The sequence below is a fragment of the Triticum aestivum genome, chromosome 4D (assembly GCF_018294505.1).
Source record: "Triticum aestivum cultivar Chinese Spring chromosome 4D, IWGSC CS RefSeq v2.1, whole genome shotgun sequence".
Taxonomy (NCBI): Eukaryota; Viridiplantae; Streptophyta; class Magnoliopsida; order Poales; family Poaceae; genus Triticum; species Triticum aestivum.
The window spans coordinates 469,429,856-469,501,944 of NC_057805.1; the positions used below are offsets into that span (position 1 = coordinate 469,429,856).

At 45.5% G+C, this 72,089-nt stretch overlaps 2 protein-coding genes across 2 annotated transcripts; one reads left to right on the forward strand and one right to left on the reverse strand.

The window, feature by feature from the left end:
- Positions 1–24,463: 24,463 nt before the first annotated feature.
- On the forward strand, positions 24,464–29,349 carry LOC123098705 (uncharacterized). The gene is made up of 4 exons (XM_044520768.1): positions 24,464–24,684; positions 24,982–26,698; positions 27,268–28,352; positions 28,439–29,349. Exons 1-4 carry the CDS (start codon positions 24,545–24,547, stop codon positions 29,328–29,330), a joined length of 3,834 nt encoding a protein of 1,277 aa, XP_044376703.1. The 5' UTR covers positions 24,464–24,544; the 3' UTR covers positions 29,331–29,349.
- A 725-nt stretch (positions 29,350–30,074) lies between these two features.
- On the reverse strand, positions 30,075–45,691 carry LOC123098707 (MADS-box transcription factor 47). Its single transcript, XM_044520769.1, has 9 exons — positions 45,562–45,691; positions 45,208–45,441; positions 39,145–39,226; positions 39,014–39,072; positions 31,022–31,121; positions 30,901–30,942; positions 30,740–30,781; positions 30,503–30,645; positions 30,075–30,412 (listed from the first exon to the last, which is right to left on the reverse strand). Exons 2-9 carry the CDS (start codon positions 45,393–45,395, stop codon positions 30,388–30,390), a joined length of 681 nt encoding a protein of 226 aa, XP_044376704.1. The 5' UTR covers positions 45,396–45,441; positions 45,562–45,691; the 3' UTR covers positions 30,075–30,387.
- Between the last annotated feature and the right edge of the window lie 26,398 nt (positions 45,692–72,089).

Consider the following 72,089-nt stretch of genomic DNA (forward strand, 5'->3'; position numbering starts at 1 on the left):
CTTGGTCTAGTCCGAATTGGACTAGGGAAGGGGGGCGCCCCCTTCCTTCCTTCTCTTTTTCCCTTCCTCTTTTCCTATTCCATATGGGAGGTGGAATCCTACTAGGACTAGGAGTCCTAGTAGGACTCCACACTTGGTGCGCCCCCTCCTAGGCCGGCTGCCTCCCCCTTGCTCCTTTATATACGGGGGCAGGGGGGCACCCCAGAGACACAACAATTGATCCTTGAGATCTCTTAGCCGTGTGCGGTGCTCCCCTCCACCATATTACACCTCGATAATACCGTTGCGGAGCTTAGGCGAAGCCCTGCGTCGGTGGAACAACATCATCGTCACCACGCCGTCGTGCTGACGAAACTCTCCCTCAACACTCGGCTGGATCGGAGTTCGAGGGACGTCATCGAGCTGAACGTGTGTAGAACTCGGAGGTGCCGTACGTTCGGTACTTGATCGGTCGGATCGTGAAGACGTACGACTACATCAACCGCGTTGTGATAACGCTTCCGCTTTCGGTCTACGAGGGTACGTGGACAACACTCTCCCCTCTCGTTGCTATGCATCACCATGATCTTGCGTGTGCATAGGAATTTTTTTGAAATTCTACGTTCCCCAACAGTGGTATCAGAGCCTGGTTTTATGCGTTGATGCTTTGCACGAGTAGAACACAAGTGAGTTGTGGGCGATATAAGTCATACTGCTTACCAGCATGTCATACTTTGGTTCAGCGGTATTGTGAGATGAAGCGGCCCGGACCGACATTACGCGTACGCTTACGCGAGACTGGTTTCACCGTTGCGAGCACTCGTTGCTTAAAGGTGACTGGCGGGTGTCTGTCTCTCTCACTTTAGTTGAACCGAGTGTGGCTACGCCCGATCCTTGCGAAGGTTAAAACAGCACCAACTTGACAAACTATCGTTGTGGTTTTGATGCGTAGGTAAGAATGGTTCTTGCTAAGCCCGTAGCAGCCACGCAAAACTTGCAACAACAAAGTAGAGGACGTCTAACTTGTTTTTGCAGGGCATGTTGTGATGTGATATGGTCAAGACATGATGTGATATAATTTGTTGTATGAGATGATCATGTTTTGTAACCGAGTTATCGTCAACTGGCAGGAGCCATATGGTTGTCATTTTATTGTATGCAATGCAATCGCCATGTAATGCTTTACTTTATCACTAAGCGGTAGCGATAGTCGTAGAAGCATAAGATTGACGAGACGACAACGATGCTACGATGGAGATCAAGGCGTCGCGCCGGTGACGATGGTGATCATGACGGTGCTTCGGAGATGGAGATCACAAGCACGGTGCTTCGGAGATGGAGATCACAAGCACAAGATGATGATGGCCATATCATATCACTTATATTAATTGCATGTGATGTTAATCCTTTATGCATCTTATCTTGCTTTGTTTGACGGTAGCATTATAAGATGATCCTTCACTAAATTATCAAAATATAAGTGTTCTCCCTGAGTATGCACCGTTGCGAAAGTTCTTCGTGTTGAGACACCACATGATGATCGGGTGTGATAGGCTCTACATTCAAATACAACGGGTGCAAAACAGTTGCATACGCAGAATACTCAAGTTAAACTTGAAGAGCCTAGCATATAACAGATATGGCCTCGGAACACGGAGACCGAAAGGTCGAGCGTGAATCATATAGTAGATATGATCAACATAGTGATGTTCACCGTTGAAACTACTCCATCTCACGTGATGATCGGACATGGTTTAGTTGATATGGATCACGTGATCACTTAGAGGATTAGAGGGATGTCTATCTAAGTGGGAGTTCTTAAGTAATATGATTAATTGAACTTCAATTTATCATGAACTTAGTCCTGATAGTATTTTGCAAATTATGTTGTAGATCAATAGCTCGCGTTGTTGCTTCCCTGTTTTATTTTTGATATGTTCCTAGAGAAAATTATGTTGAAAGATGTTAGTAGCAAAGATGCGGATTGGATCCGTGATCTGAGGATTATCCCCATTGCTGAACAGAAAAATTATGTCCTTGATGCACCGCTAGGTGACAGACCTATTACAGGAGCAGATGCAGACGTTATGAACGTTTGGCTAGCTCAATATGATGACTACTTGATAGTTTAGTGCACCATGCTTAACGGCTTAGAATCGGGACTTCAAAGACGTTTTGAACGTCATGGACCATATGAGATGTTCCAGGAGTTGAAGTTAATATTTCAAGCAAATACCCGAGTTGAGAGATATGAAGTCTCCAACAAGTTCTATAGCTAAAAGATGGAGGAGAATCGCTCAACCAGTGAGCATGTGCTCAGATTGTATGGGTACTACAATCGCTTGAATCAAGTGGGAGTTAATCTTCCAGATAAAATAGTTCTTGACAGAATTCTCTAGTCACCATCACCAAGTTAGTAGAACTTCGTGATGAACTATAGTATGCAAGGGATGTCGAAAGTAATTCCCGAGTTCTTCGTAATGCTGAAATCGACGAAGGTAGAAATCAAGAAAAACATCAAGTGTTGATGGTTGACAAGACCACTAGTTTCAAGAAAAGGGCAAAGGGAAGAAGGGGAACTTCAAGAAGAATGGCAAGCAAGTTGCTGCTCAGGTGAAGAAGCCTAAGTCCTAAGCCTGAGACTAAGTGCGTCTACTGCAAAGGGACTGGTCAACTGGAAGCGGAACTACCCCAACTATTTGGTGGATAAGAAGGATGGCAAAATGAACAAAGGTATATTGGATATACATGTTATTGATGTGTACTTTACTAGTGTTTATAGCAACCCCTCGGTATTTGATACTGGTTCAGTTGCTAAGAGTAGTAACTCGAAACGGGAGTCACGGAATAAACAGAGACTAGTAAAAGGCGAGGTGACGATGTTTGTTGGAAGTAGTTCCAAGATTGATATGATCATCATCGCACACTCCCTGTACTTTCGGGATTAGTGTTGAAACTAAATAAGTGTTATTTGGTGTTTGCGTTGAGCATGAATATGATTTGATCATGTTTATTGCAATACGGTTATTCATTTAAGTTAGAGAACAATTGTTGTTCTGTTTACATGAATAAAAAAACCTTCTATGGTCATACACACCAACGAAATTGGTTTGTTGGATCTCGATCGTAGTGATGCACATATTCATAATATTGAAGCCAAAAGATGCAAAGTTAATAATGATAGTGCAACTTATTTGTGGCACTCCCATTTAGGTCATATTGGTGTAAAGCGCGTGAAGAAACTCCATACTGATGGGATTTTGGAATCAATTGATTATGAATCACTTGATGCTTGCGAACCATGCCTCATGGGCAAGATGACTAAAACGCCGTTCTCCGGAACTATGGAGAGAGCAACAGATTTGTTGGAAATCATACATACTGATGTATGCGATCCGATGAGTGTTGAGGCTCGTAGCGGGTATCATTAATTTCTGACCTTCACAGATGATTTGAGCAGATATGGGTATATCTACTTAATGAAACAGAAGTCTGAAACATTTGAAAAGTTCATATAATTTCAGAGTGAAGCGGAAAATCATCGTAACTAGAAAATAAAGTTTCTACGATCTGATCGTGGAGAAGAGTATTTGAGTTACGAGTTTGGCCTTCGGTTAAAACAATGTGAAATTGTTTCACTACTCACGCCACCTGGAACACCACAGTGTAATGGTGTGTCCGAACATCGTAACCGTACTTTATTAGATATGGTGCAATATATGATGTCTCTTACCGATCTACCACTATCGTTTTGGGGTTATGCATTAGAGACAGCTACATTCACGTTAAATAGGGCACCATCAAAATCCGTTGAGACGACGCCTTATGAACTGTGGTTTGGCAAGAAACCAAAGTTGTCGTTTCTTAAAGTTTGGGGTTGCAATGCTTATGTGAGAAAGTTTCATCCTGATAAGCTCAAACCCAAATCGGAGAAATGTGTCTTCATAGGATACCCAAAGGAGACAGTTGGGTACACCTTCTATCACAGATCCGAAGGCAAGACATTCGTTGCTTAGTATGGATCCTTTCTAGAGAAGGAGTTTCTCTCGAAAGAAGTGAGTGGGAGGAAAGTAGAACTTGATAAGGTAACTGTACCTGCTCCCTTATTGGAAAGTAGTTCATCACAAGAAACGGTTCCTGTGACGTCTATACCAATGAGTGAGGAAGTTAATGATGATGATCATGAAACTTCAGATCAAGTTGTTACCAAACCTTGTAGGACAACCAGAGTAAGATCCGCACCAGAGTGGTACGGTAATTCAGTTCTGGAGGTCATGTTACTTGACCATGACGAACCTACGAACTATGAAGAAGCGATGGTGAGCCCAGATTCCGCAAAATGGCTTGAGGCCATGAAATCTGAGATGAGATCCATGTATGAGAACAAAGTGTGGACTTTGGTTGACTTGCCCGATGATCGGCAAGCAATTGAGAATAAATGGATCGTCAAGAGGAAGACGGACGCTGATAGTAGTGTTACTATCTACAAAGCTAGAATTGTTGCAAAAAGGTTTTTCGACAAGTTCAAGGTGTTGACTACGATGAGAGTTTCTCACTCGTATCTATGCTTAAGTCTGTCTGAATCATGTTAGCAATTGCCGCATTTTATGAAATCTGGCAAATGGATAAACAAAACTGCATTCCTTAATGGATTTATTAAAGAAGAGTTGTATATGATGCAACCAGAAGATTTTGTCAATCCTAAAGGTGCTAAAAAAATGCAAGCTCCAGCGATCCATCTATGGACTGGTTCAAGCATCTCAGAGTAGGAATATACGCTTTGATAAGTTGATCAAAGGATATAGTTTTATACAGACTTGCGGTGAAGCCTGTATTTACAAGAAAGTGAGTGGGAGCACTACAACATTTCTGATAAGTATATGTGAATGACATATTGTTGATCGGAAATAACGTAGAATTATTCTGCAAAGCATAAAGGAGTGTTTGAAAGGAGTTTTCAAAGAAAAACCTCGGTGAAGCTGCTTACATATTGAGCATCAAAATCTATAGAGATAGATCAAGACGCTTGATAAGTTTTTTCAATGAGTAGATACCTTAACAAGATTTTGAAGTAGTTCAAAATGGAACAGTCAAAGAAAGAGTTCTTGCCTATGTTACAAGGTATGAAATTGAGTAAGACTCAAAGCCCGACCACGGCAGAAGATAGAAAGAGAATGAAAGTCATTCCCTATGCCTTGGCCATAGGTTCTATAAAGTATGCCATGCTGTGTATCAGATCTATTGTATACCCTACACTGATTTTGGCAAGGGAGTACAATAGTGATCTAGGAGTAGATCACTGGACAGCAGTCAAAATTATCCATAGTGGAATAAGGATATGTTTCTCGATTATGGAAGTGACAAAAGGTTCGTCGTAAAGGGTTACGTCGATACAAGTTTTGGCACTAAATCTAGATGACTCTAAGTCTCGGTCTAGATACATATTGAAAGAGGGAGCAATTAGCTAGAGTAGCTCCGTGCAGAGCATTGTAGACATAGAAATTTGCAAAATACTTACGGATCTGAATGTGACAGACCCGTTGACTAAAATTATCTCACAATCAAAACATGATCACACCTTAGTACTCTTTGGGTGTTAATCACATACCGATGTGAACTAGATTATTGACTCTAGTAAACCCTTTGAGTGTTGGTCACATAGAGATGTGAACTATGGGTGTTAATCACATGGTGATGTGAATTATTGATGTTAAAATCACATGGCGATGTGAACTAGATTATTGACTCTAGTGCAAGTGGGAGACTGAAGGAAATATGCCCTAAAGGCAATAATAAATTTATCATTTATTTCCTTATATCATGATAAATGTTTATTATTCATGCTAGAATTGTATTAACCGGAAACATAATACATGTGTGAATACATAGACAAACAGAGTGTCACTAGTATGCCTCTACTTGACTAGCTCGTTAATCAAAGATGGTTATGTTTCCTAGCCATAGACATAAGTTGTCATTTGATTAACGAGATCACCTCTTTAGGAGAATGACGTGATTGACTTGACCCATTCCGTTAGCTTAGCACTCGATCGTTTAGTATGTTGCTATTGCTTTCTTTATGACTTATACATGTTCCTATGACTATGAGCTTATGCAACTCCCGTTTACCGGAGGAACACTTTGTGTGCTACCAAACGTCACAACGTAATGGGTGATTATAAAGGTGCTCTACAGGTGTCTCCAAAGGTACTTGTTGGGTTGGCGTATTTCGAGATTAGGATTTGTCACTCCAATTGTCGGAGAGGTATCTCTGGGCCCACTCGGTAATGCACATCACTATAAGCCTTGCAAGCATTGTGACTAATGAGTTAGTTGCGAGATGATGTGTTACGGAACGAGAAAAGAGACTTGCCGGTAACGAGATTGAACTAGGTATCGAGATACCGACGATCAAATCTCGGGCAAGTAACATACCGGTGACAAAGGGAACAACGTATGTTGTTATGCGGTCTGACCGATAAAGATCTTCGTAGAATATGTGGGAGCCAATATGGGCATCCAGGTCCCTCTATTGGTTATTGACCGGAGACGTGTCTCGGTCATGTCTACATAGTTCTCAAACCCGTAGGGTCCGCATGCTTAACGTTACGATGACAGTTTTATTGAGTTTTGATGTACCGAAGTAGTTCGGAGTCCCGGATGAGATCGGGGATATGACGAGGAGTCTCGAAATGGCCGAGACGTAAAGATCGATATATTGGACGACTATATTCGGACTTCGGAAAGGTTTCGAGTGATTCAGGTATTTTTTGGAGTACCGGAGAGTTACGGGAATATGTATTGGGCCTTATTGGGCCATACGGGAAAGAAGAAAAAGGGCCACAAGGGTGGCCGCACCCCTCCCCTTGGTCTAGTCCGAATTGGACTAGGGAAGGGGGGCGCCCCCTTCCTTCCTTCTCTTTTTCCCTTCCTCTTTTCCTATTCCATATGGGAGGTGGAATCCTATTAGGACTAGGGAGTCCTAATAGGACTCCACACTTGGTGCGCCCCCTCCTAGGGCCGGCTGCCTCCCCCTTGCTCCTTTATATACGGGGGCAGGGGGCACCCCAGAGACACAACAATTGATCCTTGAGATCTCTTAGCCGTGTGCGGTGCCCCCCTCCACCATATTACACCTCGATAATACCGTTGCGGAGCTTAGGCGAAGCCCTGCGTCGGTGGAACAACATCATCGTCACCACGCCGTCGTGCTGACGAAACTCTCCCTCAACACTCGGCTGGATCGGAGTTCGAGGGACGTCATCGAGCTGAACGTGTGTAGAACTCGGAGGTGCCGTACGTTCGGTACTTGATCGGTCGGATCGTGAAGACGTACGACTACATCAACCGCGTTGTGATAACGCTTCCGCTTTCGGTCTACGAGGGTACGTGGACAACACTCTCCCCTCTCGTTGCTATGCATCACCACGATCTTGCGTGTGCGTAGGAATTTTTTTGAAATTACTACGTTCCCCAACAATGTCTTGACTTGAGCATGCGTTGGTTTTCCCTTGAAGAGGAAAGGGTGATGCAGCAAAGTAGCATAAGTATTTCCCTCAGTTTTTGAGAACCAAGGTATCAATCCAGTAGGAGATTACACGCAAGTCGCTTAGTACCTGCACAAACAATCAAGAACCTTGCAACCAATGCGATAAAGGGGTTGTCAATCCCTTCACGGCCACTTGCAAAAGTGAGATCTGATAAAGATAGTAAGATAAATATTTTTGGTTTTTTTGTTGTATAGATTGGAAAGTAAAGATTGCAAAATAAAATAAATAGTAAAGTAGAATTATAGATCGGAAACTTGTATGATGTAAAATAGACCCGGGGGCCATAGGTTTCACTAGTGGCTTTTCTCATGATAGCATATATTATGGTGGGTGAACAAATTACTGCCGAGCAATTGATAGAAAAGCCCATAGTTATGAGAATATCTAGGCATGATCATGAATATAGGCATCACGTCCGTGTCAAGTAGACCGAAATGATTCTGCATCTACTACTATTACTCCACACATCGACCGCTATCCAGCATGCATCTAGAGTATTAAGTTCATAAGAACAGAGTAACACATTAGGCAAGATGACATGATGTAGAGGGATAAACTCAAGCAATATGATATAAACCCCATCTTTTTATCCTCGATGGAAACAATACAATACGTTCCTTGCTGCCGCTACTGTCACTGGGAAAGGACACCGCAAGATTGAACCCAAAGCTAAGCACTTCTCCCATTGCAAGAAAGATCAATCTGGTAGGCAAAACTAAACCGATAATTCGAAGAGACTTGCAAAGATAACAAATCATGCATATAAGAATTCAGAGAAGAACCAAATATTTTTCATAGATAAACTTCAACATTAATCCACAATTCATCGGATCTCGGCAAACACAACGCAAAAGAATATTACATCGAATAGATCTCCAAGAACATCGAGGAGAACTTTGTATTGAGAACCAAAGAGAGAGAAGAAGCCATCTAGCTAATAACTATGGACCCGAAGGTCTATGGTAAACTACTCACACATCATCGGAGAGGCTATGGTGTTGATGTAGAAGCCCTCTATGATCGATTCCCCCTCCGGCTGAGCGCCGGAAAAGGCCCCAAGATGGGATCTCACGGGTACAGAAGGTTGCGGCGGTGGCAAAGTGGTTTCGTGGCTCTCCTGGATGTTTTTAGGGTACAAGGGTATATATAGGCGAAAGAAGTACGCCGGTGGAGCTACGAGGGGCCCATGAGGGTGGGGGCGCGCCTACCCCCCTGGGCGCGCCCTCCTGCCTCGTGGCCGCCTCGTTGCGTCTTTGACTTCCACTCCATGTCTCCTGGATTGCGTTTGTTCCAAGAAAGATCCTCGCGAAGGTTTCGTTCTGTTTGGATTCCGTTTGATATTCCTTTTCTATGAAACACTAAAATAGGCAAAAAAACAGAAACTGGCACTGGGCCTCCGGTTAATAGGTTAGTCCCAAAAATAATATAAAAGAGCATATTAAATCCCATTAAACATCCAAAACAGATAATATAATAGCATGGAACAATAAAAAATTATAGATACGTTGGAGACGTATCGGTAGAGCGCTAAGCTACTGCGAGGACGAAAAGGGGGGACAGTGCCGAAGCAAGACATGCAACCACGGTTTCGTAATAGGAATAATAAACATTGGAGCAAAAGCATTACAGGTTCTTTACACACACCCACGGGGTTCGTTCCGATTCCTCGTAGGGAACAAAAGAAGAAAATCTCAAGGAGCCCTAACTATGGCCGCTGCCGCCGACGCCATCACCAACAGTGGGCCAAGAGAGGCCGACACCAACCCCATCCAGGTCATCGATGACGATGGGCAGATGCCACTGCCGCGCTCCGGGCACGGCGAGAGCTCGGTGGCACGTAGCTGTCGTCGCTCGTATCCGGAGACTCGTAAGCTCAGGAGGGTGGCTGGATTCCCAGAAGCTATCGCTGCTGCTAGAGGAGCTGTCGGCAGGGCCGGGGGCAGGCTTGGCACCTGCTGCTGCGCCATCCTGGCGGCTCCCTCCAGGGCAGCACTGCAGGCGGCAGCCTTCCTCGTCGAACACCTTGAAGAACAGCGTGGAGGCGCCGTCGTACTCAAAGTGGATGGCAAGGCCCCCCTCTGCGCGGCAAGCACGGGCGACCTCGCCCCATCCTCGTGTCATGAAGATCTTGCCTTGGGGGACGACCTCGACCTTTGCCCCCGTGGCCAGGGTGCAGCACCCGGCGTGTTGCAGCCGTAGCTCAAGCAGTCCCCGCGGCGACATCTCCTCAGCGAAGAACCGCGGGAACTAGATCCATGTGCGTGGTGGCATCGCCGCCCACACCACAAATTCGCACGAGGAGCCCTCAACGTGGGTTCGTGGGCCGGCGGCTCGTGCAACCACAGCTTGGCCACCGCGGCCATGACGTGAGCGGCGCGGGGCGCTGCCTCCTCCACCAGAGCCTTGCGCTTGGGCGTACAAGGGCAGCGGGTAGCCGGGAGGAGGCCCCTCGTACCAAGGCCTCGTCACTTCCAGCCTCATGTCGGCATTGCGTTTGCAGCCAAACCTCTTCTTCGGTGGGAGTGGCCCCTGCTCCTCGCGGGGGGTTTTTCCTTTCTCAGCGGCGGAGAATCTCCTTATCGGCACCATGAGCGTCACGGCAAGACGGCGAGGCAAGGAATAAGAAGAAGGAGTAGGCGGCGAGAAGAAGGAGATGAGCAACGGGGGCTTCGCCCCTCTCCTCATTTATAGCCAAGAGGAGGCCAACCGCCGGCCTCCACAATCGCACATAATGATGGTTTTTTCTCTGCATGCAGCAGGGTCTCATCAAGTCGTACGGTTGCCGAGGCAGCGTGGGGAAGCAGAGACGCCCCCGTCCAATCAGTCGCCGTGCAGCAACCAAGGCCGCAAGCGGTTGGGGCCCGCGGCACTCCGCACTTGCCCTTTGGCTTCACCTCGAAGCCAAGTGCGAGCGCGCCTTGGGCCCGGGGGCTACTGTCGGCGTCCTGGGAATGGGGGTACCTAGACTTGCCTGCCTGCGGCCCATGACATGGCTCCATCAACGGCCCGGTATGGCCCAGCGTCGACAACAATAGCTCAAGACCCTCACGAGGGGCCAAGCCTCGCGAGGCAGACGACGGCAAGACCTCCCTGGGGGCAGCCTCACTAGGCTGGCTCCTGAGGAGCGGAGATATCTATGCAAGGTGCACCTCGCGAGGTTCACGTGACGTGAGCCATGACGACCAAGGCCAGGTTGGCGCCAGCGGGCGCAGTGTACCAGTTTCCCCTTTGGTGCTAAGGAGGCAAGCACAGGCGCGGAATCCCGAGGAATCAGGCAAAGGTTTCCATATCGGTGAAACAAGACCAAGGACCGCCAGGACGGCAGGACAGTGGTCATCGTGGAGCCCGCAGCAGCGTCACCACTAGAGCCTTTGGCAGGCGAAGACTACTTTTGTCAGGATAGCTTCTACTAGTTGTCCCCCTTCAAATTTGGCCGTTGTGGGATCCCTTCTCGCCTATATTTGGGAAGAGGACCAAGGCCACTATAAATAGGACCTAGCCACCACCATATAAGGGGATCGATCAATCAGTCTTCCACCGTAGCGAGGAACTGATCATTCAGATCATCCTCACACTCACAAGCTCATCGAGCTTAAGAACACCTCACCTCCTGAGGCTGTTCATCCAATGTACTAGTTCATCTTCAGCCCCTCGAGGCAATCCACCACACACTGGAGTAGGGTATTACACCGCAGGGTGGCCCGAACCAGTATAAACCCCTGTGTCTCTCGTTCCTTGGGTTCGTCGAGCTAGGCCGTGGGATTTTTGAGTGAGCGCGTTGGGGAGAGAGTGTTCTTCGTGCGCACCCCAGAGTTCGAATCTCTCTAGGGTCTGTGGAACCCGAAATTTGACAGTAAACCCCGGAGTGACAATAGTCGGGATACTTTTGAGTGATGACCGTAGTTTGAGGAGTTCATGTATTCACTATATGTTAATGCTTTGTTCCAGTTCTCTATTAAAAGGAGGCCTTAATATCCCTTAGTTTCCTTATGGACCCCGCTACCACGGGAGGGTAGGACAAAAGATGGCATGCAAGTTCTTTTCATAAGCACGTATGACTATTTACGGAATACATGCCTACATTATATTTATGAACTGGAGCTAGTTTTGTATCGCCCTAGGTTATGACTGTTATATGATGAATATCATCCAACGAATTCAATGATCCAATGCCTCCAAGTTTTTCACATATTGTTCTTGCTAAGTTACTACTGCTATTGCTACTGTTACACTTGCTACAAAATCATTGCTATCATCGTTACTGTTATTGCCACCGTTACCATTGCTATCAAAATTATCATATTACTGTGCTATTGATCATCTTGTTGCAGATATTTAATCTCCAGGTGTGGCTGAATTGACAACTCAGCTGCTAATACTTACAAATATTCTTTGGCTCCCCTTGTGTCGAATCAATAAATTTGGGTTGAATACTCTACCCTCGAAAACTGTTGTGATCCCCTATACTTGTGGGTTATCAGACCCACATGCATAAAAGTTTTATAATCTTCCAAGATAGTGGGATTAATATCAACTAAAGTCATGACCTCTCCAAACCCACTTTTATAAAAAAAATCATGTGATTGAATAGTCTCCAAATATGCGGGATTCTTTTTACCTAAAGTTGACACTCTTCCAAACCCACTTTCAATATTATTACAAGCATTATTATCAATATCATATTCATGATGAGGCTTAAATAAATTTTCAAGATCATAAGAAACATTATCACCCCAATCATGATCATTGCAATAAGTAGTGGACATAACAAAATTATCATCCCCAAGCTTGTAGCTTTGCATATCATTAACACAATTGACATTAATACAATTTTTAATAATATCATTGCAATCATGCTTTTCGTTCAAGGAGCTATCATGAATCACCTTATAAATTTCTTATTTTAACACTTCATCTCAATTTCCAGATTCACGAATTTCAAGCAAAGCTTCATAAAAATAATCTAGTGCACTCAGCTCACTAGATTTGGTTCATCATAATTGGATCTTTTGAAAAGATTAGCAAGTGGATGAGGATCCATATCAATAGATTTCTAGCAAGCAAGGATGCAAGCAAATAGAAGGCACATGGCACAAAGCAAAGATAGCAAACGAGCAAAAAGGCAAACGGAAAATATTTTTGTATTTAAAAAAAATAGAAGTGGGGGAGATGAAAACGAGAGGCAAATGGCAAATAACGTAATTGCAAGGAGATGAAAGTTTATGCGAAAGTACTTGATAGTTGTTGATGATGTCTCCCCGACAACGACGCCAGAAATTCTTCCTGCTATTTGTGATCTGCGTTGGGATTTCCCCGAAGAGGAGAGGATGATGCAGTATAGTAGAGATAAGTATTTCCCTCAGTTAAGAACCAAGGTTATCAATCCAGTAGGAGAACCAAGCAATAACTCGTTAGCAGCACCTGCACACAAACAACAAATTCATGCAACCCAACGGGAACAAGGGGTTGTCAATCCCTTGGTGGTTACGAGTAAGATTAAATTGTATAGTTTTTGATTGATAGATCGGAAAAAATACAAAAGAAAATAAATAAAAGAAAACGCAGCAAGGTATTTTTGGTTTTAATATATGAGAAAAGATAGAACCGGGGGCCATAGTTTTCACTAGAGGCTTCTCTCTTGAAAATAGCATACGGTGGGTAAACAAATTACTGTTGGGCAATTGATAGAAAAACAAATAATTATGACGATACCCAAGGCAATTATCATATATAGGCATCACATCCGATACAAGTAGACCGACTCCTGTCTGCATCTACTACTATTACTCCACACATAGGCCGCTATCCAGCGTGCATCTAGTGTATTAAGTTCATAAAAAATGGAGTGAAGCCTTAAGCAGGATAACAAGATGTAGACAAGATAAACTCACGTATGAATAAACCCCACCTTTTACCCTTAATAGCAACGATACATACGTATCATGTCCCTTTTTGTCACTGGGATTGAGCACCGCAAGATCAGAACCATTACAAAGCACCTCTTCCATTGCAAGAAAAATCAATCTAGTTGGCCAAACCAAATCAATAGATCGGAGAGAAATACGAAGCTATAGTAATCATGCATAAAAGAGTTCAGAGAAAACTCAAACAATATTCATGGATAGATCTGATCATAAACTCACAATTCATCGGATCCCAACAAACACACCGCAAAAAGTCATTACATCAAATAGATTTCCAAGAACATCAAGGAGAACATTGTATTGAAGATCAAAGAGAGAGAAGAAGCCATCTACTCCCTCCTTTCCGGTTTATAGGGCTTATCTCAAAACTTTAGATTTCCCATTTTATAAGTCTCAATTTGATTGTTCCCCATCACATGTTTAGATTTGAAGGCGCATTAAATCATTGCATGCAAGGATTAAGAGAAAATTGACCAATGCATGTACTTTATGCATCCATGCATTGCAATTAATGCATTGGTAAACACAATTTTTTGAGGAAAATGAGCACATTATTTGAGTGCTTTTGCAAACTACAAAAATTATTCCACCACTCCATCTACCTTGGTTGGTGAGATTTCTGAATTTTGACTATAAACAGTAGGGTAACACCCCACTGCAACTTTTATTAAATAATAAAAGGCAGAAACAAAAAGGAGTCTGAAGGGCTTGAGCTAAGCCCAAAGAAAAAGAAAAGAAAGAAGAAAGAAACTAAAAAAAGAGCTAAAACAACCTAGAAAAAGCACAACTAAAAATATAAACCGGAAAGGAGGGAGTAGCTATTAACTATGGACCACGTAGGTCTATGGTAAACTACTCATGCATCATCGAAAGGGCAGCAAGGTTGATGTAGAGCCCCTCCGTGATCAATTCCCTCTTCGGCAGAGTACCGGAGGAGGCCTCCAAATGGGATCTCGTGGTTCTGGAACTTGCAGCAGTGGAAAAAGTATTTCGGTGTCTCTCTGATGTCGAGGGAATATTTGAGTATTTATAGAGGTCGAATTAGGGTTGGAGGTGCCACGAGGAGCCCACGAGCCTGGGGGCGCCCCTAGGGCTTGTCGCTCCCTCGTGGCTCTTCTGACCTTCTCCCGAACCTTCTAGGGTCTCTCCTGGTCCGGAAAAAATTAATCCAAAGTTTTTCTCCATTTGGACTTCATTCGATATTGATTTTCTGTGAAGCCAAAAACATGCAAAAAAACAACAACTGGCCCTGGGCACTAAGTTAATAGGTTAGTCCCAAAAAATGATATATGATTGCATATAATGACATATAAAATATCCAAAATTGATACTATAATAGCATGGAACAATCACAAATTATAGATATGTTGGAGACGTATCACCTGCCCTGCAACGGCACCCGCTCCGCTAAGCCACATGATTCGTTCCCCGTGCTCGCGTTCGTAATTAGGGCCTTTTGCTTACTTTGAATTATGCTTAGGGAAATGCTAGATTTGATTGGTTTGGATTTTATCTGATTTGATTCGCTCCAATTCGATTTGAATCCAATCTATTTTAGTTGAATCAGAGCTACTGTTTAGGGTTCATGCTATTATAGTATCAATTTGTTACTGCGTAGGGTTCATGCTAGATTGGCGCATTTGGTGGTGTTCTTGTCACATTGCTACTGTTTAGGGTGTTCTTGCTACATTCATTGTCCTACAATGTTACTGCATAGGCTATTCTTGTCGTTTTATTATTGTTCCTATTGTTCATTGTGTAGTTGCTAGAATGGCGCGCGCGCGCGTGTGTGTCAGATTCCGGGCTCTGCAGACCCAAGAAAAGGTTCGAACTCTGGGGCGTGTGCGAAGAACTCAACCTCTCCAGCCAACCAGTTCGTTGCCCCCACGGCCTAGCTCGATGAACAAGGAATAAAATGGACACGACAGTTTACCCAGGTTCGGGCCACCTTGCGGTGTAAAACCCTACTCCTGCTTTGGGGTGGATTAGCCTCACGAGGGGCTGAGGATGAACTAGTACAAGGGAAGAACAACCTCGCGAGGTCTGCTCTAGTGTGGATGTGAGCTGAAGGGATTCGACCCCTTGCTATAGTGGTGGCTAGCCTGTATTTATAGTGGCCTTAGTCCTCTTCCCCCAAAATGTAGTCGAGAAGGGATCCCACAGTGGCCAATTCGAACGGGGACAAGTAGTACATCTTATCCCGACAAAAGGTGGTCTTCTCCTGCAAAGCTCCTGGTCGTGACGCTGCAGTGGGCTCGGCGATGACATCCGTCCTGCTGTCCTAGTGGTCTTAGTCTTGTTGCATGGGAATGGAAACCTTTGGGCGATTCCTCGGGACCCCGCGCCTGCGCTTGCCTCCTTAACACCAAAGAGGAAACCTGCTGCTCTGCGCCCGCTGGCGCCCGTCTGGCCTTGGTCGTCATGGCTTGCATCACCGCAACCTCATGAGGGTGAGCACCTGCATAGAACTCTCTGCTCCTTAGGAGGCAGCCTGGGGAGGCCGCTCCCTCCGGAGGTGTTGATGTCGCCTGCCTCGCGAGGCTTGGCCCCTCGCGAGGGTCTTGTCTTGTTGGTGTTGTAGATGGGCCATACCAGGCCATTGATGGAGCCACGCCGTGGGCCGTAGGCAGGCAAGTCTGGGTACCCTGGTTCCCAGAACACCTGGTGCTACGTGATTGCACGAAGAACAACTGCCTCGGTGACATCGCCCATGCCCTCTAGATTGTTTTTCTAGATCGTTTGAACTTCGATGGTTTGTGTGCACTACGCTTTATCATCTAAACTTTGTTGTGAAACTTGTATATTTTGCCTAGGGATTAGCACCTTGGGGTCCTGCAAGGGCATGGGATGCCATGCTGTTTTAAACTTAAGACCTAGTACTATTATGCAGTGCTCATTCTTATGTCATGTGTTGTTCTTATGTGATGTCTTGTGCTGTTCTTGTGTGATGTGTTCTGTTGTTCTTGTGTGCTGCCTACTGTGAATTGCTAGAAAAGGGGTGGTAAGACCTTAGACCCGTACCTATTTGTATTATAAGTGTTTGAAGTGCCAAGGTTGATTTACAACCCGGTCAAAAGGTGGAATTAATCCTTTAGCGATAGCTTGTCTGAGACACTAGCTTAAAGGGCATCCTCCTCCCGTGGGTTCAATAACTCAGGGTCACCTCTAGGGAAAAAAGGCGAGTATCATTTCAGCTCCATTTCCGTATCACCAAAGGAATTAATCAAGTTTGAACATATGTATCAACTTGTCACTAATAAAGCTCTGTATGGGGGAGGGGCTATTTTATTGGTAACCACCAATAATTTATTGGGGGGGGGGGAGGGAGCTATTGGAGTCGCATTATATATATTTTTCATTCCCAAAGAGCTTGTTCCTCAGGTTCCTACTGATTATACACCTATTAGCCTTTGCAATGTAATTTTTAAGATCATAGCAGAAACTCTTCCAAACAGACTTAAACCCCATTTTCCGGATTATATTGTCCCACCTCAACAAGCTTTAATCGTGGTAGGAGAACTAGTGATAACATAATCATTGCTTAGGAGATTACTCACTCTTTTGCCCTAAAATATTGGAATCATCATGCCTTTAAGTTACAAATTGATCTTGCTAAAGCTTATGATTGCACTGAATGAAACTTTGTTGTTTCTATGCTTGCACATGAAGGGTTCCATGGTAATCATCTATCTTCTCTGTCATAATAAATGGCCAAACTTTTCAGACTTTTAGAAGTAACAAGGGGATCACACAAGGTTGTCCTTTATGTTCCTAACTTTTTTGTGCTGGCTATTAATGAACTCTCACTTGCCCTTAATGAAGCAATGGCTGAGGGAATCTTGCTTGGACCAAATTGCCTTCTTGTGCATTTTCTTTGCTTTTTGCAAATGATATTTTAGTTTACGGGAAAGCAAATATACATGAAGCTTCACCCATGGCTCACACAATCAATAAGTTTTGTGCAACATTAGGACATACTTTGAACTAAGCCAAATCTGCAATTATTTTCAGTGTTAAAGTTAATAACGATGTCAACTCTGACGTCAAGGCTATTTTTCATGTTACTGACATGGATAGCAACTTTACTCCTCTTGGTCACCCATTCATTCTCCTTGCTATAAGGACATAATGTGTGCTTAAAATTTATTCTTGATATTTTTACCTAAACTTTCAGGTTACAAAGCCAACATGCTTTCCCATGTTGATACTTGAGCTTATTAGATCAATGTATGCTCCCATCCTCTTCACCAAGAAGTTCATTGGTAATCTCAATACCATTATTACATCTTTTCGGTGGACATGCAAGGGTATTAGTAAGAAACCTCGAGGCCATGAATCAAGGCCTGAATTTGTTGTTGCTTGGAGGCTTGATGCCCCCCCCCCAAGTTTCTCATCTCCACCTGATCCTCGATTTTAAATGTGGGATTCTTACTTTTGGACTACCAAGTGAAGCATCCCTAAATCAGATTTTTGGACCAACATTCTCAAAGATTGTCCATTAAGTCAAAGTTTTCTTTTCTATCATCTAACCCAGGGAAATATTTCTATTTGAAGCACTCCCTGGACTTCTGTTTATGATCATCTTGTTATCCAACCCACTTTTTTATCAAATATGGTTAGTGATCTTTGCTTGTCTAGTCAGAAAATTTGGAATCATGCCCTAGTCGATCAACTATTCTCAGAGCTTAGTTCCTCTATAATCCTTTAAGCACCCATTATTCAAGACGATGGCAGTGATATAATTTATTAGCAGCTAACACCTGATGTCAGATGGAATTCAAAGAGTACTTACACAATGTGTTCATAGGAACTGCAAGATTCTCCATGTAATCAACCAAGATAAATTTCTCAGCAGGCTTAGAACATTCTGAAACAGGTTTGGCAACAAAAACTCTTGGCACCTAGGATCCAAACTTTTGCTTGGATGCTAGTAAGGAAAGCAAATCACACAAGTATGGGAGAAGGCGGGTATTCCACCCACATCAATCGAATCCGATGTGGATGTGATCAACTTGAAGATATACTCTAGCCCTTGGTTCGCATGGTTCTCTAGTCCCTGACTTTTAAAAGCTAACACTCTTGTGCATCTCCGTGACAGTATGTAGAACTTAATTAACCATATGCTCTCTATGAACCACCCACATGCTTGTGTACAATGTTTGTACTTTTTTGTGGTATCTTTGGAAAGCTAGGAATGATTATCTCTTTTAGAGGAAGAATTCTCTTTCCCACAAAGTGCACCAAATGGAAAAGACAATCACATATAAAAGTAGCTATGCGCAATAACAGATCTTACCCCCTCCAAGGCAATTCATCCATGCTTCTAACAACAACCTACCTCAGCAAGGTTGCTCACTTTTATGTAGTCTTCTTATTATAGGTCCAAAAATCTTCTCCGACGCTTCTTGGAAAACACAAACATCCATGGAAGGGGTCTCCTCCATGCAACAAGTCTTGGACACTATATCCAATTCTCTATTGGAGACGTTTAGAGCAACATTATGATTCAAGTCTCTATGGATCAAACCCCTCTCCTCTCGTGGCTAGAGAAAGAGCGCCATGCCTCGCAGTAGCAATGTCTATGAAGCTCAAACTTCAGGGTGCCACATTCCTCACAAACAATCTCACGTTGGAAAAGACAACTGCGGTAAGAGACATCGGCTCAGCTCAAGCTCGCCGGGACATCATGCATCACCTAGCAGTGTTCCTTTACATCTCTACTTAGATAGATTCTACAATCCTTCATATTTCCAGGGATCTCAGTGGAGTTGCTCATGATTGTCTCATCAAGTTCTTAACAAGAATGTTGAACTTGCATTTGCGTGTCTCAAAGTAACTCAGATGCAATATAGTTGTCCTCATTTAGCTCCTTTTGCCGAGTTGAATTTCCCATGATTTTTGTAACACATGTTTTAACATGTACCTGGGTTATGCTTGGAATAGAATTGTGTGCTTCATGTGACCCCCTCGTTTTTCAAAAAGAAGAAGTAGAAGCTGTAGTGAGTAATCTACGCAATGCAAGAGATGTGAAATGCATAGAGAGGTAGTGAAACGGCTAGGTTCTATGAATAGAGGGGTGAAACACTACAGATTTCATGCATGGAGCTTACCCTCTTGGTTCCCCAATCAACACAATAAAGTATCTTCTGTTGTGTTCCCTCTTTGAGATGTGCATGCGTCGTTGCTCCTTGACGGTGGTGGATTTCATTTTCTCTAGGCCTTGATGGTTCTCCTTCCCTACTAGATATTTAGGGATGCGACTTACAGTGTGAAAGGTGACATGGGAGTTTTGTTGGGAAAATGTGCAGTGAAATGAAAGGGAACATATGAATCATATTGACTTCTATTACTCATGAGAAGTATGAGCCACGATAATAGTAAACAGGCAACATAAGCTGACACGAAAAGAGTATAAATAGGAAGGAGAGATGATTTTAGGAGTTGTCAAATTAGCAACTTCATTTTATTTGACAAGAAAGTATGTTACAAATAAGGTAAGTTTTTTTCCGAGAATGCAGGCTAGCCAAGTTGGTTGTTGGGCCAAACTTGATGCTTCAACCTATTTCTTTGTTGGCCAGGGCTAATCCCTCCCAAACGCAGGTTGTTTCCTGTTTCACACAAATGCATGCACTACTTACTGGTTCAACCAACTCTTAATTTTCTCTCGGTTTGCGCAAAACTGGCCTGTTTGGTCGGTTCTCTCTGGCCTATTGGTAGGGCGGTCCATAGAAACTGTGCATGTTTCCTATTCCATTTTTTGTCTCACTTACGTCCAACCCGGATTTTAAAACTATAGGCTTTTAGGGACATGACCTTATGGTGTGAAAGGTGAGATACGTGATTTTTGTTGAGCAAATGTGTGATGTCTACTACACAACTTGTTCTTGTAGACTCGTGTTGGGCCTACAAGCGCAGAGTTTTGTAGGACAGTAGCAAATTTTCCTCAAGTGGATGACCTAAGGTTTATCAATCCGTGGGAGGCGTAGGATGAAGATGGTCTCTCTTAAGCAACCCTGCAACCAAATAACAAAGAGTCTCTTGTGTCCCCAACACACCAAATACAATGGTAAATTGTATAGGTGCACTAGTTCGGCGAAGAGATGGTGATAAAAGTGTAATAATGATAGTAGATATTGATTTTTGTAATAGTAACAAAAAAAAGCAAGGTAGCAAGTAACAAAAGTGAGCACAAACGGTATTGCAATGCTTGAAAATGAGGCCTAGGGTTCATACTTTCACTAGTGCAATCTCTCGACAATGCTAACATAATTGGATCATATAACCATCCCTCAACGTGCGATGAAGAATCACTCCAAAGTTCCTATCTAGCGGAGAACATAATAAGAAATTGTTTGTAGGGTACAAAACCACCTCAAAGTTATCCTTTCCAATCGATCTATCGAGCTATCCCTATAAGTGTCACAAACAGCCCTAGAGTTCGTACTAAAATAACACCAAATGATACATATCAACCAACTCTAATGCCACCTAGATACTCCAATGTGACCACGAGTATCCGTAAGTTGATTATACTATATGCATCAAACAATTTTAGATTCATAATACTCAATCTAACACAAAGAACCTCAAAGAGTGCCCCAAGATTTCTACAGAAGAAACAAGGATGGAAACGTGCATCAACCCCTATGCATAGATTACCCCAATGTCACCCCGAGAATTCGCGAGTTGAGTGCAAAAACATATATTAAGTGAATCAATATGATACCCCATTGTCACCATGGGTATTCATAGCAAGACATACATGAAGTGTTCTCAAATCCATAAAAGTATTCAATCCGATAACAACGAAATCTCAAAGGGAAAACTCAATTCGTCACAACAAGATAGAGAGGGAGAAACACCATATGATCCAACTATATTAACAAAGCTCGCGATACATCAAGATCGTGCCAAATCAAGAACATGAGAGAGAGAGAGATCAAACACATAGCTACTGGTATAGCCCCTCAGCCCCGAGGGTGGACTACTCCCTCCTCATCATGGTGGCCGCCGGGATGATGAAGATGGCCTCCGATGATGATTTCCCACTCCGGGAGAGTGCCAAAACAGGGTCCATATTAGTTTTTCGTGGCTACAGAGGGTTGCGGCGGTGGAACTTCTGATTTATGGTTATTTCTGGGGGTTTCTGAATATATAGGATTTTTTGGCGTCGGTCTCACGCTAGGGGGGGCTCGAAGGGCCCACTGGGCACCTGGGCGCGCCAGAGGGGGGTGGCGCCCCCTCCGGCGTGCCCTGGTGGGTAGTGGCCACCTCCAGCCCCTGCTGGTCCTCCCACGAAGCTTCTGGTGCCCCTTTTGTTCCAAAAAAACGTCAAAAAGTTTCGCTGCATTTGGAAAACTTTTATTTCTGCACAAAAAACAACAACACGGTAGTTCTGCTGAAAACAACGTCAGTCCGTGTTAGTTCCATTCAAATCATACCAAAACCATATAGAATTGTTGTAAACATGGCATGAATACTTCATAAATTATAGATACGTTGGAGACGTATCAATGTGCAGTGAAAATGAAAGGGGACAAATGAATCATGTTAACTTCAGTTACTCATGAGAAGAATGAGCCGAAGTTGCGGTAAATAAGCAACACAAGCTAGCATGAAATGAGGAGAGGCGAGAATGAGAGAAGATGCTAGGAGTTGTCAAATAAGTAAGTTCATTTTATTTGTCAAGAAAGCACGCTGCAAAATAAGCTAAGTTTTTTAACGAGAATGCATGCTAGGCGAGCTATTTGTTGGGTCAAACTCGAGGCTTCGGCCTGTTCCCCTGTCGATGAGGGTCGATCCCTCGCAAACGCAAGTTATTTTTTTACTTCACACGAATGCATAAGTCATCTACCGGTTCAACCAAATGCCATTTTTCCCAGTTTGCGCAAAACTGGCCTATTCGGCTGGTCTCTCTAGTCTGTTGGCGGGACAATCCATAGATATCATGTATGTCGCCTATTCCCTTTTTTGTCCCACATTGTTCAATCCGTCTTTTAAAACTATGGCGAGGTACAACTGGTGGCGTAGAGAGAACGCGTACTCATAAGCTAGCATATTAAATGCTCAATAGATATCCGGCTTGGATGTGGTGATCTCCTAACATTACATAATACTTTTTGTTAAGTATACATGTATGATTTGTTGCTTGAGTTGGGATTTGCAGCCCACATATATTCATGGACTAAATAGTCATCTGAACTTCAAAATTTTCAACATTCTTTTTCCAAACAAGAGGACCAACCATCACCTTCAATCCCCTAAGTGACTTACCAGGATTATCATCCACCAAATGTGCAAAAGAAGCGAAAGGGGGATAGCTAGGCACTCAATCCTCATCAAGAGGTAGAAACCGAAGTGAATAATCAATAAACACCAAAAGTAGGCAGGTAATATGGACAGAGGAGGTGAAACGGCTAGGTGACTATGAGTTGTAAACAATGGGTTGACATAAATGAGAACGTCACGACATGGGCATACCAAAATGCCAGTGCATTGAACGCTTAGAGCATGTTATCTTGATTTGGTCGTCGAAAGTTTCTTACTTACATAATAGTTTCCGTTTTGTTAAATAGAATTGTTTGAAAACATTTATTTGTTGTTGATGATGTTGTTGTTTGAACTAGATTTGTACATAGCACACAAATATTGAAAGGGCTAAAATTTTAGAAAAGGTCTAAATAGCCATCTGAATTTCAAAAACCACAAAATGTGTTTTCCCTTCCCCTTTTGGGGAAACATGAATGTGTTTTTTTTCACCGGACCAACCAACACCTATCCCCATTTTTATTCTGCCCCCACTTCAATCGGCTCCTATTTTTCTCTAGGTTTGCGTAGAACTGTCATGCGCTATCGGTTCTCTCGGTCCTGTTTGCGGGGTGGTCCATAGAACTATCTCACTGACGTCCAATCTGGCTTTTAAAACTATGGGTGAGGCACAACTGGTGGCGTAGAGAAGACGCGTAGTCCTAACCTAGTATATTAAATGCTCAATACATGATAGGATGTGGTGATCTCCTAACATTACATGATAGTTTTTGTTGAGCATAAAATATTTGATTTGTTGCTTGAGTTGGGATTTGCAGCCCACATATACTGAAGGACTAAATAGTCATTTGAACTTTGAAATTTACAACATTCTTTTTTCCAAACAAGAGAACCAATCATCACCTTATGCATTTCTTTGTCTCCAAATTTATTTCCTCCTCTCCCCCTCTCATCTCCTCAGCCATTCCCTTCCTTTTTACCCATCTTCTTTGCACCCCCCCCCCCCAAATCCATGGTTACAAAGTGAACCTTCGCCCACCACATGCACTATTTGCCATGATCAGTTATAGCTTCGATTACATTGACTTTCATCTTATCTAAGCCTCCACGCAATGTCTCCTCTCGTATGGATTCATTTTATAATGCAACATTGTGATGTAAAAAGAGACTTATCCGAATTATTGTCCAACAAATGTGCAAAAGTATCAAAAATGGGATATGTATGTAATCAATTCCTCATCAAGCGGTAGAAACCAAAGTGAATAATAATCAATAAACAACACAAGTAGGCGAGAAATACGGACAAAGGAGGTGAAACGGCTAGGTGGGTATGAGCTGTAAACAGCGGGGCTGACACCAACGAGAACGTCGCGACGCAGGCATACGCAATCGCCAGTGCATTGAACGCTTAGAGCATCTTATCTTATCTTGATTGACCACCGAAAGTTCCTTATTTACAAAATAGTTTTCCTTTTTTGTTAAAAAGAACTGTTTGAAAACATTTATATTTGTTGTTGTTGTTTGGACTAGATTCGTAGCACACAAACACTGAAAGGGCTAAAAGTTTCAAAAAAATATGCATTGAAAGGGCTAGATAGTCATGTGAACTTCAATCAAAAACCACAAAATGGGGTTTCCCCTTCCTTTTGGGGGGTGGGACGTGAATGTGTTTTCTTCACCGGGACCAACCAACCCCTCCCTCCAATTTTATTTTGTTTCCCTCCCACTTCTTTTTATTTCCTGTCCACCTCCGTCCCTGTCCATCTCCCCCCTCCCTCCCCTCCTTTTTATTTCCTTTTTCTTTTCATTTTCCCGTCGATTCCTATGGTCACCACAACACTAAAGTCTCGCCCGCCGCATGCCCTCTCCGCCATGACCACCCGCCGCCGCCGCCGTCGCTGCTCTTCGCCAGCGGCTCCATCCATTCCCCTCGCGCCCCTGCGCTCCGCTTCCTCCCCTGCTCGGTGAGTTCCCCGTTAACTCCGCTGCTCCGCCCTCCTTGCTTTCTTGCCTCCAGCCATCTTGAAGCGACCAAGAAACTGCTGTTCGCCTCTCGCTGGCCGGCGCTCTCGAGTTCTAGAGTGATCCATGCTTATGCTGCCGAAGATACCAAGTTTTTTGGGGGGTTCACGTGACTATTTTCTTGGGGTTTCTGTTTGGGGGATGCTTTGGTGTTCGGTAGCGCTCTGCCTTTTTGACGAACAACCGCGGCCAGCCGGCGAGTTCTTGACCTCTTTTGTGGTGTTTTCGGCTTCTTGCAGGGCTTCCTTGGCTGCTCTGTGCTGCGTGTTCTTGGCCTTCGCGCTGTCCGTCTCGGCGGCGGCGGCGGCGGAGGCGGATTCCGCGGAGGAGAGCCATGAGGACGGTGGCTGCCTCGGCTTCCGGGATGTGTGCGCCGACGGGGGTTCCTTCTGCTTCTCGTCCTCGGGGGTTCAGACGCTGCTCGCCAGCGATGACGTCATCAAGGAGCCTGATTTGGGGGTTTCAAGGGACTGGGGGCCATCCCGGTCAATGTGCTTCCCGATGTCCGGGGGAGGCATGGTAACTTGCTCCTCTGCCGATGCGATCGTCGCAGGGGCGCGCGATGCGTTGGGGAGAGAGGGCAAGGATGTTGCTAGGTATGATGCGGGGTCGTGCCAGGCGCCGCTTGTGCCTGACAATTGGATGCAGGCATCGCATGGGGTGCCACTGGAACTGGATGGCGCGACCACAGATGTCAGCCCAAATGCCCTCTACAGTTCTTCCTCCATGAATGTGGAGATAAGTCCACCAGTGTTGGATTGGGGCAGGAGTAACCTGTATGCAGCCTCTGTGGCCTCCCTGACTGTGGTGAATTTGAACAATGACAGTGCCTTGCGTGTCTATGAGCCATTCAGCACTGATCCACAGTTCTATGTGTATGGATATGAGGATCTGGTTCTGCAGCCCGGCGAAAATGCGTCGGTCACCTTCATGTTCCTGCCAAAGTTGCTGGGCTCTTCGTCAGCACATTTGGTTTTGCAGACCAATTTTGGTGGATTCATCATACAAGCTAAGGGCATGGCTGTCGGGTCGCCGTACCAGATACTTCCATTGACCAGGATGGATGTTGTAATAGGTGGACACCTGGAGAAGAATTTGTCCATATACAACCCTTTTGATGATTCTCTCTATGTCGAGGAAGTGGCCGTTTGGATGTCTGCTTCTGAAAGCACAAAACAATCTTCTCATGTAGTTTGTCAGTTAGGCCCTTTGGATGAGGCAGTGGAGTTAACTTCTTTGAGCAGCAACTGGCATACAGCAAGCAGTACTGAATTTGGATGGCCAGTGATCCATATTAGGCCTAGTGAGCAATGGGAGGTGCTTCCTTCAGAAAGCAGCACTGTGATAGAGTTGAAATTGCAACCTATTTCAGAAGGCAAGGTGTTTGGTGCTATCTACATGAAACTGCGCAATCACACAACTGATAAAGTGGACATTGTTGTTATACCTATTGAACTAGAGGTACACACGCGCACCTACTATGATTCCACAAACTTGGTTTCTGTCACGTTTGAGCGAATATCATCTTGTGCTGGAAATGGGTCAATATATTCCCTTTCTTTACGGAATGATGCAACAGAGTTACTGAAGGTTGTGAGTGTAACTGGGGATAACAGGGATGGCCCGATGATCTTTCAGTTGAAGTACTTGAATGGCTTGATACTCTTCCCTGACACCGTAACAGATATAGCTTTGATAAGATATACTGCTTCAGTTCCAAAGGGTATTTCATTTGACAACTGCAATATAGTGGTCGAAACAAACAGTTCCCTTGGTAGTTCAATTGTGATACCCTGCCAAGATATAATGCGCGCACCTATTTCTTATACAACCAACGCTGTTGTTGCTGAATCTGATGAGCCATTTGCTGAATCACATTCTGAAGAGACCTCTGCTAACTCAAGGACAGGATCTTTGGGCAGCATCATAGAAACAGAAGGCCCACATAACATGAAGGTAATATAAAACCTTGTGCTGTTTCAGTTGGTCTTACATGTTGTTCTCCTAGCTGGACTAGGACCTGTTTTGAAGCATTCAATGCTTACAACATAATCTATGCTATGAACCCAGTAATGAATAATGATATCACTCTGTCATGCGTTACCCTGTTCATTAATTTCATCAGCCCAGCATATCATTTCTCTTTAAACCGGTAAAGTTAATCTCATGCAGGCTGTAAATTCATATTGGTATGTTAACCTTACTGCTTTAATGTTTTCTGTAACACATGCCATTATTGCATTAAAGAAAGTTTGTAAGGCCCTTATTGTGGTTGTCATTAGTCTTAACCATCTGTTTGGAAGAGTAAGCGGGGGAATAGAGAAAAGCAGGCACATTATGCAGTCTTGCTCTCGTTATATATTTTACGATAGTTGCGTATTGATCTAGTATTCGACTGTCATAGATATCAATAGTTGGTAACTCTTTGCAAACTGCTAAATTGTATCAAGTATTTTCCACCTGTATGCATTTAAATATTTTTGCTTTGTAATATTCTCATACAATTTTTGTAATATAATTTGCAGCCAACAATCAGGGGAGCAATCAGAGCTGATGACATGGTACTTAGGAATTGGAGATCTCACGGAACAATAACTGGGATCTCTGTTCTCACAAATCATGAGCTGCTGTTTCCTGTCGTGCAAATTGGATCACAGTTTTCTGAATGGATAACCGTCCATAACCCAAGCCAGCAACATGTGACCATGCAGCTGGTACTGAACTCTGAGGAAATCATTGGCCAGTGCAGAACTGTAAACGACGAATGTGAACATACTTTCTCAAGCAGATCTCCAGAAATTGACTCGACAGAGACTAGATTTGGTTTCTCATTAGGTAGCAAAGCAATTACTGAGACCTATCTTGGTCCTTTGAGAAGCGCTGTACTTGGTCCCATTGTTTTCCGTCCTTCAAATCGGTGCATGTGGTCAAGCATGGCTTTGATTAGAAACAATCTGTCAGGCTTGGAATGGTTACCTCTTCGAGCACCTGGTGGCTGGCAATCTATTGCCCTTTTAGAGGGGCCTGAGGCTGTTTGGAAGCTAGAATTTAACCTTGGGTCTAATCTTGACGACAACTCAACACTGTCCAAATCCGAGATCCCCAGTCCTTCGTGCAGTCAGCAGTTGTCCAAGGAGATACATGTTAAAAATAGTGGTGACCTTCCTCTTCGAGTCACAAAGGTAAAAGTTTCTGGAGTTGATTGTGGTTTGGATGGATTTACGGTGAACAACTGCAAGGGATTTAGCTTAGCGCCAAGTGAATCAATAAGAATGCTCATTTCTTTTAAAGCTGACTTCTCTTCAGTTAAGGTTCAGCGAGATCTTGAGCTAGCTATGACTACTGGCATCTTCGTAATCCCTATGACTGCAAATATTCCTGTCTGTATGCTTAAGCAGTGCAAAAGGTCTTACTTCAGATCAATCCATTGGAAAGCATTGATACTCTTTTTCGGAACCGTCCTCTTGTTTGTTGTGGTCATTGTTCGTGGTGCCCCGTATTCTTTGTCAGCGAACTCTCGAGACTACTATGTCAAGATTGCTGACAGGAAAGATGCCATCAGTAAGACTGTTAAGCCCTCTTTTCCTCAGGGTAGCAACAAAACTTCCAGGTAAAAAAATTGATCAATATCGTTGTTTTATCATATTTCTCCAATATCAGTTGATTTATGTTTGACTAATTATGCATTGCTGACAGGCCGATAAGGGAACACAGAAAAGCTGAAGAAGCTCCTCCTGAGAAATGCCCTCCTAGTACTCTTGATAGCCCCCGAAAGAAAGATGCCAAGAGCAATCCAGATAAACAACAGAATGCAACTTCAGCTATATCTGTGTCCCCAGCTAATCCTGTGGAAGACAAGGTATCGACGGAAGTTACAGAAACTAGCGGGAACCTTACTATCAGAGTTGCTCGAGAAAAAGGGAGGCGAAGGAAGCGAAAAGTTGGCGGTGCAGGACTGGCAGCAAAATTTGAGGTTTCTAGCAGCCACAGCGGGAATTCAACACCATCTTCACCGTTGTCACCGAGTTTAACCCCTAAACAAGGCTGGTCCTTTTCTGGAGCATCATCTGAACCGAAGCACAGAAACAAACTCGAGAGTAGACTTGATGTCGAAGCAAGGGCACCATTAACTGGGAATAACAAAGTGAAGAATGGCTGGTCCCAAACTTCCAAGGAGCAGCCACCTGCACCTCGGGCGACATCTGTAAACCCATTGGCTTCATCCACTGCACTGACCACAGCATGGCGCTCACCATTGTTGGCTGCATCTTCCCCAATTGCTCCGCATGCTCGTGCTCCTGGCTCCAACCTGATGAAAGATAAGGCTGTGAAGAGAGATGAGGGTGTCACTGCACTGAAGAAAGAGTTCACTTATGACATATGGGGTGATCATTTCTCTGGACATCTGCTGGGGAAAGCAAGGGAGGTCGCACCAGGCAAGGTGTTTACTGCTTCTGAAGGGTCCTCCTACAGTTTCTTTGCAAGAGAGCCTCAGGCCCTCGTGATGAAGCAGCCATCTGCGCCACCTGACTCTCGTGGCCGTAGATCGCTGCCGTCTGATGTAGCTTCTGGTTATGCAATAAATTAAGAAGTTGAAAGTTGAACCATTTGGACTCTTGCGTCTCTCCTCTGCATCTTGCATTCCTGGGCTCTGCCTTTCTACTAACTGCACTAACTGTACTACAATTCCTGGGCTTTAGAGGCTTAATTAATCTAATTAGGGCAATATAAAATCGAGAGCAGACCAAAAAATGATCCATTTCTCACCACAAACAATGTTTTTTAATTGTAAGCTAATGAAAATTAATCTGACAGAAAATCTACAACCCCTAAACTTTTTAAAGTTCAGCTGCCCAATCTTCTTTTACTATGTTGGTCTGGGAAATATTATGCAAAGATCTAGCTGCAGTTTTGCTTGGTCTCAAATGCAAGTCAGAGAATCAGGAACCATTCCAGTGCTACTGAACAAACTTGATCTGCCACTCTAACATTCTGATCGAAAGCTAATAAAGCTAGTTGATATCTGATCTAAAGTTGAAGATACTAAAGCTGATATCTCACTTTACTGCCATCGAAAAGACATTAGGTACTGGACATATATGCCTTTCTAAAGCAGGAGAGGTGACTGATGCCAACTAATCCTGTTTAACAAGTGCAAAGGACATATATTTTTTCTTGCAATCTCCACTTCTAATCCTGTTCTATTTGTTCCCACTACTCAGTAGCAGGGAGGTTCTTCCTCCCAGAAAGGATGACGGACAGGTTGCTTCTTGGAGATTCTAAAAACAAAGTTTGCTTCAAGAACATCATAACAAACTTTTTTCTTCTTATGTTGAAATCAATATGCCACTGTGCCAGTGGTTGATTTACTTGCAGGGGTTGAAGCAACTCAGAGTTCTGATGGACACTCAGGGGTCTACTAAAACCTTACAGCACAGGACAAGGACGGGAAAAACCAGTAGCAGGTAATATCAAAAGAACCTGTTCTCTTATTGTGCCACACTATACTATATAACAGAAGCCAGCCTTCTTTTAGATTACACACATCATCCAGCGCACTCAAACTGTTTATTCGATGCAGCGCGCGGTTCGATTCAGGAGCTTGTTGTGACCAAGCAACTTTGCTTCAGATAATTTCCAGCCAATCACTTTGAGTTGAAGAGTGGTAATCTGCAGCACACACAGTCACATTATGAATGCAATTTTCTTTCAGATTGGACTTGGCTTATGGTACAGATGGTGCTTGTGGCAAGAACTCACCCGAGCCTGAGAGACGTATCGGAGCTGTCCTCGGTGTCGAGGGGAGGGCGCGGATACGACGTGTTCGTGACGGACTCAGACGACTGTCCTTCCTCGTACACCACCGGTGAATCAGCGGCGACCTGCATCTCCATCTTGGACGCCTGCAGTTTCAGACCGTCGCCCTATCACAAACGGAATCCGCAGAAATGGAGACAACATGCAGGAGAGGGGGGAATAATATTTGCAGGGACTCACTTGCTCCTTTAGCCTTGCGTTTTCCTCTATCAGTTGCACCCTCTGTTCAACAACACGAGCGGCATGTTAGCGAAACAAACATCGAAAACCAGAGTTTGAGCTACAATTTCTCTGAAGTTCCCCACACGAATATTCGGGTTCTGGAGGCACAAAGCTCTTACCTTATTTTCTAGCTCGCTGATCTGGTCCATGATCTTTTGGCTCTGCAATACGGAAATCATCGTCAGAAAACCAAGAACATCGCTACATAGGTTGATATTGTCATGCACCCGGCGCACGTACCTTGGTTTTCAGAACGGAGCCGAGCCCGGACTCGAGGCTCTTCTCTAGGGCCTGAAGCTGCTGGACGTTCAGGCTCTGGAGCTCCTCTCCTCTCATCTGCCTGCAGGAATGAGGTGGCACATGTCAAACGACTACAAAAGCTGAACTAGTTGAGGATGCAAGGGCATGTACAATGGTGGCATATGGACGCATATGCCTCATGACAAAAAGTAATTTGAAGCATATGTGTTGATTTTTTCTCCCCAATGCAAGCTACTACTAGTGGACCTCATTAAAGAATAGAAAGTGACTCTCACTACACATGCATCCCTCTTCCCCATTTCAACTTTTTCAACTTTATGCACCGGACCACACTTTTTGTCTCTAAGCACCCGCCTCCTGAAGAATATCCCGCTTCCCCATCCGAACCTATTTTTTCTGTTATCCGATCCTACATGGCATGTGAGGCATCACCCCGGGGCTATGCATTGGCCATGCCCTAAGTCTTCACGTAAAGTTTTTTAGTGAATTATATAATTTATATTGGAGTAAAAACCCATCAAAGGACACTCATATTGGACCATATGTTATTCTAAGATTCCTATTCCTCCCTCGTGGCTACTTGCACGATGACCACTAGTCATATTTTGAAATTCAATAGAAGTTGAAAATTTTTAAATCTTCATTTTGGAAGTCATATTTTGAAAGGTCAAATTGAATGTTTCCAAAATTTGGAAATCTTGGAAGTTCGGTCCACATTATTTTGGAAGTTTACACATATATTTCTTAAATTTGCCAAAAAAAAGGAAGCTTTCCCATAAGGGAAGTGTGGATTAGGCGCGACTTTCCAAAATCGGGAAGTTTGTCATGTCCGCTTTTTCCTGCATAGGGTTGCTAAACTTTGGATTGCCAATTTACGACCACTAAGATGGTTTAAGTGACAACTACGCTTTTCCTTCTTTGCGTAACATGGCGTACGGTTGACTGCTTTGACCAAGTCTTGTCATGTCGATGCAAAGCATAAATACCAGGAAACAAGATTCACGGTTCCGCCATCTCCATCCATTAGGGCGGAGAAGGCAAGGGGAATCAAGACTCACTGACGGGGGTTGAGGGGTTTTGTGTCTGTGTGTGTGAGGGGGGGGGGCATTGTATCACTATACAACTCTTGTACATCACGAGGGAGTGGTGGAACAATCGGTTGGTAGTCGCCAAGAGGAAGAGGGTCACCTGCCCATCACCATCCCGATGCACAATGTCCATGGACTACCCCGAGCCAACACAATTGCTTGTGATGTCACTGAGACATAAACATTGACTTGGCAAGGTCACATGTAGCATCATCATCGATGGATGTCGCAATGACGCCAACAACGAGAGATGGAGGACAATGACATACAAGAGGTAGGTATCCTCTTCATTGCGGATGAATTAGGAGGGAGGGGGTTGCGGTAGGTGGAGAGGTTGGTGGTGCTATTTTGGGGAGGAGTTGGCACTTCGGCAATACGGTTATATTCTCACTCTTGTTCCTTCCATCTTGTTGTGTTCCAATGCCATGTTAGCATGCCCAAACCCCGATCAAAGTGCTCAACCTTATGCCACATTGGGCAAATTGGTTTGGCTGTATTTGAGTGGCTTCATTTTGAAAATTGACTTCTAGATGGTCTACGAAAATTGAAATGGACTTTCTGCATAGACCCTAACAATGAAGGACTTGTCCAAAAAATTGTGTGCATGGGTGAATAACTTTGTGTGTGGAGGTAGTGTAGCCATATAAGTCATGGTGATACTGGTCAGTACTTCAGACAAAAGGCTATTTGATAGGGGGATCGCCTATCCCAAATGTTATGTAAGATCATGGCATGGACCTTGAAAAGCATGCATGGCAGATGGTCAAGGTGCCACCACTAGTGGAAGGTGGACTTCTCATCTTATAATACATTGATGGCACAGTTCTCTTTATGGAACATACTCTTCAAGAATAAAAAATCCCAAGCTTGTATTTTGTGCTTTCGAGCAAACTTTCGGTTGTTAAATTCAATTTCCATAATAGTTGGTTGTTCTGCTTCGGGGAAGCCCAAGATTGCACATCTTAGTACACCAAACTTTTCAGACACGAGCGAGTTCAGTTTCCCATCAAGTATTTGGGAATCCTGATTCATTACCAGAAATTCTCGAATACAGACTTGAGACATGTGGAGGAATGATTTTTAACTCGACTCAATGGTTGGAAAAAAAGCTTTTATCATCCGGGGGACGGCTCACCATTAGCAACATGGTACTTTACATGATGCCATTCTTACAAATTCTAAAAGGGGTGTAGCATATATTGGACTATTTTCGGTCGGGTTTTCCTTGCAGAGTGATGATGAGAAAAAAAGATATTTCTTGGACAAAGATTGTGGTGGTTTAGGAATCCAAGATCTTGAAGCAAAAAATCAATGTTTCTCAGTAAATGGCTCTTCAAGGTTCTTACGAGGATGGTGCATGGCAAGATCTTTTGAGTAAAAAATACCATTCTGAGACCAGTATCCAACGTAGGTGCAATTTGTGCATACAAATGTGACATAATTGAATAAGTTTTGAATTCCTTATGTCCTAACATAGCTTTTAGGAGGGACTTGCTTGGCCCTAGACTTTGTGACGTGGAATACACATCTGGGTAGATGGTGGATCTCTAATTTCACAAGGCCACACCGAGTTCTACTATAATTTGCACCAAAGTAGACAGTTCCACTACTATGAAAAACAAGCATTAGAAGTGGGCTCTACAAGCAGCTATGCACCTTAGTTACAAAGCAGTTGTAACAATCAAGAAGTGGTGGTTATTTCTGTGGTCGAGGCAGTTGAAAATTTTGAACCACCTCCAGTAAGTGTCGGAGGCGGTTGAAATTTGAAACCGCTTGTAGCTGGTAGGAACTCAAGGCGGTTTCATAGGTAGAACCGCCTGCGGGATTTCAACACCTATGTATTCAACTCCGCTCGGTTCCTCAGCCCATAGCCTCACAACGCAGGATGTTAGATCCGACACCGCCAAGCCTCTTAGTCACCGACGTGTGGCCATGGTGTGTCGCCGTGCCTCGTGCCTCCACCTTGCCCTGAAGGAACAAGGTTAGGGCATCTCAAGTATCCTCCATTTTTTTTCTCATTTGCAAACGAGACGGTGAGGGGCTACAAACATTCGGAAGCGGAGGGGTCTAAGGGCACGGGAAGAAACCAACCACATTGGGTTCCAGGGGAGTCTGTGCAATCGGCGCATAGTTCGGTTTTATGGGCATGCAACACTTCAGTTTCCCACTCCTCCCATAACCCGTGCATTTCCCTCTATTCTCCTCTCGTTTTCTACTCCTCACATATTCTTCTCTCTTTCTTTCTCTCTGTCATCCGTGTTGATAGCCGTTCACGAGAGCGTTTCTGAGGTAGGATTCTTTGATATTTGATTGATCTTATCCTTGTGCATTCCTATAAGCGGGAATCAATTTCTCCATGTGAATTCTGTTCATTTCCTTATTGCTTTTGTTTTTCATTTGAAGTAAATGTGTCCATCAGAGACTGATACTCTACAACCTAGTTCATCCCTCACCGTCTCTTATCGTCACGATGAAAGAAGGTTCGTGTTGCCTATAGATTATAGGCATCAGTTCTTGCAGACCATTTATGTAATAGCATATCTCTAAACCCTTCTTGCGGATCCTAACCAATTGTTTCTTCCTGAGCTGTTGGTATTGAATCCACTTTCTTTTGTATCATGGTAGTGAGCACTAGCCTTTTGGAAAGAAGGGAGGAGCAACATTTCAACTATGTGAGGATGGACTCTAGACCCACTCGTTCTGATTCCTGGACTTGAGACGAAGTCGAGTCGTTGGGAAAGAAGAAAGATTGCCGGTATCACTACCTTTGCTCGAGGTCTGTGATTCACATTCCGGAAGCATGAATCCTAGCAAGACTCTTGGTGACACTGAAATGACTAAGGTAATTTTGTTCACATCTTCTGTGCTAGTTTGTACTCTATAGGGCCTTTTTGATTCAATGGGAAAGTAGAGAAAAATCATAGTATTAGGAAATTTTCCTATGGCGACACAATTCACCCGTTTGATTCAAAGGAAAAGACCACATGAAAATTAGATGATTTTTTCCTCAGGATTGAGTTTTTCTCTCTCGAATAAACGTGTTTTCTTTCATGAGATTACTTGTCAATTTTACTTCAAGGTGAAAGACTTCAAATTAACTATTTCTTAAAGTTAAAGTCCATGTACCTTCTTCTATAATAGCTTTTCTTGGTATTTACAACTATTTGATGCTCTTATATGAGTAAATAGTGCAAAACACCTGCTCTTAGATAATGCCCCAAAATTACCGTTGATGTGTTGATGTGGGCATTTATCGATTTTAAACTGCAACTTATTTGCTTTTTTAGTTGGAAGATTGTCCTCATATCGTTATAACTTATGCCAGCTTCAGCTAGATGTGCAATATGATATAATCGACAATGTTTCCATATTGAAGGCCAGGAACACCATTTTTTCACCCGCATGTGTTGTTGCCTATGCTCTCCATCAACTTTTAGGTCATTTGGACTTCAGGGTTGCTAATCATTATATCAAAGATGTTGTCATAGTTGGTAAAAAAGATATCATTCTCAAATTCAAGAGCGCATTATCTGTTTTCCATGTTCAAGGCCCCAACTTGAATCAAGGCACCCTCGCCCAAAAGCCAAGAATTATGATGGCAACCAAGGTTTCAAAGCTCAGGTCCTGTGTTTCAGAGCGTATGGCCTAACGCCGACTGAGATCATGCCTCCTCCTTCTAACAAAGAAGGTGATGATTCTGCCGCTGGAGGAGGTGCTGCAGCCGCTGGAGATGGTGAAGGTCCTGGAGACGGTGGTGTCATTGTTGCCGCTTGAACCCTAGGACTATGTTTAAGTGTTGGAATTTGTGTGATGTTTAAGACTATGCTTAACTTCCTTTTGAACTCATGTGATGTTTTATGGAATAGTATGCTTAACTTCCTTTGTGTCTTATGGAACTTGTTTCATGTTTTAAGTGGTACTATATGCGCACTCATGTGATGTTTTATGGAATAGTATGCTAAGTGTTAAATAGTAATTCTATTTGAACTCAGTACCAAGGCTGGGGTACAAAATCAAACGAAATAGACATCCCTGAAGATAAAAAGGGAGGCAGGTCTTAAGGGGAAACCGCCTCCATGGCTGAGAGCATTAGAAGCAGTTAATCATTGGAAACCGCTCATGGTACTCCATGTATTAGCGACATAGGCTTAGAGGCGGTACAAGGAACTGCAGGAAGCCAATGTAACAAAACCGCCTCCAAAGCCCGTTTCTGTAGTGGTGTTCTCAACCAACTAAATGTACCCGCTCTGGTCCATTGTGAATTTGTGATGCACCAGTCAATAGTAAAGAACGTGGAACTTAATGTTCCTCTATAATTTAAACTATTTCTTTGGTACCTTCACAAAGGAATGACTTTAACGCAACCTCAAGAAACACAACTGTCAAAGAAGTAGGCAATGTTATTTCTATCACCAAGATGAAAGAATAAAACACCTTCACTTTCAATGCCACATTGCACGAGTAGACATGCTAAATTGGAAAATCTTCTTTCTAAACATCGAACTGGCAGTCGAAGCTAGAAGGGTATGATGGTACTCTGCTTTGTACTAGGGAAGAAGAAATGACTTAAGACCACAACTCACTGATCTTATTTTCTGTGCCTCGGAAAGGTGGAGAGAGAGAGAGATCGTATATAGATTCCATGTCCATCTACAATTTTGAACAAGATTTGTAAGGGGACCCAATTGAAGAAAGGCTAATTATTCTTCTTGGATGTATGTCATTCAGGTGGCGCCTAAATTGTATCCATCTCGCAAGATCACATTTTTTGTAATGTCTATGCGCTACTGGAATCACGTACTTTCTCGGGTGCTCAAGACACTCGGCGAAGACAAAAAAACTCGGCTTTTGCCGAGAATTGCTCTCGGTAAAAGGCATACAACGTACACCCCTCAGGCAAGCAGAACTTTGCCAAGAACCGTCTGTCAGACACACGGCATAAACTTTGCCGAGAACCAAAGGCAGGTTGTCGATAAAATAAAGTGACTTGACGACTTCAAGATGGAGACGGCGGTTGCCATGTGGCAGATCTTTGCCATGAGTGTTGTTAGACTATTAAGTCACGTATTGTGACATATCTCCTAATCCCCTAAATTGAGGAGAATCGTTATTATTGTGATCTTCAATTTATGGTTAGGATTGTAATATTTGTCTATATATTAACATGCAATGGAAAAGCCCAAGTGTGAGAAATCTTGCTAATCGCTTTCATGGTATCAGAGCGGAACAATCCATAAAAAATACGTAAAATCGTCAAGAATGACTAAAAAATATTTGTTTCCGAAGGCACTCAAAGTAGGCGAAGTCCAAAGATCACAATGAACTAACTCCACTCTCTCGCAGCCACACACGATATTCATATTTGCTTCTCTTGCCCATACATATCCCAACAAAACGGTATAGCTGAACGCATTATTCGCACACTCAATGACATCGTGCGCTCTCTCTTATTTCAGGCTAGCTTACCACCACGTTTTTTAGTCAAAGAACTCCACACCGCCACTCACATCCTAAACCGTCTTCCCACAAAAACCATCAATGCCCCCTGTCCCTACTTTGCCCTACACAACACCCATCCAAATTACTCGTTGCTTCGCATCTTCGGATGCGTTTTCTATCCTAACACCGCTTCTACTATGCCACATAAACGGTCGCCGTGTTCGAGTGCCCATGTCTTTCTCGGCTATTCCTCTAACCATAGGGGTATCGGTGCATGGATCTCACCACCCACCGCATCATCATTTCTCGTCACATTGTTTTCGATGAGATGACTTTTCCCTTTGCCCCCCGCAGCCTCCCATCGCTAACACATATGATTTCCTCAATGACGACGACACCTTGCTCGTTGCCGCCCACGTTCCCCAGGTGACAACGCCTGCACCTCCATCGCCACACGCCCCGCCCTCGCTGAACAATGATAACGATTCTCCTCAATTTTGGGGATTAGGAGATATGTCACGATATGTGACATATTAGTCTAACAAGTGTAACACTCAGCACTCGGCAAAATCCAATGAGTAGGAGGCTCCCACGTCGACATTTGTCTGACAGTCGACCGACCGCCTTATGCCAAGTTCTGCCTTTTGCCGAGAGGTGCTCTCAGAAAAGTCAGCGCGTAGGAGGCCACCACGTGTCCACCCGGAGCTGAGCTCTCGGCAAACATACCCCAGACGTCATGGAGCCGTCAAGCACAAGCGGACATGCCATATGTCACCTTATTGCCATGACCTTACTGTTTTGTTCTCGGCATATTTAACATTTGCCGAGTCTTTTCTGTTCGCCGAGCTCAGTTTAGCGGTGTCTCGGCAACAACACCTCTTTGCCGTGTTCTGCACTTTGCCGAGCAGGGCACTCGACATAGAACACCTCTGCCGAGGGCCTGCTCAGTGTATAATTTTTTTTCCAGTAGTGATGTGACATTGGGGCAAAGCTTAGCTCTTGCATCCTGGTCTACGCGATGATGATGTGGTGGTCACTTTGGCTATGTAGTAATGATATTGATGTAAGGAATTGCTCCATTCGTGGAGAGTCTACTCATGGACTGGAGCAATGTGATTTACTTATGCACTACGTGTGCATACAAAGCAGACGGCCAAGGAAACCTTTACCTAACATGGATAGCAGTATGGTTTATGGATCAATCCTCCATCACATTAGGCGGATTTTTGTCTAATCTTTCTGTCACCGTGTTGCTTCTTAGGCTGTGCACATCGTACCTATGTAGAGTCTGGAGCATGAATTATTTGCGCTTGTATTGCCTTATGCAACGTTTTGAGACAATGTAAGCTCCCTGTCTAAAATACGGTCCCAGCTTAGTGATTGTAGATATATTTTATTCAATTTATCACTAATGTTTTATGAAAGAATAAGGGTATAAACTTACTGGAGCCAGAGGCTTGCTTCTGCAAGCTCGTCGCTTAGTCTTGCACAATTGCTGTCCTCCTACCATATAACAGAAATTAAATGAATTACATATATGCATATGTTAATCTATCTGGATGTGTTTGAGCTTACATGCAAGTCCAGCTGAGATGGCTCGTCTGCTTTCTTAAGTATCTTGGAATGAGAGTTATACCGGTCAATAATCTGGTTCATGCTTCAGTAGAGTAGAAAAAACAAATTAACCAGAGAGTAAAATGTAAAGGCTGGTTTCTGCCCAACCTTTCTTTTGTGAAGATGCTACTACCAGAAATTTAGAGAATCCACAAAAGCAAGTATAATATTCGATCTTTGATGTATTCTTAATATAGATGTTTCTAAATTTAATGTGATGGCAATATGCTGATGACAAATCTACTAGGAACATTAGTAGAATCTCTTTCTGGGTGCATATCAAACATTCTAAAACGACTTGGAAAATAAAAGAAAAACATGGAACATCAGATACAGTTTTCACAAAAAAAAAAAACAGAGAACTGAAAGCGAGATCTAATTGTTCTCATTTCCTGTGGACTGTTAGAAGAGTGTTTTTTCCAAAGTAATACACAGATTTTTCAAGTGGGCCGTGAAGGAGAGAGAACATGGGTTGCACAAATAATCCATTTCAATTCGAAATTACCCATAGCTTCTGTTTATCACTTCAATACAGTCGTTCTGTTAATTTTCATGTTAGTTCAAATGTTCTGCATACAAATGTATGAAATTGTTTTGAAGTAAATAATGATAAGGCTACTAATGCCCTTGATACCGGTGGCTTGAAAGTTGAAATACTCACTAGGAGAGGTCAATGCGTTGGGCACGTGCACAACCACATGGAAACTTGGTGGCACTACGACAACAGAGTTGTAACTATCTGTGCAACGGGTATTTTGGGGATAGAGACGTTTGGTTCCTGGGTGTTCCCTATGAAAAATAAATAAATAGTAATTACTAAAAAAGTCAAAAAAATTCTGAAATTGTTTTTCAAATAAAGTTGTCCTTTTATTGTACCCATGAAAAAAAGTCGCAAAGGAAGAACCCCCAATCTGTTTGTTTTGCCCTGAAGTCAGGGGTTGGGGGAGGGGGGGATCTTTCGTGAAAATTTAAATGCTAGTGCAATAAAGTCAAGTTTATTCTAAAAAACTTTTGGACTTTTTTGGCTTTTTTTTGTTTTTTCCCTATATATACACACGCAAGAACCAAAGGGCATTTCCCGGGTCTTTGGACCCTTTTTGATAGAGTGCTTTTATTAACTTAAAATGTAGAATCAAGCGGATACAAACAGATTGAGCGACACCCGGCCTTTGCATGACACTAATGCTATAGTTGAGACAGTTGGAGTAAAATGAAACCAAAAAAACATGCTACAGTATTCAATATACCGAACTCAAGGTTTAGTTCATGTCGTTTTCGTTGATGAACATTTTCTAGGATAAATTTTCTTCAGTATATTCACATAATGCTAATCACTTTATCCATTCAGCCAAGGATTTACTTTCTCTTTGCATATCCTATATATAACTAAATAGGTGATCTTATTTTCCAATACATGCAATACCGCCACATCATCATCACCATCAATTTTTATTTTTTATTCTCTTCAGCAACAAATCATCCTACCAAGGCTAGAAGGTCACACACTAGTGGAAAACAAGGCTTTGGTCACAGGGCAATATTCACATTAGTCCCGGTTCAGTCACGAACCGGGACTAATGTGAGCATTGGTCCCGGTTCGTGCGGCTAAGGCATTAGTCCCGGTTCACCTGGGCCCTTTAGTCCCGGTTGGTGCCACGAACCGGGACTAAAGAGTGCGATGCCCATTAGTACCGGTTGGTGGCACCAACCGGGACTAAAGAGTGCGATGCCCATTAGTACCGGTTGGTGGCACCAACCGGGACTAAAGGTTGTCCCGGTTGGTGCCACCAACCGGGACTAAAGGTCCCATTTTCAAACTCTACCCCCCCCCCTGTGGGCCGCCTTTTCAGTTTTCGTAAAAACAAAAGAAAATGATGGAAATGTCAAAAAAATAAAATAAAATAAGTTTTCCATGTGATATGTGGTCTAGTTGTTGGGAAAATTTACAAATATGAATTTCGATTTTATTTGCAAAATCTCTCTGGAATTTGTAAAATGGGCATAACTTTTGCATACGAACTCGGATTAAAAACTTTTTTATATGAAAAATCATCTACTCGAAAAGTTACATCCGAATTTAACTGGGGGAACCCCGTTAAACATTTTCAAAATCCTCAAAAACCTAACAGAAAAAAAGTTACGGGGCTTTCAAGATCTAGAGGCAAAAAAATTCAAACTTACTAGTGGGAAACTTACTAGTAACAGAAAAAAATATAGTTTCAAATTTTATATTTGGAAAAAATCTGGTCAAACTGTGGTCAAACAATGGTCAAACTAATTATTCTAGAATATTAGTGTTACTAAATAATTATTTCAGTTTTTTTGAATTTTGGTCAAATCTGGTCAAACTGTGGTCAAACAATGGTCAAACTAATTATTCAAGAAATATTAGTGTTACTAAATAATTATTGTTTTTTAAAACAATAGTTTCAAACTCAAACAGTGAAATGTGTCACTTCATGCTCAAGCTAAATTCCTGAGGGTTAATATGATTGACATCTTACTATTATTAGGAAAACAACAAGTGCAGACTTGGAAACGAGGGAGAATAGAACCCGGAAGTTAAGCGTGCTCAGGCTGGGGGAGTGGGAGGATGGGTGACCGTTCGGGAAGTTAGATGATTTGGAATGATGAGGAGTGATTAGAGATTAGAGGATAAATTGAGCAGTGATGAGGGGTGGTGATTAGAGATTAGAGATTAAAATAATTCAGAAATTTGAAAATAAAAAAAATTCAAATTTTTTTTCAAAAAAAAATCGTAAAATTTCCACGTGGCCGCGGCCTTTAATCCCGGTTCGTGTAAGAATCGGGACTAAAGGGGGAGGCATTAGTAACGACCCTTTAGTCCCGGTTCAAAAACCGGGACTAAAGGCCCTTACCAACCGGGCGAAAAACCCCTTTTTCTACTAGTGACAAGACACTGCAAGCCACCCTCCATTTAATGCTAGGTTTGCTACCGTTCACATATGGCGAGAATGTGAAGGACTCGTTATTATTCTGATATATTCTATTTTATTCTTGGCAAATTTATTGCTTTAAATTCTCGTAGCAACAAATGTTATCTAGTTATTAAGGTCGTTCTTTTTCTACAAAATAAAGAGTCAGCGCCTATGCGTTGCTTAAACAAACTCGTAAAAATATGTCAGCATATACTTTAAGACACATCTGATAATGACATCTTAACAAAAGTATATCTGCGTAACTTTTTAATGCCGGGTATCTTGTCCAAACTCATCTTAACAACAGAATACAAAATAGTGGAGATTGGATGTGTTCTTCATTAGATATTCGGGCGGATATAGCAAAGTGGTTTTTTGTGTGTGTCTGGGGAAAGGTGATATCTCAATTAATTCAAAACAGGAACGTTACATACAATCTACATCACTTCTCTTTATTAGATGGGCGGGGGTGTACATATAGCTAGCGAAACATCTGCTTCTGATATGCTTCTCAAATGAAACATCAAACCAAAAAAGGTCCTATGAGATGGTTAATTATTACTGCCTCTGTTCCCAAATAGAGGAAAATTTTGCAGTTTAAATTGAACCGACCAAACGATTTATATCTAGGAGCAGAGGCAGTATTAAAGTTTGGCTCTTAAATACCATTGCATCAACATTAGCCTAACGTGAAAAGATGGAAAAACTTTGGACTGATATTGGGATGAATTCCGATGCGCAATGCTGCCTTCTGAGCACAGTACGGAATCTGTTCAGGGGTCATATATTTGATTGGACCGGTCAATCTTTTAACCATTTTTGTCCAAGAGTCCTGGCCATTAATTCTACACGAATACACATGTAGCTTTAAACAAGCCATGCATGCATGCGCCCTGACAAATCATGTCATGCACAGACCAACTCGAGTCAGTGATATAGAGTACAGAACTATTACGTGTCATGAAAAGACAAGAAAAAACATACAAACACCTCATGAGCATTTATTTGTAAAATATACACACAAGAAAACCATTCACTTTCTATGTCATGCACAAGCATTTTCCCTCGAACTAACACTGATACTCCCTTTATTTTTTTTCATTTTTATAAAAGGCCACAAACTCATATTACTGGTACCAATATAAAATGTAAGGCCACCTTGCAAGCCAATTTTTCTTTTTATTTATTGAGATCATTAGTACTCCCTCCGTCCTAAAATAAGTGACTCAACTTTATACAAACTTGAGTCATTTATTTTGGGACGGAGAGAATATGCCACATGCATGGAGAGAAACTGAATGGAGAAAATAGCTGACTGTCATTATAACTGCATGCATGCAAGTATTAAACATGTTGCTAGTACGAGAAAATATCATTAATTTTGTCTCGATTACTGTTGGTGGCCTTATATAGATGCAAAATGTATATTTCATGACGGCCTTGTATAAATAAACAGAGAGTATTATTCTTCCTGAAAAAGAAAACAATTTTTTATTCCAGTAAGTTGGAAAGATTGCAACTTTTGCATGAATAAATTTTGCTGAAACGCCATATTTGTTTCCAACATGTTCATCATGCCGCAGCACATCTCTGACCAGTCATAGGTCATAACTACTCTTACTTACCATATGCGCGCATCTGTGAGCAGTCATGACTAATAATGATTTTGCAGAAAGGTCAGACTAATAGTTTGCTATGCGCATTTTGCTTCTATTCATTTTATGCATGGGATTAATTTACAACACAACTTACCATTTTATTCCTTCATGCTATACAAGTATGCATAGTTAAGGAGACGTGCATTAGTTAACAGTATTTCCCATATACTCCATTTAAACTTACCAATTTGATCTTGTCACAAACGCATGTTTCCAACCTCTTCCACAATAAAATTTGTTTAGCATTTGTAGGCCCAAAATTACATATCATAATCATCAAACTGCTCTACCTTGTCAAACGTTGTTTTAGTTCAGCATTTGTAATATCATAAATTACATATCCTAGCTCTTATTGTTCCCTTTTACTACATAAATTATTGTTGAATAGTTGTGACTGGAACAAGGCCAGCGATCTTCAGTTACAAACGTATACTTATATGTTCCTGTCAATTCAAATAAAAAAGTCCGCTTAGTTTGGACATAATAGTTAAACTATAAATTGATCTTTTACAAAAATGGTATTGGGTGTTTTGAAAGGGCATCTTTAAGTTTCCTTCAAAAATATTATTTTATTTATTTTGTTAGATACTGTACTATGTTTCCAAATGACAGCTTTTAAAACTGTGAAAGAGTCGTACATGCTAATAAGCTGTATAGTACATGTGGCCCGAGTTTGGAGTAGTTCTGATCCAGGAAAGATATGAAGTGGACATTAAATCTTTTTTTATTTGAAAATATATTAATCCTAGAACAACAGCAAGCATAACGAAAAAAAAGGTAGAAAAAGAGACTTGCTGGTCCAAATACAATGCATAATAAAAAGTTGAGCATGAACAAACATTGCGTTTTTAAAAGGGGAGAAGACACATAGTTAATTTTACTGGTTAGATACACCACCAAAAGAAAATCCTCCCTCTCTTTGTGATCTCTCCCGCATGTCATAATAGAAGAACAGTGGCGATCGAAACTTATATATTATAAACACCAAATCAAAGCAAATATTTTATTAAGCATTAGAGAATCTAACATGCTTTGACTGTTTTGACTCTACGAGTCATTGTTATAGGCACTGAGAAAAAGAGTCGAACATGCGAAAAGAACCTCGAAATAAGTATATGTTGTACCAAAACACCCGTGTTCTAACTAATTTGTAACACGAAAATCGAATGAATAGTAGCCCAGCACATCAAATATCAATCCGTGGACAAAAACTGTTATAGGTAGTAAAAACCGATCTCAAAAAGTCAAGAATCAAAACTTGGGACAAATGATTCCTCAAAAGAAAAGGAAGAAAATCTCAGGACTAATAAATGTATGTAATCGGTTAAGACACCAGATAAAACAAGAAGCGAGTCAGATTGAAAGTGCATACAAAAGTAGGTGATCGAGGAGAGATCAATTGATAGCTATGCATAGAGATGATGTACCTGGAGCTGGCGAACTGGAAGAGCTTGCCGGTGGCGGAGAAGACGGCGAGGCCGACCTCGGCGTCGCAGAGGATGGAGAGCTCCTCGGCCTTCTTGAAGAGGCCCCGCCGGCGCTTGGAGAAGGTGACCTGCCTCGCCGCCAGATTCTCGATCCTCCGTATCGCAATCCTCTCCCTCTTCCCCGCCATCCTCCCCTCCCCCCTTGTTCCCCTCCTCCCCTCCCCACAGTCGCTGCTGCAGCAACAGTAAGAACCGAGGTAGGACTGAGGAAGAAGAAGCTAGCCAGCTACGTAGAGGGAAACCCTAGCTAGCCGAGCTGAAGGCGAGAGAAACTCGGGATGCGGAGAAGCTTACAGGTGTTGCAATAGATCTGCGGCGGGCGGCGTCGGTCGGGGGGTGGGAGGAGCTCCCTTTTTCCTCTTTGCGCAAAGGACTACGGGCGGGGGCGAGCAACTTGGCTACTACTTATGGAAGAAACGCAGAGACGGAGCACCCCCGTACAGGAGCCGGGAGTAGTACTCTAGGAGTACTAGGACTAGGAGCGCAGCTGAGCTGATCTGAGCTAGCTAGCTGTCACTGGCGGCCGTGGTAGGGCAGGGCTGCACCGCGCACAGCCGTAGGGGGAGCAGTGGCTACTTTTCCGTGGCAAGGCTCGTGGGGGTGTCACAGGAATGGAGCCAGGTGTCTGCCACGAGCTGGTCAGGAAGTGACCCGCCCCCACCCCACACGCCATTGGTCCGCGGGTCACGTCGTCAGGTCAGGTCCTCCCTCCCTCCCTCCCTCCTCGATCCTCGCCTTTGCTCGCTCCTCTGCTTCCCCGGCAGCGCCCTCGCCATGAATGAAAGGCCATTCTACGGAACCAGCTCCTCTGACGTGCTGGAGCGAAGGCATGGAAGCTACAGTGCTCCCTTGTGTAAAATCATTGAGGCAAGTCAGAGAGCTAAGCAGACACTGTAGCTAAAATAATGCATCTTGTTACTGTAGAAAAATTACTGTATATAAACGCAGGTTAGATCCCTGTTCATGCGCAGGCAGCGAAGCAAAGTCAGGGGACTGTAGGTCTCCCTGCCTTTCCTTGGCACGTTAGAGGATCTGGCTCCCCATTCTACTGTTCTTTCCGACTCCGAGCATGATGATCCTTATCCTTCCGGCGGCTTCGCTTGCTTGCTATTTTAACCCTCGGCCGGGGATACTGTTTTTGGGGTGTCTTGCTGGGTGGGGAGGGAGGGAACAGGAGTGTGGGACGGTCCGGCGGGCGGACGGGTGGTGCCAACAACTGTTGGAGAGGACGACGATAGGCTGGAGTGGGAGTGTGGTGCCTGCAAACGGTACAACGTACCTGCGCCTACCACCTGTCCAGGGGGGCCGGGGGCCACAGGAGGGTACTGGTGCCGTGTTCCTTCGCATGAGCCATGAGGAGGACGCCTTGCGTTGCTTTTCGCCGGGTTGCTCATACGTCCACAACACAAAGTACTGCAACGGATAGCAACGTTACATGTCTGCGTGTGTAAAACAGCATCTTAATTCTACCATAAAAAAACAGCATCTTAATTGACGATGTAAAAGCTGCTGGTTTTAGAGTAGGAGAGAGAAGGTTTTTGGCACAGATTTTTTTTGTCGTTGTTGTTGTAACAGATGCCCTAAAAATTCAGCTTGCGTGCTCTCGTAAGGATCTAACGGTCGTCAGGGCACCAAGCTCAATTCTGGCCGTCGTAACTCTCCGGGGCCCGATGACCCAACTAGGGATGGCATCGGGAGGGACAAGTGGCCACAGGGGAGTAAGGGTGCGGCCAACTCCGGCGGCGCACGGCCGCCTGAGCGTCAAACGGAGCCACACCACGGTGGTGGTTAGAGCATTACTAGTAGAGCCCTCAAACCCTCAAACCCCTAAAAATAACTTTTTTTACAGTTTTCGCCGAAAAAACGCCGTAGACTAGAACCTCTAAACCCTCAAACCCGTAAAAAAATTTAGAGGTCCAACCCTCAAACCACTTTGCAACCTGAAGAAGTAGGGGTTGAGAGGAAAATCTCCCCCCAACCCGCACTTCTCCTCCTCTCTCGCGCGGGAGCCAACTGCCTCCTCCTCCCGCCGCCTCCTGCCGCGCCGGCCATGGAGGGCCCCGCCGCCGCGGCGCCCCCGCCCGCCGCGCCCGCCCCACCCGCCCCGCCCGCCGCGCCCGCCCCGCCCGTCCCGCCCGCCTCGCCCGCCCCCGCCCCCGCCCCGCCCACCCGACCGTGGCCGACGTGGTGGCGGCGACCCACGTCGGGGCCAAGCGGCGGCGGGCGGGCCTCGCACCTCCTCCTGCCGCCTCCCCGGCTCCCGCCCCGGCCACCGTCACCGCCCCGGCGCCCGCCCTCGCCGCCTCCCCGGCGCCCGCCCCGGCCACCAAGAAGAGCCGGCCGAAGGCGGCCTCTCATGGGCCGCGAGGGGCGGCCTCCAAGGTCGCCGGCTCGTCCCCGGCCGTGACCAAGCCGCGGAAGAAGCCCGCGCAGCGGAACAAGCCCGCGGCCCCGCCCGCCGCCGTCGCCGAACCTCCTCCCGCCGCGCATGAGGTGTTCGAGGAAATGGCAACCCCATGCTCGTTCATGGACCTCCTCCAAAACGCGGAGGTGGACCTCGGAGCTCCGCCCCTAGACCCCTTTAGGGTTGGTGACGACTTGGAGGAAAAGGAGGAAGATGAGGAGGATGAAGGGGATGACGAGGAGGAGGTGGCCGAGATAGGGGAGGAGGCATTCACCGCCGCTTCCCGCCCACACGCGCGGTCGACAAACTACACCGAGCCGGAAGATGTCCTCTTGGTTCGTGCTTGGGCAGCTATGGGAATGGATGCAACCACCGGCACCGATCAAACCGGTAAACGGTATTGGCAAAGGATCGAGGACGTCTATTGTAGGATCAAGCCGAAGAATAGTGGGTTCATCCATCGCACTTTCCGGTCGCTTCAAGGCCGGTGGGAGTTGATCAAGCCCGCTTGTGCTCGTTGGAGTGCGGCCATGGACCAAGTGAGGGATGCACCACCTAGTGGAACCGTGGAGAGCGACTATGTGAGTACATATTTCTTCACTATTTTGATTATGTGTGTGCACTATGCTATTGGTGGGTTCTTATGTGATTTATGTGTGGTTGATAGGAGACAATTGCCGGCATGAGGTACAAGGAGATGGCCGCTTCCAAGGGCAAGCCATTCCCATTTAAGCATGTTTGGTCAATTCTTCAAACCTTTGACAAGTGGAAGTTGAGGGATCAAGAGACCGCACCCAAGAAGTCGGCAATGCTAAGGATGGATGATAGTGAAGATGAGGAGGAGAGGAACTTGGGCAAGCCCGAGGGAACCAAGAAGGGCAAGCTAAGGGTGAAGATGGAAGAAGAGGCGTCAAGCCTAAGGGAGAAGATGGACCACATGATGAAGGCAAGAGAGGAATTGACAACGAAGACATTGGAGACGAAGCTTCTTATCACCGAGAAGAAGAAAGAGGTCAAGCTTGCACAAGTTGAAGCAAAGCGTGAAGAAGCAAAGCGCAAGGCCGAGTTGGAGGAGAGGATGATCAAGCTCAAAGAGGCAAAGGTATGGAAAGAACTCATGGTGGAAGAGAAAGAGCACATTATGATGTCCAAGAAGGACATGGATCAAGACCAATTGCAATGGTGGAAGGACACCAAGGAGGACATCGCAGAGAGGAAGAGGATGTTCCGTGTTGCGTCCTCTACTTTTCGAGGTGACACTCCGATGAGTAGTTGTGGTGATGGCGGTGTGTACGACTCCACCGGTGCTGATGGAGATGCTTGATGGAGCCCGCTTGTGGTCTAGGAGATGGCGCCGAGGTGCAACTTTTTGGTGATGGTGCCGATGAGAGGAGGAAGATGATGATTTTGTGATGTAAACTATTAAACCATGCATCAATGATTGTCATTTGGTAGTTTGTTTGGAAGTTGATTGTGTTCTTGTTGTCATAAATTATGAGATGTCAAATGATAGATTTAAAGGTTGGGGTCGAGGCAAAGACTAGAACCCTCAAATCTAATCCTTAAAGCAGTTTAAGGGTTGGGTTTAAGGGTTCTAGTATTTGCCCCTGTTTTTCAACCCTTAAAAGTGTCAAAAAGTGGCACTTCTCAACCCTTAAAACTGCTTTAAGGATTTGAGGGTTTGAGGGTTCTACTAGTAATGCTCTTACCCCGGTCAATTTGAGGTTTCCCGGCCTCTAATTGGCCTCGGCGGCCCGCAGTGGTGCGACGGTGATGATTTTCAACTGACGGATGGGTAGGGGAACGACCAGAATCGGCGCCGGCGTTTCGAGCTTCCAGAATGACGGAGAGGGTCGTGGCAGACCTATTGGTCAACGGGAATGGCCAGCAGGGTGGCGGCGGGGTCGGGGGGGGGGGGGAGCCGATGGAGTGGCGGTATCGGTCGTGGTTGGGGGGCGATTCAAGGACGAGAAGTTTCAAAAGCTATGTGCAGAGAGGGTTGGCTGTGCACGACTGCCTTTTCGGTTTTCTGGCGGCAACTATGAGTGCCACAAATATGCAACACTTGTAGCAAAAAAATTGGGCAACTGTAAAAAAATTTGACGCCAAATAGAGATACGACATTTGCTAGAGCTATTTTTTTGTCTCAAAGTGCCTTAAATGACACCCCTCCAATCCAAAATAAGTGTCATGGTTTTAATTTAAATTTGAACTAAAATCACGACACTTATGTCATGGTTTCTTGGTTTTAGTTCAAATTTGAACTAAAACCAAGATATTTATTTTGGATAGGAGGGAGTACTTTTTTGGGCACCACCACTATTTTGGGGCATCTCTTGGTGATGCTCTAAACACACTAGTAGTATAGGGCATGTTTGGTTCACTACTGCAAAAATGACTAGCAGTGTACGACATAAAAGGTCAATACATCCTAGAAACTGATACCGAAAAGACATCCTAGAAAACAATATCTCACTTTCTAAGTAGGATGTTTCAATTTGGATTCATTTTCGCACCAGTTTTTCAAAGAATTCGGGAGTAGGATTACTAAGATTTGAAGTCTGACAAGGTTGTCGAACTATTCCATTGGAGCAAAACTGCTATGTGTTAGGGATGGAGAATGTTGCCCTTCGAACAAATGTTGGTCATCCCGCTTCGTGATTGTTTTGTCCATATTCTAAGAAAATCAAACATAGATATACATATACAATGTTTGGCTTACAATCCCTGAGTCGGGATGAGCGACATTTATTGATGCAAACCCAAATAATAATAATTAGTCCTTTTAAGGTTCATCAAGTTTATGGAGGACCATCCATGTTGATGTAACCGTACAACGATAGATAACACATAAAGTAATAAGGAGTAGGTCCAATAAATTAAACAGTACAAGCTACTATCATAGTTTCAACATCTCTACTAGCTACACTGCGACTCGAAGTGCAATTGCCACTCAATTACGATTTTGGTGTTAATCACAATACGGTTTGCGAGAACTAACGTCGGTTGTCAAGTTTATCTCATGACATTGGCTTCTCTGTTGTGCCTACGAACATCGGTAGCCCCATCGATACAAAAAGGAAAAAAGACGGTGTTCTTTGGGTTCTCGGAAAGTTTTTTGGTTTCTTTTTGAGTCCTAGGAACATCTGTACTATTAAGAGGAGTTGCTGCGATTTCGGAGCTGGGGAACCCAAAACTTTCTAGTACACTTTTCTCCCATCCAGTTTGTTTTTGTCGGAAGCGGAAGTCACCGAAAACGTGCACCCATCCAGAGGACCGGGTTCCTGGAGGCACCAAAGAGGGTGGTGGCCACTTCGGCCTTGTCCGGTCCCGGGGGGCCAGGGTCACCTGAGAGGTGGTGGCCGGCCTCGACCTAGACCAGGTGCCCGAGGCCCCAGGGCCCGAGTGTCCGGGGTCACCCACACCTTCTGCCCCCCCGGGTGCCCGACCCTCCCTGCGCCGCTGCTCCTGTTCTGTCCAGGTGCCGGCGGTTTCATCCCCCGGGCGCCTGGGGCAGGGGCCGGGCAATTTTCTTTGGACCGTTGGGTGCCCGGGTTTGCGGCTGTGCAACTGTCATTTTTCCCGTGGGTTTATAAATACCCCCTTCTTCTTCCTCCTCACCCTACTCTGTGCCTAAGCTTTGCTCCATATTCCCAAACATAAAAAATCTTGAGATCTCCTTCCCCAACCACCCAAACTCCACAATACTTTGGGGATAGGAGGAGATTCACCCGATCTACACTTCCACCAAATCATTTTGCTTCCCGGGCTTCTACATCAACATCAACTTGTTACTCTTGGGTGTTTGGGCACCCTAGACGGAATAGGTCACCGCGGAGCCATGCACCTTGTGAGATGCGTGGGGATTTCCCTGAAGAGGAGAGGATGCAGTACAGTAGAGATAAGTATTTCTCTCAGTTAAGAACCAAGGTTATCAATCCAGTAGGAGAACCACGCAACACCTCATTAGCAGTACCTACACACCAAAAAACAAATACTTGCACCCAACGCAAACAAGGTGTTGTCAATCCCTTGGCGGTTAATTGCAAGGATCAAATCTCGTAGTGATAGATAGATAAACAAAAACATAAAATAAAATAAAGTAAATAAAATTGCAGCAAGGTATTTTTTGATTTCAATATATGATAAAAATAGACCCGGGGGCCATAGTTTCCACTAGAGGCTTCTCTCTTGAAAATAGCATACGGTTGGTAAACAAATTATTGTTGGGCAATTGATAGAAAAGCGAATAATAAGGGCGATATCAAAGGCAATGATCATGTATATAGGCATCACGTCCGAGACAAGTAGACTGACTCCTACCTGCATCTACTACTATTACTCCACACATTCACCGCTATCCAGCATGCATCTAGAGTATTAAGTTCATAAATAACGGAGTAACGCCTTAAGCAAGATGACATGATGTAGACAAAGTAAACTCAAGCAATATGAATAAACCCCATCATTTTACCCTTAATGGCAACAATACAAATATGTGCCTTGTCCCCTTCTATCACTGGGATATAGATCACCGCAAGATTGAACCCATCACAAAGCACCTCTCCCATTGCAAGATAAATCAATCTAGTTGGCCAATTCAAATCAGTAGATCAGACAGAAATACAGAGCTATAATAATCATGCATAAAAAGTTCAGAGAAGACTCAAATAATATTCATGGATATTCTGATCATAAACTCACAATTCATTGAATCCCGACAAACACACCGCGAAAAGATTACATCGAATAGATCTCCAAGAACATCGAGGAGAACATTGTATTGAAGATCAAACAGAGAGAAGAAATCATCTAGCTACTAGCTATGGACCCGTAGGTCTGTGGTAAACTACTCACACATCATCGAAGGGGCAAAAAGGTTGATGTAGAAGCCCTCCGTGATCGATTCCCCCTCCGACATAGTGTCAAAAAAGGCCTCCATATGGGATCTCGTGAGAACAGAAACTTGCGGCGGCGGAAAAAATGCTTTGGGTGGCTCTCTATTGGTTTCCCTATTTTAGGGAATCTATAGAGGCAAAATTAGGTCAAACGGAGCAAAGGTGGGTCCACGAGGCACCGGGGTGCGCCTACCCCCTACGCGCGCCTTGATTGCTCGTGGCCACCTCTTTCGCCTTCTGACTTCCTCCCGAAGCTTCTAGTGTCTCTTATGTCCAGAAGAAAATCGTCAAAAAGTTTCATGGCATTTGGACTTCGTTTGGTACTGATTTACTAGAAAATAAAAACATGCAAAAAACAGAAACTGGCACTTGGCACTAAGTTAATAGGTTAGTCCCAAAAAATGATACCCCCTCCTTCCATCTATATAGGGCCTAATGCGTTTTTCAAGACCGCCTTTGACTATTGATAAGATTAATAGTACATGAGATGTATAATGCGAAAATTATATCATTGGAAGCTGCCTTCACATACGGATTTGACGGTATGCTTTGTGTAACTTGCATGTCATATATTATTGCTCTAACATTTGGTCAAAGTTAGACTCAAAAAATGCATTATGCCCTATATATATGGAAGGAGGGAGTATATAATTGCATATAGAACATCCAAGATTGATACTATAATAGCATGGAACAGTAAAAAATTATAGATATGTGTGGTGAAGCTTCGTGGTGGTGTTGGGAGCCTCCAAATAAGTTGTGGAGAGAGCCCCAACCTTGTTTGTAAAGGTCCCAATTGCCGCCTTCAATGGCACCGCTAGTGGATTCACGACACCTTGCATTGTGCGAGGGCGTGAGGAGAATAAGGTGGTCCTAGGGACACTTGGGGAGCATTGTTCCTTCACACCTCTCTGATACGTCTCCAATGTATCTGTAATTTTTGATTGTTCCATGTTGTTATATTATCATTCTTGGATGTTTTATAATCATTTTATATCATTTTTTGGTACTAACCTATTGACATAGTGCCAAGTGTCAGTTGCTGTTTTTTGCATGTTTTTTACATCGCAGGAAATCAATACCAAACGGATTCCAAACGCAGCACAACTTTTTGTGGATGTTTTTGGACCAAAAGACAACCAATGGGGCGAAGAAGCACCTGGGGGTGCTCCGAGGGGAGCACAACCCACCAGGGCGCGCCAGGAGGCCCAGGCGCGCCCTGGTGGGTTGTGCCCACCTCGGGTGCCCCCTGGACCGCCTCTTTACTCTATAAATACCCCAATATTCCAGAAACCCTAGGGGAGTGGATGAAAATCAATTCCAGCCGCCGCAGAGTCCAGAACCACCAGATCCAATCTAGACACCATCACAGAGGGGTTCACCACTTCCATTGGTGCCTCTTCGATGATGCGTGAGTAGTTATTTGTAGACCTTCGGGTCCGTAGTTAGTAGCTAGATGGCTTCCTCTCTCTCGTTTGATTCTCAATACAATGGTCTCTTGGAGATCCATATGATGTAACTATTTTTGCGGTGTGTTTGTTGGGATCGGATGAACTTTGAGTTTATGATCAGATCTATCTTTTTATCCATGAAAGTTATTTGAATCTTCTTTGATCTCTTATATGCATGATTGATTATAGCCTCGTATTTCTTCTCCAATATTTGGGGTTTTGTTTGGCCAACTTGATCTATTTATCTTGCAATGGGAAGAGCTGCTTTGTAGTGGGTTCGATCTTACGGTGCTTGATCCCAGTGACAAAAGGGGAACCGACACATATGTATCGTTGCTACTAAGTATAAAATGATGGGGTCTATTTCTACATAAATAGATCTTGTCTACATCATATCATCGTTCTTATTGCATTACTCCGTTTCTCCATGAACTTAATACACTAGATGCATGCTGGATAGCGGTCGATGTGTGGAGTAATAGTAGTAGATGCAGGCAGGAGTCGGTCTACTAATCTTGGACGTGATGCCTATATAATGATCATTGCCTGGATATCGTCATGATTATTTGAAGTTCTATCAATTGCCCAACAGTAATTTGTTTACCCACCGTTTGCTATTTTCTCGAGAGAATCCACTAGTGAAACCTACGGCCCCGGGTCTCTTTCTCATATTATTTGCCTTTGCGATCCATTTTATTTGCCTTTTATTTTCAGATCTATTAAACCAAAAATACAAAAATACCTTGCTACAATTTATTCTTATTTATTTTATTTGGTGTTCGATCTATCAATCTACTACAATTTATTCACGTCCGTTTGCCAATTTCTGGCGCCCTTACCCGAAAGGGATTGACAACCCCTTTAATACGCCGGGTTGCGAGTATTTGTTATTTGTGTGTAGGTGCCATTTACGTATTGTTGCTTAGTTCTCCTACTGGTTCGACAACCTTGGTCTCATCACTAAGGGAAATACCTACCGTCGATGTGCTGCATCATCCCTTCCTCTTTGGGGAAATACCGACGTAGCTTCAAGCCGCAGCAAAAGGAATTTCCGACGCCGTTTCCGGGGATACATCATCAACATCTACCAGGTTCCTAATCATAAATCTCATCTCCTTGCAATTTACATTATTTTCCATTTGCCTCTCGTTTTCCTCTCCCCCACTTCACAAAAAAATTCCGTTTTATTCGCCCTCTTTTTCGTTCACCGTTTTCTCGTCAGATCTCTTCCTTGCTCGTGTGCCATGTGTGTTCTATTTGCTTGCATCTTCGCTTGCTAAAAATCTCTTGATATGGATCCCCATCCACTTGCTAATCTTTTTAAAAGATCCAATTATGATGAACCAATTGCTAGTGAGTTGAGTGCACTTGATTATCTTTATGAAGTTTTGCTTGAGATTCGTGAATTTGGAAATTGTGATGAAGAAATTTATGAAGTGATTCATGATAGCTCCTTGAATGAAAGCATGATTGCAATGATTTTACTATAAATTCTATTAATGTCAATTATGGTAATAATATGCAAAACCCCAAGCTCGGGGATGCTAATTTTTCTATGTTCATTACTTATTGCAATGATCATGATTGGGGTGATTCTTCTTATGATCTTGAAAATTTATTTAAGCCTCATGATGAATATGATATTGATAATAATGTTTTCAATAATATTGAAAGTGGGTTTGGAACAGCGTCAACTTTAGGTAAAAATAATCTGTCGGGTCACGGGTTCCGGCAAAACCCTTAAGGTTCGAACTCTGGGGTGCGCGTGAAGTTCTTTCCCTCCTACCGATCCACGCCCTAGCTCGCTAAGATCTCACAGACGAACTCGACGAACTCACAACACAAAAGACACAAGGTTTATACTGGTTCGGGCCACCATTGTGGTGTAATACCCTACTCCAGTGTGGTGGTGGTGGATTGCCTCTTGGGCTGATGATGAACAGTACAAGGGGAAGAACATCCTCCTGAGGTTGAGGTGTTCTTGTGCTTGGAGAACTTGTGTGTGTGGTCTTGCTCAGCTCGGGCTTGCTTGTGAGCTCTCGACCAGATGCCTTCTATGGTGGTGGCTAGTTCTACTTATATAGGCCCTGGTCCTCTTCCCAAATATCGAGCGGGAAGGGAGCCAACAACGGCCAATTTGAAAGGGGACAGCTAGTACAACTTATCCTGACAAAAGCGGTCTTCACCTGCAAAAGGCTCTGGTGGTGACGCCGTCTTGGGCTCCATGGTGACCTCCGTCTTGCCGTCCTGCTGGTCTTGGTCTCGTTGCACTAATGTGGAAACCTTTGCTTGATGCCTCGGTACTCCGCGCCTGCGCTTGCCTCTTTAGCACCAAAGAGGAAACAAGGACGCTGCGCGCGCTGACGCCCGCCTGATCTCGATCGTCATGGCTCATGTCACGAGAACCTCGCGAGGTTTGCCTTGCCTTGATCTCTCCGCCCCTCGCGAGCCAACCTGGTGAGGCCGCTCCTGAGGAGGTCTTGCGTCGTCTGCCTCGCGAGGCTTGGCCCCTCGCGAGGGTCTTGAATGCCTTATTGATGAAGATGGGCCGTACAGGCCTGCTAGCATAGCCACGCCGTTGGCCGCAGGCAGGCAAGTCTGGGGACCCCCGTTCCCAGAGCGCCGACAGTAGCCCCCGGGCCCAAGGCGCGCTCGGGCTTGGCTTCAAGGCGAAGCCAAAGGTCAAGTGCGGAGCGCCGCGGGCCCCAATAGCCTGCGGCCTTGGTCGACGCGTGGCGGTTGATTGGACGTGGGCGTCTCCGCTTCCCCACGCTGCCTTAGAATCCGCCCGGCTATGCGGCCCCTGCAGCCTACACAGTTATTCTTCCATCGCCTGCGCCATTCTCCCCCGATTCCTCTGCTTCCCCGAGACTCTGCTCCTCCTCCCAATCTGGCCTGCGCTCCGCCCACTCCATCGCCATGGCGCCGAAACAAGCTGACAAGGGGAAGAAGCCTCTATCTTCTGCCGGTGCACCTTCGGCCGTCGAGATCGCGGTTGGCCGATCGCTGGTGCTCAATGATGAGGCCATGGGCAAAGTGCGCCCCATGCTCGCCTCCAGTTTCAATGAGTGGGGGGAGACGGCGGCTTGGCCGGCGTCTCGTGCTCGCATTGACCGGGCAGCCACCGAGGTCCCACTCTTCATCGATGCTCTTTGGGCTGGCCTGGTCCCCCTTTCTCCGCCTTCTTCAACACGGTGCTTGAACATTACCAGATCCACATGCTGCATCTCGACCCCCAATCTGTGACTCTCCTCGCTGTCTTCGCCTTTGTGTGTGAGGCCATGGTGGGCATTGCCCCTTCTGTGGCCCTTCTCCACCATTTCTTCTCATTGCATCTGATGGATCCTCTACAAAGCTCGGGGTGCCTGAGCTTCCAGGCTGTGGCTGCGACGGCAGGCGCAGGGATCGACTTTGAGCTTTCTCTATCCATGAGCGAGTTTCGGACATGGTGGGTATTTGTCGACGCCAGGGTGCTCAGCCCTCTGCTTCATTCTCCGTCAGCACCTGCCATTCCCAACTCCGGTTGGGGCCACGAGAGGCTCGCGAGCTCCCGTCTTGTCCCCGTCTGGTTCAGGCTGAAGAGGCTGAAAGACAGCGGTGTGACCGCGCCTATGGTGGTGAAGGAGTTCGTCAGGCGCCGAGTCGCTCCGCTTCAGCGCCATTCTCGCCCGATGTGGACCTTGCTCAACAGTCAGGACCATATGAGACTTCAGGAGTCCGGGCTTCCTCTTGAGATGTGGCAAACTATGCTTGAGGTCCTGACAGGCGTCGCATCGCCGGACAACATGCCTAGGAGGAGCTGTCTGTTGTACCGCTGTAGGAACAAGGCGGAATTCGTGGAGCACATGCCTTCCTTCGATGAGTGGGGGCTGCACCCGGTTGGCTTAGTGGGGCCTCACGAGAACCCCGTCAACGTGGTTCCCTTCTTCGTCGCTGGCGCCGAGCTCGCCCCGAATGTGGATGCAGGGGGCGAGTGCCACCGGAGGCTGGCGGCTCGAGCGCCGAGGTGCGGATGCCGCCTGGGGCTCCTGGGGCATCGTCCTCAGGAACTCATGATCCTTCCTCTGGGGTGTCGGTTGCTGAGACGATGCAGCACGCGGCCCCCGAGGCCGAAGCTCTGGAGGCCTCAGGGGGTCGCGATGGGACGGCGCCCGACTGCTCCCCGCAGCCCGGCAGCCCTGAAGCTGTCCCCTCGAGCACTTCTCCGGCTGCACCCCGTGCCGGCCGCCAGGTCCAGCGCTTCGGTTGGCTTTGCGTGGACTTCGAGGAGCTCCGCAAGAGGAAAGGATCCCCGAGCAGCAGCGGTATCTTCGGGCCGTTGAAGCGAAGGAAGTACATCGCCGTCGATGAGTAAGTACTGTACCTTAGTGATTTCCTTAGTGCTGCTTTCCTTCCTGATGGTGGTGAAGGAAATATGCCCTAGAGGCAATAATAAAGTATTATATATTTCCTTATATCATGATAAATGTTTATTATTCATGCTAGAATTGTATTAACCGGAAACATAATACATGTGTGAATACATAGACAAACAGAGTGTCACTAGTATGCCTCTACTTGACTAGCTCGTTAATCAAAGATGGTTATGTTTCCTAGCCATAGACATGAATTGTCATTTGATTAACGGGATCACCTCATTAGGAGAATGACGTGATTGACATGACCCATTACGTTAGCTTAGCACCCGATCGTTTAGTATGTTGCTATTGCTTTCTTCATGACTTATACATGTTCCTATGACTATGAGATTATGCAACTCCCGTTTACCGAAGGAACACTTTGTGTGCTACCAAACGTCACAACGTAACTGGGTGATTATAAAGGTGCTCTACAGGTGTCTCCAAAGGTACTTGTTGGGTTGGCGTATTTCGAGATTAGGATTTGTCACTCCGATTGTCGGAGAGGTATCTCTGGGCCCACTCGGTAATGCACATCACTATAAGCCTTGCAAGCATTGTGACTAATGAGTTAGTTGCGGGATGATGTATTACGGAACGAGTAAAGAGACTTGCCGGTAACGAGATTGAACTAGGTATCGAGATACCGACGATCGAATCTCGGGCAAGTAACATACCGATGACAAAGGGAACAACGTATGTTGTTATGCGGTCTGACCGATAAAGATCTTCGTAGAATATGTGGGAGCCAATATGGGCATCCAGGTCCCGCTATTGGTTATTGACCGGAGAGGTGTCTCGGTCATGTCTACATAGTTCTCGAACCCAAAGGGTCCGCACGCTTAAAGTTACGATGACAGTTTTATTATGAGTTTATGTATGTTGATGTACCGAAGGAGTTCGGAGTCCCGGATGAGATCGGGGACATGACGAGGAGTCTCGAAATGGTCGAGACGTAAAGATCGATATATTGGACGACTATATTCGGACTTCGGAAAGGTTCCGAGTGATTCGGGTATTTTTCGGAGTACCGGAGAGTTACGGGAATACGTATTGGGCCTTATTGGGCCATACGGGAAAGAAGGAAAAGGGCCTCAAGGGTGGCCGCACCCCTCCCCTTGGTCTGGTCCGAATTGGACTAGGGAAGGGGGGCGCCCCCTTCCTTCCTTCTCTTTTTCCCTTCCTCTTTTCCTATTCCATATGGGAGGTGGAATCCTACTAGGACTAGGGAGTCCTAGTAGGACTCCACACATGGTGCGCCCCCTCCTAGGGCCGGCCTCCTCCTCCCTTGCTCCTTTATATACGGGGGCAGGGGGCACCCCATGGACACACTTGATATACGATATTTTAGCCGTGTGCGGTGCCCCCCTCCACCAGATTACACCTCGATAATACCGTCGCGGAGCTTAGGCGAAGCCCTGCGTCGGTGGAACATCATCATCATCACCACGCCGTCATGCTGACGAAACTCTCCCTCAACACTCGGCTGGATCGGAGTTTGAGGGACGTCATCGAGCTGAACGTGTGTAGAACTTGGAGGTGCCGTACGTTCGGTACTTGATCGGTCAGATCGTGAAGACGTACGACTACATCAACCGCGTTGTGATAACGCTTCCGCTGTCGGTCTACGAGGGTACGTGGACAACACTCTCCCCTCTCGTTGCTATGCATCACCATGATCTTGCGTGTGCATAGGAATTTTTTTGAAATTACTACGTTCCCCAACAGTGGCATCCGAGCCTGGTTTTATGCGTTGATGCTATGCACGAGTAGAACACAAGTGAGTTGTGGGCGATATAAGTCATACTGCTTACCAGCATGTCATACTTTGGTTCAGCGGTATTGTGAGATGAAGCGGCCCGGACCGACATTACGCGTACGCTTACGCGAGACTGGTTTCACCGTTCGGAGCACTCGTTGCTTAAAGGTGACTGGCGGGTGTCTGTCTCTCTCACTTTAGTTGAACCGAGTGTGGCTACGCCCGGTCCTTGCGAAGGTTAAAACAGCACCAACTTGACAAACTATCGTTGTGGTTTTGATGCGTAGGTAAGAACGGTTCTTGCTAAGCCCGTAGCAGCCACGTAAAATATGCAACAACAAAGTAGAGGACGTCTAACTTGTTTTTGCAGGGCATGTTGTGATGTGATATGGTCAAGACATGATGTGATATAATGTGTTGTATGAGATGATCATGTTTTGTAACCGAGTTATCGGCAACTGGCAGGAGCCATATGGTTGTCGCTTTATTGTATGAGATGCAATCGCCATGTAATAGTTTTACTTTATCACTAAGCGGTAGCGATAGTCGTAAAAGCAATAAGTTGGCGAGACGACAACGATACTACGATGGAGATCAAGGTGTCAGCCGGTGACGATGGTGATCATGACGGTGCTTCGGAGATGGAGATCACGAGCACGGTGCTTCGGAGATGGAGATCACAAGCACAAGATGATGATGGCCATATCATATCACTTATATTGATTGCATGTGATGTTAATCCTTTATGCATCTTATCTTGCTTTGATTGACGGTAGCATTATAAGATGATCTCTCACTAAAATTTCAAGACAAAAGTGTTCTCCCTGAGTATGCACCGTTGCGAAAGTTCTTCGTGCTGAGACACCACGTGTTAATCGGGTGTGATAGGCTCTACGTTCAAATACAACGGGTGCAAAACAGTTGCACACGCGGAATACTCAGGTTAAACTTGACGAGCCTAGCATATGTACAGATATGGCCTCGGAACACAGAGACCGAAAGGTCGAGCGTGAATCATATAGTAGATATGATCAACATAGTGATGTTCACCATTGAAACTACTCCATCTCACGTGTTAATCGGACATGGTTTAGTTGCTTTGGATCACGTAATCACTTAGATGATTAGAGGGATGTCTATCTAAGTGGGAGTTCTTAAGTAATATGATTAATTGAACTTAAATTTATCATGAACTTAGTCCTGATAGTATTTTGCAAATTATGTTGTAGATCAATAGCTCGCGTTGTTGCTTCCCTGTGTTTATTTTTGATATGTTCCTAGAGAAAAATTATGTTGAAAGATGTTAGTAGCAAAGATGCGGATTGGATCCGTGATCTGAGGATTATCCTCATTGCTGCACAGAAAAATTATGTCCTTGATGCACCGCTAGGTGACAGACCTATTGCAGGAGCAGATGCAGACGTTATGAACGTTTGGCTAGCTCAATATGATGACTACTTGATAGTTTAGTGCACCATGCTTAACGGCTTAGAATCGGGACTTCAAAGACGTTTTGAACGTCATGGACCATATGAGATGTTCCAGGAGTTGAAGTTAATATTTCAAGCAAATACCCGAGTTGAGAGATATGAAGTCTCCAACAAGTTCTATAGCTAAAAGATGGAGGAGAATCGCTCAACTAGTGAGCATGTGCTCAGATTGTCTGGGTACTACAATCGCTTGAATCAAGTGGGAGTTAATCTTCCAGATAAAATAGTGATTGACAGAATTCTCTAGTCACCATCACCAAGTTAGTAGAACTTCGTGATGAACTATAGTATGCAAGGGATGACGAAAGTAATTCCCGAGCTCTTCGTGATGAACTATAGTATGCAAGGGATGCTGAAATCGACGAAGGTAGAAATCAAGAAAAACATCAAGTGTTGATGGTTGACGAGACCACTAGTTTCAAGAAAAGGGCAAAGGGAAGAAAGGGAACTTCAAGAAGAACGGCAAGCAAGTTGCTGCTCAAGTGAAGAAGCCTAAGTCTGGTCCTAAGCCTGAGACTAAGTGCTTCTACTGCAAAGGAACTGGTCACTGGAAGCGGAACTACCCCAACTATTTGGTGGATAAGAAGGATGGCAAAGTGAACAAAGGTATATTTGATATACAGATTATTGATGTGTACTTTACTAGTGTTTATAGCAACCCCTCGGTAATTGATACCGTTCAGTTGCTAAAGAGTAGTAACTCGAAAATGGGAGTTGCAGAATAAACAGAGACTAGTAAAAGGCGAGGTGACGATGTGTGTTGGAAGTAGTTCCAAGATTGATATGATCATCATCGCACACTCCCTGTACTTTCGGGATTAGTGTTGAAACTAAATAAGTGTTATTTGGTGTTTGCATTGAGCATGAATATGATTTGATCATGTTTATTGCAATACGGTTATTCATTTAAATTAGAGAACAATTGTTGTTCTGTTTACATGAATAAAACCTTCTATGGTCATACACACCAACGAAAATGGTTTGTTGGATCTCGATCGTAGTGATACACATATTCATAATATTGAAGCCAAAAGATGCAAAGTTAATAATGATAGTGCAACTTATTTGTGGCACTGCCGTTTAGGTCATATTGGTGTAAAGCGCATGAAGAAACTCCATACTGATGGGATTTTGGAATCACTTGATTATGAATCACTTGATGCTTGCGAACCGTGCCTCATGGGCAAGATGACTAAAACGCCATTCTCCGGAACTATGGAGAGAGCAACAGATTTGTTGGAAATCATACATACAGATGTATGTGGTCCGATGAATATTGAGGCTCGTAGCAGGTATCATTATTTTCTGACCTTCACAGATGATTTGAGCAGATATGGGTATATCTACTTAATGAAACAAGAGTCTAAAACATTTGAAAAGTTCATATAATTTCAGAGTGAAGCAGAAAATCATCGTAACAAGAAAATAAAGTTTCTACGATCTGATCGTGGAGAAGAGTATTTAAGTTACGAGTTTGGCCTTCAGTTAAAACAATGTGGAATAGTTTCACAAATTCATGCCACCTGGAACACCACAGCATAATGGTGCGTCAGAACGTCATAACCGTACTTTATTGGATATAGTGCAATCTATGATGTCTCTTACCAATTTACCACTAAACGTTTTGGGGGTTATGCATTAGAGACAGCTGCATTCACGTTAAATAGGGCACCATCAAAATCCGTTGAGACGACGCCTTATGAACTGTGGTTTGGCAAGAAACCAAAGTTGTCGTTTCTTAAAATTTTGGGGTTGCGATGCTTATGTGAAAAAAGTTTCATCCTGATAAGCTCAAACCCAAATCGGAGAAATGTGTCTTCATAGGATACCCAAAGGAAACAGTTGGGTACACCTTCTATCATAGATCCGAAGGCAAGACATTTGTTGCTAAGTATGGATCCTTTCTAGAGAAGGAGTTTCTCTTGAAAGATGTGAGTGGGAGGAAAGTAGAACTTGATGAGGTAACTGTACCTGCTCCCTTATTGGATCACAGAAATCTGTTCCTGTGACTTCTACACCAATTAGTGAGGAAGTTAATGATGATGATCATGTAACTTCAGATCAAGTTACTACCAAACCTCGTAGGTAAACCAGAGTAAGATCCGCACCAGAGTGGTACGGTAATCCTGTTCTGGAGGTTATGTTACTAGACCATAACGAACCTACGAACTATGAAGAAGCGATGGTGAGCCCAGATTCCGCAAAATGGCTTGAGGCCATGAAATCTGAGATGAGATCCATGTATGAGAACAAAGTGTGGACTTTGGTTGACTTGCCCGATGATCGGCAAGCAATTGAGAATAAATGGATTGTCAAGAGGAAGACGGACGCTGATAGTAGTATCACTATCTACAAAGCTAGAATTGTCGCAAAAAGGTTTTCGACAAGTTCAAGATGTTGACTACGATGAGAGTTTCTCACTCGTATCTATGCTTAAGTCTGTCCGAATCATGTTAGCAATTGCCGCATTTTATGAAATCTGGCAAAGGATAAACAAAACTGCATTCCTTGATGGATTTATTAAAGAAGAGTTGTATATGATACAACCAGAAGGTTTTGTCAATTCAAAGGAGCTAACAAAGTGTGCAAGCTCCAGCGATCCATTTATGGACTGGTGCAAGCATCTCGGAGTTGGAATATACACTTTGATAAGTTGATCAAAGGATATAGTTTTATACAGACTTGCGGTGAAGCCTGTATTTACAAGAAAGTGAGTGGGAGCACTACAGCATTTCTGATAAGTATATGAGAATGACATATTGTTGATCGGAAATAATGTAGAATTATTCTGTAAAGCATAAAGGAGTGTTTTGAAATGAGTTTTTCAAAGAAAGACCTCGGTGAAGCTGCTTACATATTGAGCATCAAGATCTATAGAGATAGATGAAGACGCTTGATAAGTTTTTCAATGAGTACATACCTTAACAAGATTTTTGAAATAGTTCAAAATAGAACAGTCAAAGAAAGAGTTCTTGCCTGTGTTACAAGGTGTGAAATTGAATAAAGACTCAAAGCCCGACCACGGAAAAAGATAGAAAGAGAATGAAAGTCATTCCCTATGTCTTGGCCATAGGTTCTATAAAGTATGCCATGCTGTGTACCAGATCTATTGTATACCCTACACTGATTTTGGCAAGGGAGTACAATAGTGATCTAGGAGTAGATCACTGGACAGTGGTCAAAATTATCCTTAGTGGAATAAGGATATGTTTCTCGATTATGGAAGTGACAAAAGGTTCGTCGTAAAGGGTTACGTCGATGCAAGTTTTGACACTAAATCTAGATGACTCTAAGTCTCGGTCTAGATACATATTGAAAGTGGGAGCAATAAGCTAGAATAGCTCCGTGCAGAGCATTGTAGACATAGAAATTTGCAAAATACTTACGGATCTGAATATGACAGACCCGTTGACTAAAATTATCTCACAATCAAAACATGATCACACCTTAGTACTCTTTGGGTGTTAATCACATAGCGATGTGAACTAGATTATTGACTCTAGTAAACCCTTTGAGTGTTGGTCACATAGAGATGTGAACTATGGGTGTTAATCACATGGTGATGTGAATTATTGATGTTAAATCACATGGCGATGTGAACTAGATTATTGACTCTAGTGCAAGTGGGAGACTGAAGAAATATGCCCTAGAGGCAATAATAAAGTATTATATATTTCCTTATATCATGATAAATGTTTATTATTCATGCTAGAATTGTATTAACCGAAAACATAATACATGTGTGAATACATAGACAAACAGAGTGTCACTAGTATGCCTCTACTTGACTAGCTCGTTAATCAAAGATGGTTATGTTTCCTAGCCATAGACATGAATTGTCATTTGATTAACGGGATCACCTCATTAGGAGAATGACGTGATTGACATGACCCATTACGTTAGCTTAGCACCCGATCGTTTAGTATGTTGCTATTGCTTTCTTCATGACTTATACATGTTCCTATGACTATGAGATTATGCAACTCCCGTTTACCGGAGGAACACTTTGTGTGCTACCAAACGTCACAACGTAACTAGGTGATTATAAAGGTGCTCTACAGGTGTCTCCAAAGGTACTTGTTGGGTTGGCGTATTTCGAGATTAGGATTTGTCACTCCGATTGTCGGAGAGGTATCTCTGGGCCCACTCGGTAATGCACATCACTATAAGCCTTGCAAGCATTGTGACTAATGAGTTAGTTGCGGGATGATGTATTACGGAACGAGTAAAGAGACTTGCCGGTAACGAGATTGAACTAGGTATCGAGATACCGACGATCGAATCTCGGGCAAGTAACATACCGATGACAAAGGGAACAACGTATGTTGTTATGCGGTCTGACCGATAAAGATCTTCGTAGAATATGTGGGAGCCAATATGGGCATCCAGGTCCCGCTATTTGTTATTGACCGGAGAGGTGTCTCGGTCATGTCTACATAGTTCTCGAACCCAAAGGGTCCGCACGCTTAAAGTTACGATGACAGTTTTATTATGAGTTTATGTATGTTGATGTACCGAAGGAGTTCGGAGTCCCGGATGAGATCGGGGACATGACGAGGAGTCTCGAAATGGTCGAGACGTAAAGATCGATATATTGGACGACTATATTCGGACTTCGGAAAGGTTCCGAATGATTCGGGTATTTTTGGGAGTACCGGAGAGTTACGGGAATACGTATTGGGCCTTATTGGGCCATACGGGAAAGAAGGAAAAGGGCCTCAAGGGTGGCCGCACCCCTCCCCTTGGTCTGGTCCGAATTGGACTAGGGAAGGGGGGCGCCCCCTTCCTCCCTTCTCTTTTTCCCTTCCTCTTTTCCTATTCCATATGGGAGGTGGAATCCTACTAGGACTAGGGAGTCCTAGTAGGACTCCACACATGGTGCGCCCCCTCCTAGGGCCGGCCTCCTCCTCCCTTGCTCCTTTATATACGGGGGCAGGGGGCACCTCATGGACACACTTGATATACGATATTTTAGCCGTGTGCGGTGCCCCCCTCCACCAGATTACACCTCGATAATACCGTCGCGGAGCTTAGGCGAAGCCCTGCGTCGGTGGAACATCATCATCATCACCACGCCGTCGTGCTGACGAAACACTCCCTCAACACTCGGCTGGATCGGAGTTCGAGGGACGTCATCGAGTTGAACGTGTGTAGAACTTGGAGGTGCCGTACGTTCGGTACTTGATCGGTCAGATCGTGAAGACGTACGACTACATCAACCGCGTTGTGATAACGCTTCCGCTGTCGGTCTACGAGGGTACGTGGACAACACTCTCCCCTCTCGTTGCTATGCATCACCATGATCTTGCGTGTGCGTAGGAATTTTTTTGAAATTACTACGTTCCCCAACAGGTGGTCCTTCAGGGTCCCTTCCTCCAAGGTCGCTGCATCTCCTGAGGAGCAGCCTCCTCTTTCCTTGACTCCCCCGCTGGCCTTGAGTGCCCCGTGCCTGCATGCTGTCCCTGGAGCAGGGTCGGTTGGAGAGGCGCGCTTGCCTCCACAGCGCTTTGATTCTGTAGTCTCGCCGTCCTTCCTCCATGATCTGGCGTGGAGCTTGGCGGGCGTGCCCAGGGCCCCTCCTCTGGTCATGGACAGCAGCCAGCTGGCGTCGGTCTTCGGCTCCTCTTCAAGCAGCGGGCCCCATCTGCTTCGGCCCCCTCGCGAGGTTCGGCTGGCGCCTGGGGCAGCGCCAGCCCCCTGCTGAGAGGGGGCACACCGCTCCAGGCTTCGCCCACAGCCCCCGCGGCGGAGGACGAGATGGGCCGTGCACTTGAGTTCGAGCACGGGCGGAGCGTTGTTCGTCATGAGCTCTTCCAGGAGGCGATGGGCGCGATGAACCGACTCGGTGGTGAACTCGCGGACGTTGACACGCGCCTCAAGGCTGAGGGTCTTCGGCTGGTGGAGGAACGACATAAGCTGAAGGTGGCCATCAACCTTGGCCGTTACCAGCGTGATCTTGATAATGCGAAGGCCGAGGCGTCGCTCAAGGTTTCCCGTGAAGCTTGCTCCCGAGCCTTGGAGGAGGCTCGCGAGGCTGACCGCTGTCGTGAGGCCGCAGAGAAGCGCGCGTGGGAGCTCCAGGCCTGGAGCGCGTCCCTGGAGCAGCAGGTGGAGGCACGCAAAGCCGCCCTTGCGTCAATGAGGGGGGAACCCGCCGAGGAGGAAGAGATCCTGAAGCTTGAGGAGGCGATGGCGTTGGAAGCTGTGGAACGCAGCCTCGAGCTAGAGCGGTTGGAGACGAGGGAGCGCCAGGTCGTCCAAGCGGAGGACGCCGTCGGTGCACGCGAGGCCAGGGCTCAGGAAGAGGTTGATCGCCGGGTGGCCGAGGCTCGTGTGGATCTCGAGGGTAGGTATGACTTGAGGTTGAAGCTTGCGGGGACGGAGGATGCGGGTAGGGCCGCCGCCCTTAGGCCCAAGCTGGCTGAAGTGGAGAGGCGCGAGGAGGCTACGGCAGCCGCCCTGGTCACAGCGCAGGCGGAGTTGGCCTCTACCCACGCCGAGCTGCTCTCTCTTCAGAAGCGGGTTGATGACGCCGAGTCCGTTGCGCGGCAGAATAGGGAGGAAGTGCTTCAGCGGCGGACGCTGGAGCGTGAGCACGCCCCCATGCTCCAGGACCTCAGGATCAGGGCCAACGCGGCGCTGGGCCACGTCTGCGACGAGAATGCTCCACACCCACACTCGAATGACTACGCCAGTCACCTACGCTTCTTTGCCGACGTGGTGACGCGCCTGGAAGCCCGGTCTGATAGAGCTTGCCAGCTTGTGGAAGAGAGAAGCCGGGGCCTGCTCGGGCGCGCGTTCTCCCGTGTCTTCAGCCATCTTCGGAACACCCTCCCCGACTTCGACCCCGCCATTGCCCCCGTACTGCAGACCATCCATGGCGACCTGGCGCGGTGGGTGGAGGACAATGTGGATGTGCTGGTCAGAGCCTTCGCTTCTGAAGACGACGCGGTGGTGGTCGCTGCGGACGAAGGCGACGTGGTTGACGATGGCGATGCCGGCGTTGGCGAAGGTGGAGTCGACGCCAACGACGATGACAACGACGCCAGCGGTGCGTCTGAAGACGACATGGAGGACGCGGCGAGCGACATATCTGGCTGATCCCCTGTTCCCTTACTGTTTTACCCTGTATGCAAAAACTTGGGCGTGGCCCCTAAAGATTATGAGAGCATTTTGAGAGGGGGAGCCTTCGTGGATCCATGAGTCTGGCGGCAAGTTTTGCTGTTGCGGCTTACCTTGGCTGAGGCGGGCCCCGAACTGGATTGTAAGGTCGTGAGTTGCCGCGGAGCTCCTGAAGGATCTGCTGATCCGCCCGAGAGGGCCTCGCGAGGATCTGGCGCCGACCGGCACGCGTGGTGCGTGTGCCGCGCCCAGCCCCGCTTGCGAGGGGCTCGCGAAGGGGAGGCAGCGAGCGCGAGCTTCAGAACAAGGCAAGAACCAGAGGCAAGAAATCGCTTGAACGAGAAAAGGCACCCCCCGCGTGCATCGATAAAAATTCAACTTCAGCTTAAATCCAAATCCAGAAGGCAAGGCTACAGAAAAGGGATCCAAAGCAAATGGCCGCGTCCGACACCTAGTCTAGTCTTCTGGTCTTCAAGTTTTCTCACCAGCGCGGAGCTAAGTGCTACCACTATGGTGTGGGAGGGAGCCCTGAGGCCCGAGGGCGGCTCTCCGGAGACTCCGGGGCGTGTACAACCCCACTCATTATTAAGTGAGAGTGTCACGGGCGGCGATCTTCACAGGTGTGAGCCTTACTTCATATCGCCAGACGAGGGCACCGCCTTGCGCCTCCCTCGGCCACCGTTGGGGGCGACCGGCAACCAGGACGCCACCAAAGGGGCAAAGGGGACACCAGCGGCGCCCTCGGCGACCACGGGTCCTTTTCCGGGGGTAGGCCTTTCAGCACCTCCCCAGCAGAGGGCCTGCCTCCGAGGGGCGCCTTGCTCCGTGCGACGCAGGGAGGGATCTGGCTCCCGATCCCTCTCCCGCAGCCCCCAGCGCGATCTCCCTGGCGGAAGGGAGGTGGCCGAGCTGGGGCCGCCAGCTGCAGTGGTGACCTGATCCCCCTGCGACTCATGGTTAGCGTAAGCTTGCTCCTGAGGGATTAGTGGTACCCTATATCTGTTGTCGACGGCGCGATTGGTGGGGCTCTCTGGCGGCTCCTGGAAGGCTTCAGCTCCTAATGCCTCCTCCTCCCAACCTGGCCCGTGGAACGAGCCAGGGTCGTCCTCCGGCGTGTACTCCTGGTCCATCATGCGGGGCACATAGGCCTCCGAGGTCGCTGCCTCGAAGACCTCGCCGAAGTGCCCCATGCTCCATGTTGCCCGGCCCGTCATGCTGCCCTGAGGATGGCAGGGCGGTGCTCCGATGGGGCCGTACGCGGCAACACTTGTGCCCGCGCCCATCTGGGGTGGTGCGGGCGCAGCAGGGCGTCCTCCACTGTGGGTGATGTTGATGTCGACGAGGCCCCCGGGTGCGCCCGGGAACCCGCGGGCGCGGCGAGGCCCGCCGGGGGACCCGGCCGCTGCCTGAGGCATGAGCTGATAGCAGAAGGGCGGCGCTCCCGTGGCCGCCGCGTCCAGCAGCTTTGCGACGCGCTCCAGCAGCGCATCCCGGCCGCTCTCCATCAGTTGGCACCGCGGCAGCTCTCGTGCCACCATGAGTGCTGCCCGCATGTTCGCCTGCTCCCGCCGGGGGTGTGGCGCCGTTGCTGCGGCGTGGCTTGCGGCCCTTGCAGCGGCTCGCGCTTGTCGTGGAGTGAGGGTGGACGGCACCTGGCCGCGCCGCCCGCGCCCAGCAGCGTTAGGTGGCGCCTGTGCCGCCTGGAGCATGGGGTTGAGGTCTTCCTGGGCAGGCGGCGCCGCCCGGGCGGGCCAGGCTGCCCAGCGGTTGGCGTCGCCCTTGGGTCGCCGGACATCGGAACCGCGGAGCGTCGGCGGATCGACTGATGGGGAAGAGACTCCGGTGCACCCCTACCTGGCATGCCAAATGTCGGATCACGGGTTCCGGCAAAACCCTTAAGGTTCGAACTCTGGGGTGCACGTGAAGTTCTTTCCCTCCTATCGATCCACACCCTAGCTCGCTAAGATCTCGCGGACGAACTCGACAAACTCACAACACAAAAGACACAAGGTTTATACTTGTTCGGGCCACCGTTGTGGTGTAATACCCTACTCCAGTGTGGTGATGGTGGATTGCCTCTTGGGCTGATGATGAACAGTACAAGGGGAAGAACAACCTCCTGAGGTTGAGGTGTTCTTGTGCTTGGAGAACATGTGTGTGTGGTCTCGCTCAGCTCGGGCTTGCTTGTGAGCTCTTGACCAGATGCCTTCTACGGTGGTGGCTAGTTCTACTTATATAGGCCCTGGTCCTCTTCCCAAATATCGAGCGGGAAGGGAGCCAACAACGGCCAATTTGAAAGGGGACAGCTAGTACAGCTTATCCTGACAAAAGCGGTCTTCGCCTGCAAAAGGCTCTGGTGGTGACGCCGCCTTGGGCTCCATGGTGACCTCCATCTTGCCGTCCTGCTGGTCTTGGTCTCGTTGCACTAATGTGGAAACCTTTGCTTGATGCCTCGGTACTCCGCGCCCGCGCTTGCCTCTTTAGCACCAAAGAGGAAACAAGGACGCTGCGCGCGCTGGCGCCCACCTGGTCTCGATCATCATGGCTCACGTCACGAGAACCTTGCGAGGTTTGCCTTGCCTTGATCTCTCCGCCCCTCGCGATCCAACCTGGTGAAGCCGCTCCTGAGGAGGTCTTGCGTCGTCCGCCTCACGAGGCTTGGCCCCTCGCGAGGGTCTTGAATGCCTTGTTGATGAAGATGGGCCATACAGGCCTGCTAGCACAGCCACGCCGCGGGCCGCAGGCAGGCAAGTCTGGGGACCCCCATTCCTAAAACGCCGACATAATCCACATATTTGGAGAGTGTTCAATCGAATTTTTCATGAAAGTGGGTTTGAAGAGGTCACGACTTTAGTTGATGTTAATCCCACTATGTTGGAAGATTATAAAACTTTTATGCATGTGGATCATGAAGAGAAAAGTTTATATGATAGCTATATTGTTGAATTTGAGTATGATCCTACATGTAATTATTATGAGAGAGGAAAATATGGTTGCATAAACTTTCATGTTACTAAATTACCTCTCATTATGTTGAGATTGTTATTGCCTCCTTCCTATTTGCATATGCTAGAAATTGCTTGTCTTGATAATTTGTTTTCTTAAAAAATTCCTATGCATGGGAAGTATGTTAGACTTAAAAATATGTTTGTCACATGTTTCATGATGCTCTCTTTGTGTTTCAAATATTATCTTTTGTGTGAGCATCGTTGAAATTTTATGCCTAGCTAAGGGCGTAAAACTAAAGCGCTTGTTGGGAGGCAACCCAATGGATAAAATTTATTTTTGCTTTTTGCTTTAT

Coding starts and splice junctions, on each gene's coding strand:
- LOC123098705 (XM_044520768.1), top strand. CDS start 24,545: ATGGTCACCACAACACTAAAGTCTCGCCCGCCGCATGCCCTCTCCGCC. Junction 26,699..27,267: donor AAGGCCCACATAACATGAAG/GTAATATAAAAC, acceptor TATAATTTGCAG/CCAACAATCAGGGGAGCAAT. Junction 28,353..28,438: donor GGTAGCAACAAAACTTCCAG/GTAAAAAAATTG, acceptor CATTGCTGACAG/GCCGATAAGGGAACACAGAA.
- LOC123098707 (XM_044520769.1), bottom strand. CDS start 45,395: ATGGCGGGGAAGAGGGAGAGGATTGCGATACGGAGGATCGAGAATCTG. Junction 39,073..39,144: donor CATCTCAGCTGGACTTGCAT/GTAAGCTCAAAC, acceptor GTTATATGGTAG/GAGGACAGCAATTGTGCAAG. Junction 30,646..30,739: donor ACGCAAGGCTAAAGGAGCAA/GTGAGTCCCTGC, acceptor CTGAAACTGCAG/GCGTCCAAGATGGAGATGCA.